At 46.2% G+C, this 68,962-nt stretch overlaps 6 protein-coding genes and 2 long non-coding RNA genes across 17 annotated transcripts in view; 4 read left to right on the top strand and 4 right to left on the bottom strand.

Moving 5' to 3' along the window:
* trabd (TraB domain containing) overlaps nt 1-20,960 on the bottom strand; it is a 36,317-nt gene extending 15,357 nt beyond the window's left edge. The window contains exon 1 of the mRNA XM_064318757.1: nt 20,822-20,960. The gene's annotated coding sequence lies outside the window, so the exon portion shown is untranslated. The remainder of the gene's footprint in view (nt 1-20,821) is intronic.
* On the top strand, nt 4,354-21,831 carry panx2 (pannexin 2). Its single transcript, XM_064318753.1, has 6 exons — nt 4,354-5,663; nt 12,251-13,272; nt 15,167-16,284; nt 17,773-17,911; nt 20,814-21,014; nt 21,454-21,831. The coding sequence occupies exons 2-6, from the start codon at nt 13,044-13,046 to the stop codon at nt 21,744-21,746; spliced, it is 1,980 nt and encodes a 659-aa protein (XP_064174823.1). The 5' UTR covers nt 4,354-5,663; nt 12,251-13,043; the 3' UTR covers nt 21,747-21,831.
* Nucleotides 21,832-30,511: 8,680 nt separating this feature from the next.
* Nucleotides 30,512-35,887, bottom strand: apex1 (APEX nuclease (multifunctional DNA repair enzyme) 1). Its single transcript, XM_064318530.1, has 5 exons — nt 35,731-35,887; nt 34,013-34,138; nt 33,465-33,631; nt 32,884-33,076; nt 30,512-32,409 (listed from the first exon to the last, which is right to left on the bottom strand). Exons 2-5 carry the CDS (start codon nt 34,074-34,076, stop codon nt 31,895-31,897), a joined length of 939 nt encoding a protein of 312 aa, XP_064174600.1. The 5' UTR covers nt 34,077-34,138; nt 35,731-35,887; the 3' UTR covers nt 30,512-31,894.
* Nucleotides 35,888-36,057: 170 nt separating this feature from the next.
* Nucleotides 36,058-40,428, top strand: osgep (O-sialoglycoprotein endopeptidase). Of its 4 annotated transcripts, none has more exons than XM_064318526.1 (12): nt 36,058-36,114; nt 36,613-36,735; nt 36,868-36,987; nt 37,245-37,420; nt 37,871-37,966; nt 38,156-38,205; nt 38,658-38,736; nt 38,934-38,999; nt 39,135-39,225; nt 39,439-39,514; nt 39,770-39,868; nt 39,980-40,428. In XM_064318526.1, exons 2-12 carry the CDS (start codon nt 36,621-36,623, stop codon nt 40,017-40,019), a joined length of 1,008 nt encoding a protein of 335 aa, XP_064174596.1. In that variant the 5' UTR covers nt 36,058-36,114; nt 36,613-36,620; the 3' UTR covers nt 40,020-40,428. The 4 variants fall into 4 exon arrangements, with proteins under 4 accessions (XP_064174596.1, XP_064174599.1, XP_064174597.1 ...); XM_064318529.1 differs by having other exon boundaries at nt 36,059-36,082; XM_064318527.1 differs by lacking the exon at nt 36,058-36,114 and adding an exon at nt 36,126-36,339.
* Nucleotides 40,429-40,554: 126 nt separating this feature from the next.
* On the bottom strand, nt 40,555-48,629 carry mlc1 (modulator of VRAC current 1). 5 transcript variants are annotated; one of them, XM_064318522.1, is made up of 13 exons: nt 48,470-48,627; nt 47,632-47,735; nt 46,434-46,758; nt 45,716-45,805; nt 45,218-45,271; nt 44,794-44,895; nt 43,729-43,830; nt 43,435-43,590; nt 42,693-42,809; nt 42,237-42,293; nt 41,643-41,765; nt 41,217-41,378; nt 40,555-41,086 (listed from the first exon to the last, which is right to left on the bottom strand). In XM_064318522.1, exons 3-13 carry the CDS (start codon nt 46,656-46,658, stop codon nt 41,006-41,008), a joined length of 1,269 nt encoding a protein of 422 aa, XP_064174592.1. In that variant the 5' UTR covers nt 46,659-46,758; nt 47,632-47,735; nt 48,470-48,627; the 3' UTR covers nt 40,555-41,005. The 5 variants fall into 5 exon arrangements, with proteins under 5 accessions (XP_064174592.1, XP_064174594.1, XP_064174591.1 ...); XM_064318524.1 differs by lacking the exon at nt 47,632-47,735 and having other exon boundaries at nt 41,217-41,369; nt 41,637-41,765; nt 48,470-48,629; XM_064318521.1 differs by lacking the exon at nt 47,632-47,735 and having other exon boundaries at nt 48,470-48,629.
* Nucleotides 48,630-51,808: 3,179 nt separating this feature from the next.
* Nucleotides 51,809-59,379, bottom strand: si:ch211-214j24.10 (uncharacterized protein LOC558894 homolog). Of its 2 annotated transcripts, none has more exons than XM_064318499.1 (4): nt 59,241-59,379; nt 55,120-55,833; nt 54,565-54,597; nt 51,809-54,027 (listed from the first exon to the last, which is right to left on the bottom strand). In XM_064318499.1, exons 1-4 carry the CDS (start codon nt 59,254-59,256, stop codon nt 53,978-53,980), a joined length of 813 nt encoding a protein of 270 aa, XP_064174569.1. In that variant the 5' UTR covers nt 59,257-59,379; the 3' UTR covers nt 51,809-53,977. The 2 variants fall into 2 exon arrangements, with proteins under 2 accessions (XP_064174569.1, XP_064174568.1); XM_064318498.1 differs by lacking the exon at nt 59,241-59,379 and adding an exon at nt 58,051-59,178.
* On the top strand, nt 57,006-62,608 carry LOC135245463 (uncharacterized). Its single transcript, XR_010327269.1, has 3 exons — nt 57,006-57,165; nt 59,289-59,393; nt 62,418-62,608. It is a non-coding gene; the product is annotated as an uncharacterized LOC135245463 (long non-coding RNA).
* Nucleotides 62,609-67,042: 4,434 nt separating this feature from the next.
* LOC135245461 (uncharacterized) overlaps nt 67,043-68,962 on the top strand; it is a 277,471-nt gene continuing 275,551 nt past the window's right edge. Inside the window, exons 1-2 of one of the 2 annotated variants that reach the window (XR_010327266.1) lie at nt 67,043-68,264; nt 68,921-68,962. The exon at nt 68,921-68,962 is cut by the window's right edge and continues 106 nt beyond it. This is a non-coding gene — a long non-coding RNA (uncharacterized LOC135245461). Of the gene's footprint in view, nt 68,265-68,459 lie in introns of those variants that run through there. The other variant, XR_010327265.1, reaches the window with a different exon arrangement.

Below are 68,962 nucleotides of genomic sequence, written 5' to 3'. Positions count from 1 at the left end.
ACACACACACACAAACACGCGCACGCACGCACACACACACACACACACAGACACACAAACGCACGCACGCACACAAACACAAATACACAAACACACACACACACACACACGCAAACGCACACACACACACATACACACACACGCAAACACACACAAACAAATGCATCCATGTACACACATACAAACACACACACACACACACAAACACATGGAGAATTCATACACAAACAGACGCACATACAAGCCCGCACACATACTCGCGTGTGTGTACACACACAGGCATGTACTCGCACACACACACTCAAACACACACGTACACACACACAAAAAACTCAAGCGCACAGTTTACATTTGTGAGCATGTCAGTAAAAAGCATTGCAGTCAGAGCATGCTCAGTTTTGTCTTCTAGGCAGAAAACCCTGTCACCTCATTGGCCCAGCACAGAAAAAGGCACTTGGGTGGGTATATTTCAACACCATGTAAAACAAACAGGCAACAGCAATCAACTTGCACGCAATGTTCCCGATAGCCCCCTAGAGGGTGCTGCAAGACACACAAACACAAGAGTTGTCGGGGAAGGAAGTTGCCTGCGAACACGGACGGGCCTCGACTCGAGTTGGTTTTGCATTTTCCTTCCTGACGGTGAAGGTGCGCATTTGGATAGAGCGAGTTGGTCCTGTATCGGTGCTTAGGGGCATCTTCTGCCTCAGTCAACATTAGGGGCCTTTCCGCACTGCAAAAATCTTGATCAGTTATGAATATCTGAGGTGTTTATCTGTGTGACAGGTGCGATCTTGATTTTGATCTTGCCTTGCGCTTTGAGGAATGCGCATTAGACAAAGTGTCGCCAGTCGAGGTGATTTTCAATCTGACAAGAGACAAAATATAGTGCGATCACCGGACAGTTCTAAGACATGGACCTTGAAGCAAGTCTAGTACCACAGACACACCATGCACACAGACACTGCTTGGTAAGTAACTAGCTTCATTAAACAGTCTACACGCCAACTCTTCATAAAACAGATTCAATGGATATGAATTGGTATGAACATAACTGCACCGAACTGTATGTCTATGCTTAAATACTCTAGGGTCAGTGGTAACCAACCCCCACTCCTGGAGATCTACCATTCTGTAGGTTTTCATTCCAACCCTAACAAAGCCACACCTCATTCAACAGCTGGAGATCTCATTGAGCTGCTAATTAGTAGAGTCAGGTGTGCCAAATTAAGGGCGAAATGAAAACCTACGGGGTGGCGGAGCTGCAGGAACACGATCGGGAACCACCGCTCTTGGTACACATGCCTCAAAAAGCCTAACACAATCATCAACGCCTCACACGCCTGTAATGTATGAACCAGTCCAGCCCCTCAGGGTCAAACCATTTAACTGCCCCGAAAAGCAGAAGGAAAAGCCTTTAGTGAGGCAGCATTTAGCTGCTCTGCTCCCAGTCACTGGAATAGCCTCCTCGAGGATCAGAGGGCACCTGAAAGGGTTGATATTTTTAAATGTGAGCTCAAAACTGACGTTTTTTAACTTGGCTTTTACCTGATTTTCTCCTATTTATTTCATTATTTTTCATCTCAAATTTTGGTGTGCACTGGTGTTCACTGTTTTAATTTTTTACTCCTGTTTTACATCGTTTCCTGTAAATCACATTTGTATGGAAATTCTTGAATCTATTTTTTGCTTCTTATGATTTCATGTTTGGTCTCTAGAGGGCGCTGAATGATCCAATGTGAAATGAAGCGTTCACACTTTCGGTGAAAGCCCTCTCACCCCAGTCGGGGGCCGGTTCTAGGCACGGGGCCAAGGGCAGTCGGTCGCCACGGGCGCCAACCGTCTGGGGAGCGCCAAACAAAGGGGCGGAAAAAAGAAAACAAAAATCGTCGCGTCGGCGACAGTCGGCGCCAATCTCCTCCCCTCCCCTCCCCTGACCGTTCCACTCGCAATCGCTATTTCTCTCTCTCTCTCTCGCCCCACCTCCACAAGGGCATGTGGGCTTTTATTGCTCAGTACTTAAATTATCAATTAATGTGGGAATAAATGAACAGTTCCTGCTGCCATCCAGGACCAGAGTAAGGGGACGCCTGCGGTAGCCAATCAGAGGATGGGGGGCGGGATGATTTTATTCATTTTTTTTAACCCGGCCTCACCCTGCAAATAAACACTAACTCTGGACTGCTGTCCCCATTCCACCACAGTGCAGAGTTTTGTTTTTACATTTCATAAGGGTTTTTTTGGCTTGGGTGCACGTGGAGGGTTGGCACTTGAGGGAAGCATATGAAAAGTAAAGAGAATAAAAGTTATTGGCAAAAGAAAAGAGAACTACGTGATTCAAATGGCCGTCAGCAAATTGCAACACACCCTGTTGGCACCTTAACTGCGCCATTCAGAATTATACACAATATAAAAGACACTAAAGCAGCTGACTAAGAAAAACAAAACGTGCGTATTGTAAATATACAAATGCAAATGACTTCCGCATCGTTTGTATTACAAATACAACGAGCCTAACAACATCCAAGTAACAAAGGCAATTAGCAACTAACTGCACTGCAATGTTTGCTTTCATCACTGATCACAATGACAGCATTACAATCTTTAATTAGCATCTACAAGCCAACCTGTGCTCTACACAGCACAATTCTCAGTAACAAATCAAAACGGACAAGATGCAACACAGAGAAGATGAAAGCATAGCAATTTATTTTAGAGTTATATCTATGTGGCAATTGTATGTTCAAACATACCGCGATCTAAAGCAAGACTTCACATACAGTGAGCTCCATAATCCTTGGTACAAAGACATATTTTTTCTTGATTTGGCCCTGTACTCCAGGGCCAAATCAAGAAGAAGAGAGCACTAGTGAGCTCAGCCTGGTAGGCTAAGGAAGACCTCTACAAATGATGATTGCAGAATCCTCACCATAATGAAGAAATACCCCCAAACACCTGTCCGACAGATCAGAAACACTCTTCAGGAGGCGGGCGTGGATATGTCAGTGACAACTTGACAACTGTCAACAAAAGACCACACAAACAGAACTACAGAGACTTCACTGCAAGATTCAAACCACTAGTCATAGCCTCAAAAATTCGGTAGGACTACTTCGCGACCTAGTCGTTTTTGTTTTAGATGGATGCACTATCCAGGACACTGGGCCTTTGCGTGTTAAACTTCCTTTAGTTCGTCGCGTGCAGAAGCAGTTTGGGGCTTGTATCTGGATTACCAATTTGAATCCACAGTGGGTCTCCGCTACTGTTTCGACAGTGAGGAGCACTGCTTGATGATCACACGGGCTGCCCCCTTTCAAGCGTGACAAATGAATGATTGATAGGACATTGATCTGGGGCGCAGGTGCGAAGCTAAAACAGAGCGCGTGAGATAGGGGCGAGAGAAGCTGAATAAATACTGTTCTGATGTCGAATATATTAGAAAGTCTACACGACCAATGGGAGCGTGCTTAGTCTTCACTTTCACTCTGCTCGTGAGAATTGATAATGTGCGGGTTTACTAGACTCCCTCTGCAAGGTCCCGAAGAGATTGCTGCACAAGGGGTCAGGAACTAACGCTTTTCCGGCCGCGGTCACCGGTTGGCATTTCAGCACCAAGGACAGAGTGAGGAATCAGCCGCGCGAGGGCAAGAGACCGTTGAGTTATGTATGTGTACCCCGTAAATACGCGCCCGACGGACCCGGTGTTGCTACCCAATTGATCTCCAGCCATCTACAGCTGCCACCAATGACAGCCCACCTGACCATTCTGAGGCCGAACAGAAAATATGCAACAGTAGACAGCCGATAACTAGACGGTCAACTTTCTGATTTGTCAGAGATAATAATTTTCAAAGCAATTTTTCTCCATCGATTTAGTCTGTCTTAAAAAGTAAGCGATATGCACTTCTCTATCAAATCGGCCAGAAAAATATCAGATAATTTGTGTTCTCTAATATTGACTGCATATATTGTAATTAATGTCAGTTTGTTTGTCAGATGACCTTGAATAAATCTCACTTAAACGAATGGACACGAGGGCTAACATACACACATAAAATAACAAATATTAAGATTTTGGAGGAAGTGCAATTATTCGGACTTTATATGGACAATGCGAATGTGAAATATAACATATCAGACTTCAGATCTTAATACCCTGACAAAACAATGTCTTCCGCTTGGCATCCTTCAGTCAGAATACTCTTAGAAATATCTATAACGCAGCCAGTGATCTGATTCGAGCTTTTTAAACGCGAATGCTATTCGTCGCCGATACTGGCGGCTGAAACGCGTGTTGTGCAGATGCCTGCACTCAAGCAACATTGCGGCTGTGCACAACCTTATACCCCTCAATGGTAGCAGCCGCGAGGAGAGACTCTCAAACCGGCGCGAACCGGTTATAGGGAGCTGTATTTTCTCCGTTAGGGAACGAGGGCGTCTCAGCGTTGGTAGGACACAATACTTCTCTCGAGCTCGAAGAGAGCTTTCTATACGGTAGGATGTAGACTGGACAACCGAAAGTGCATCAACTAGTAATCAATAAATGAAAGTTCATCTCCGATCTACAACTTGTAAACTATTATCTCGAACTTGGGAGACACGTACAGTGTCAAAACACTGACAGAACCCGAAGCCAATATTTTTTGATAGCATCAGATGAAATATTAACGCACTCCGAAACGCCTAATAAGAGTTTCCTGTTTTTCAATCAAATAAATATTCTCAATCTACTCTACTCTTTCACGTTTTGCGATACATGCTGCACATATAACAAGATCGACAAAATAATATGATCAGCTAATGTCGGCTCTCTTGTTGCAACCATTTTGTCACCACGGCAAACAGCGGATACAGCCGAGTCCAGGCATCAACAGAAACTCACATAGACAAAAAAATTATAACATGAAGAGACATACAACTGTCAAACATGCGCACCGCGCCCCCAGACGCACAAGGACGCTCGCGCGCTCAGAGAGATCTCGAAGCAGCAACAAGGCGTTCGGAGATGCTGAGAGGAGAGCGACAGAGAAAGATGGTGAACGTTCGCAGGTGTGCTCTTGTTTGTCCTCCACTGGGACCTCTTGACGCGAGAGTCTGCTCAACCAACGCCTACCTCTTAACTAAGTGATATTTGGGCGAGACGGCGTAATGGATGGGAAACAAAGAGTTGATACACTCAGCGCGCGAGTGGGTTTACGACCTCACAGCTTCTGAAATGCTGGACAGCTCCTCTTACATGATGCAACGAGATCCTGCACCGGTGCTCGCGCTACCAGTGTCCTGGTACGACATGTGCAAGACGTTAAAAATACAGGACCGTTCGTCAACAGAGTACAGTTTGTTATGCTGTCCCATTGTGTAATGTCTTTCAGCTATTCTGCTAAATAACTAATCTAAAGGCAGTCAAAAGCCGTCATAAATGAGACTAAGACAGTAGGGGGTGGAGGTACACAGCAGATTTATATGTAACGGGGCGCACAACTTCAAGCCCAAACGAAAACACGCGTCTACCATCGCTGATTGTGAGGCAAACGAAGGAAAGAGAAAGCGGTAGGGGGAGGAGGAGGTGGGGTAAAGCGGAACAAACCGGTGCCGGATACACGCTGTAGCGGCTCGCCCGCACTGCAGATTAACCCTTGGGGCGCCGAAGATCCTAACGGCGGGTGAGTTCATAAAATTTCATCTAGATCATTCTATGTTAGATGTATGGCGTTCATGTTCACAGTCTTAAACGGCCACGCTTGGTTACTGAATGTCTTTAGAAAACCTGCCGTAACCGACACGTGCAGGTGAACGGAAGATAATTCAGATGAGAAGCACAGGAGAGGTGAGCAAAAGCCCGGACGCTCTGCCCTCTTTCCGTTCAAACATCTTAACATCTTTATGTTATTATTCACATCGCTGTAACACGCCGTCTTTATTTCTCCGCATGAATTTTCTTGACCGTTGCATTATTAGTCAGGGTCTGACACCGGGATTTGTTCTGGGTAGCTGAAGTTGCTCAGACAGTTTTTGACATTGCTGCAACATAGGAAACGCACAGCACGTCTAAAAACTTTCACTGACAACTATGCAACAACGGCAGCACAGACCTTGCGAGGCAATGATATTTTCAACGCGTATGCAACTGTAGCCTATTCCAAAAATGACAAAAACGACCGATAGCAATAAATACATTTCTAATGAACAATTTCAGTACAAATACATGAAGCTTCTTGTAACTTTCATATCTGCCAAGACGCAAACAATGCATTCGTGTTAAAACAACTTGAACTGTTGGAGAACTGGTCGACATTGAATAAACGAATCATGAGTGATGACTTAACTGACAGGGACAGCGAGCATGAATTCAAGCTTGTATTTCTTAATATATTTTCCTATATAACAATTGATCTTCAAAATTCAAATTGGCCGTTTAGTAGCTTGCCCTCTAATTGTACACTGTTTGCCCGTATTTACATAACATGATTTCACTTTTTTGAACGCTTCCTCCTTCAGTGTTATATGTTCATTTAAGGGCTATCTGTCTGTTTTTTTTTTCTTTCTTTTATTTCAAATCAATTGGGGTTTGTAGCGGGCTACAGCTCGCGATTCTGTCCAGAAGGGCAATGTAATGCTAAGGTCATTTTTATTGATAGCTTTAGCACTAGCTTGTTTCATAACTTCAGGAAAGCACGCTTTCTTTTAATATCCGTTACATACAGACACACCGGTACCTGCAGTTGAGAGAAGAGGCAAGGGCACGGTTGTGGGTTCTAATCTTCCGACAGATACTGCCTTATGTAGAATAATAAGCGTCTGGGTATGGTGTCTGCTAAACCAGCAAATATTACGGCACTCTTGGCATGTGCCCAACTCACAACCGAGATGCTCACTTGCACGAGAAGCAATTGGTTTCTGACCAAAAAAACGCACAGAAAAATAGACAGGCCTTCTTCATAAAATAGTTTCCAGTCAAGCTTTGTGCAAAACACTTTCATAACAGATTTCTGGCTTTTGGTTTTAAAGCGACAAAATGGATATGATGAGAGGTTGGAAAGCGGAAAGCGTTATTTGCGCGCGGGCCGCTAGCGGGAAGGGCGCAAGGTGGTATCTCGGAAAGATAATCTGGGGGTTATAAGTACAGACGGCAAAATTCACGAGTTGGATTTCATAGGGACAGTCTACAAAGTGAGTGCACCCACTGATATTTTGACATGGGTTCATCTAGTTCCGCTAGCTATGTAGCCAGGGCTTTACGCATATGCAGGAGTGACATTAAAACTTAACTTACGCTATCACGAGGGTCCACCTGACCACGAAGAAAGCCTGTAGTGAAAAAAAGAAAACAATGAAAAAACACCACTTTCTCTCGTGTGAGGTAACGGGTTTCCCATCCTTTATACATTAGTTCAGCAGACGCTTTTATGCTGAGTGATTTACACGGTCCCTCGCCTTAAGGTTCCTAAGATGTCTCTCAAAAGAGCAACAAAAAACCAAGGGAATGGATATAAAACAACATGCAATATATATTATTTAAAGCAGCAAAAAGGCTTACAGCTCCATGTTATGCTCAATGACAAACCGATGTTTTTTAAACAGGCGGTCAAAGTTCACACTTTTGGTAAGGCAGTGAAGGTCTGGAGGTCTGGACTGGAGAGAGGAAGGGCTTGCTCTGTGGGAAAAAATTATGTCACATGACCATCAGGAAGTATTTATTCACAGAGGCAGTTGCCAATGCGGACCATAGATTGCCACCTCTTGTAGTAGAAGCAGACACCCCTTGGGGAGTCAGGCTTGACTCAGTGGTGGGTACTGTAGTCTATAGGTTAAGCCACTGTGACCTTATGGAAAAATAAAATTTTAAGAGGGACCCTTGTGCCTCTGGACAATGTATAAGCCCCACTTATGACACACAGTGACCTGCAACACTGTGACATGTAGGGTACTTGTAGGGGCTGCTCCTTAAATTTAGCAAAAAGATTTGGTTCTGCCCAGGTCACATGACCTCTAAGATTAGAGGTCATTTGACACCCTTCTCCATCCAGCTCGCCCCTCTCCTCCTGCCTCAGCCCCAATTCCCCTCTTCCACAAGTTCTTCTGTCTATCATACTGTATATCCCTACCCCATAAAAAAACCCTCTTTACCTTCCCTTACCCATGCTAATTCTAGTGACAAAGGATTATCTATTGCCGTCGTGTTATGGCCCAACGATTGCACTCACAATGGCTACTTGGAATGTTGGTGATTTACGAATATAGGCCTTTTAGTCATTAGCGCTAATTGGAAGTCTCGCTTTATAACAAGGTCAGCTAAAAGCATAAGTGAAAATGTAAAGGTAATGCGGACAGCGGGTGAACGTGCTTTTGGGTTTCCAGGTTCAACTGCAAACGGGAAAGTATCTGGAAATGACACCAGCTGTTTGGCATAGAGGGACACAGCGAATGAACTCAGTCTTTTAAAACAGATCTTTCAGTCCAATTTGTTCAGAGAGTGAGTAGAATGCAGTGTGCGTTTGTATTTAGGCGAGCTTAATCAGCATTGGGTCAAATTTTTAAAAGGCATTTCGGAACACCCTGCTCTGATTGGTCGGTGCACGGTTAGCCCCGCCTCCAGCACGTCCCCGGGTCTCCTTCAGTTTCGTCCTCGGGAAGCAGCGACGGAACACTCTGTGGCTGCTCCCGATCGCCGCAATCAGAGCGCTGGCGTGCGTCAGGTACCACGGACGTTCCTAACGGCGCCAGATCGGCAGGGGTGCAACATGTGCGCAAAACCAGTCACCCACAGTGGTCGGTCCTGTGTTACACAATCTATCTTTCCACACCACGTGCATTATACGTACAATATCCCGTTATGTCACATGGAGACCCGTTTATTTATAGAAGTCATTATCAATTTAAGATTTTTGGGCGGACCGTGATGTTTTGGAGCAGGGAGTGCTGAATTTTATATTAACATTGCCCTCTCCATTTCCTGGCTACGGGTGAGCTTTCTGAAAGCGTCCTTGCACCTATGAGTCATGGCTCGCTGGAGAACACTATTTATTTCCCCAGTAGAGCTTCATCACTGTCTGTTCGCACAGCTCGCTCTCTGAGCCTCACGGTGCGGTATGGTGCGGTATGGTGCGGTACGGTGCGGTATGGTGCGGTACGGTGCGGTATGGTGTGGTGCGGTACGGTGTGGTACGGTGTGGTACGGTGCGGTACGGTGCGGTATGGTGCGGTATGGTGTGGTGCGGTACGGTGTGGTACGGTGTGGTACGGTGCGGTACGGTGCGGTATGGTGCGGTATGGTGTGGTGCGGTACGGTGTGGTACGGTGTGGTACGGTGCGGTACGGTGCGGTACGGTGCGGTACGGTGTGGTACGGTGCGGCGACTTCTCATCATTTATCACAAGGAGGACTCGGGTCCTGCGCCGGCCGAGGGTTCGAAAGCGCGAAGAGCGACAGGGAGGGAGAGAGACATAAAGAGACAGAGAGAGAGAGAGAGAGTCAGCGACAGAGAGACCGAGAGACAGACTGAGAGAGACAGAAAAGAAAGGCACGGGAAAGAAAAGAGATAAATAGACACAAATTTAAAGACAGAGAACTGGAAAAAAGAACGAAAGAGAACAGAGAAAGAGAGAGGGAGAGACAGGCAGATGGGAAGAGACTGCCACAGCCTGAGGGATGTTGCACAGGAAAATACAGCATCACATTTTCTTTAGCAAAGATGAGATTATATTGCAATTTAAAACACTGTGTTGTTATTGTAACTGTTTTATTTTAATTGATAATTAATACCCCCACAACCCCTTATTTTCATTTTTTGTTATCGCTTGTGTCCGTATTTGTATATTTGTCAACCCCCAAAAACTGGGGTCACACAACAACCCCGGTGTCATCTACGGCTTTGATCATAGCGTTGGGGCGGGGGAGGGGGGGGGGGCGTCAGAGGCAAGAAGTTTAGAGATCCAGGATGGAAGTGAGAGAGAGCGCTAGAACGTTTGAGAAAGCGACAACACAAAAGAAGATCTGGGTCTTAGGCGGAAATCAGCCCTCGGAGAGCGGACCGCAGAGAAACAAACTGACAGCTGCGCTACAGGTGCCTTGCATTTCAAAAATGACAGTTTGAATTTGAATTTGAAAGAGAGCGTGTGCAGAGGAGGGGGGGGGAGTGGTGCTGTGCGGAGTTCTCTCCAGCTGCACCTCTCCCCTGCTCACTCAGCGAGAATCGGTAATGACACAGGCGCACAGCCTGCCGATGAGCATGCATAATGAAACAGGGATAAGGCCGCCGTGACATCACCTCACGGGTAAAAATAGAAAGGCCCTCCGCCAATCACAGAGAAGGCCGGTGACGGCTAACAGAACAACGCCAGCACTGATTGGTGGATACTGCCTCCCGGATACCCATAGGGTGCAGAAGTACATTGTTATTCCCTATTCCTGATTGGCAGTGGCACAGTTCACCCTGTTCTACACGCTACAGTGCCTTAAAGGGGACCTTCTGAAAACATGCAGCTCATTTCAATCGATTCATAGGTAACATGAATATATAATACTACAATACCACATCATACAGCGGTCCAGCGGTGACATCACCTGGGCGCAACGCAGAGAACGGACTCACAAAATTTAGCGGAGGCTGCGGGGCAGGAGCGAAGGCGAGTCCGGCCGCGCGTATTCTTGGGGACGCACGCGCGGACTTGATTTCGCCCAGATTGGTGATTGATTGATGATGCCTGGGCAGTCAAATTAGATAATTTAAAAAAAAAGGACGCTATAAAGTTTTTTTTTTTTGAATACAGGGGGCATTTACTTCATAGGCCAAAGACCATATTATGACACTCGCTCAATAACTGCCATCTATTAAGAACATAAGAATATAAGGATAGATAATAATGAGAAAAGGCCATTAAGAAAACACAAGCTTGTCTTTTACACACAGCACTGCGTCAAAGCCTGGATCTGAACAACCCCCCCCTCCGGGTTTCTGCCTCGATTGCATGACCTGGCAGTCTGTTCCACACAGCTGTGTGCCATTAGCCTCCCGCTAGGGGAGAGCAGCGCATTTCAAAGATGGAGGTCACGGAGAAGCCGGCGGGAACCTCGAGCAAAAAACGGGAAAGCCCTTACCGAGGGGGGAGCGCCGCAAAGGATTCTGGGATTTTTGGACATCGTCCAATCAGAGCTTCCCGGGGAGGACCGCAACACGGACCGCCGACGAGGGGTGGAGCCGAGCCTCGGAGATCACAGGGTCCGCCCACACGAACGTCCACGTCCACGCCCACACGTCCGTCGCAGAGACAGAACGTGCTGCAGCACGCTGCAGAGTCATAGATCTGCCCATACGTTTGGTTGCAGTATGGTTGCAGAATATTTGATTTCATTATACGTGCAGTGGATTACTTTTCCCTAAGGAACGTTTGTCCACTTTGAGGGTGGATTCATGGGAAATGATTGACAGAATAATCTTTGTGTGAAGCCTTATTGACAGAGGGGTAGATCAGTGTGGAGTAATGAGTCTTCGGATCTGATTTTGGCTAAGCGGGTTCTTGCGCGGGTTAAGAGAGCGGTAACCTTGTCCTGGGTCAGCCGGCACCGCCAAAAATCCCGGGAAGGCGCTGATATTCCAGTCCAAAAGGCTGATCCTCCGGTCTTGTCGTGGAAATTCGACAAGTTCCGCACACAAAATACGAAATAACATCTGTGGCCGTTTGTAACATCATTACCAAAAAGCCGATATTAGACAGTACAGTGTAATGAGACCGAAGCATCCTAAAAATAGTTTAAAATACCCTATAATAAAAGGCCTTGGCTCAGAAACGGCACAGAGAATTCACTGCAAACAAGCTGCCATTGATTTAGCAGTCTTATGGGATTTTGCCCATGTGAGTGCTGGTTATCAGTGCTTTACATCTTTAACCCAAGGGCTCTGCTTCAGATTCCGTTTGATTGCTTTTCCCTTCATCTGGTGTGTTCTTTTGTTTGCGAGTTCTGAATGAATCCTGTTCAGAAATATACACGGGTAAGTTACAGCCTTTTCCCTGCGTGTCTTAACTATTTGGACAGCCCCTCGTTTTCGCCAGTTCACTCGTTGTCCCAGTGCTGCTTTTAACAAGAGCCATTTCCGCTTCCTGATTTATGGCGATTTTATGGTCAATCTGCTAGATTTGGGCTCCTCTGGATGCCGGTCAATGCCCCCCATCCCCACCCCCAGTGTCTTAGATTTCTGTGTGCATTGGTTTCTCACAGTATCAAGCGCCTGCTTTTTGTTCTTCTCTTGCAGGAATACAAATCAGGGCCGAGGAGAAACCGTACGTGTGCTCTTAAGACAGATGCGAGAGCAGACAACCGCATTCGCTCGAAACCCGGTCAAGCCAGTTACTCCACTTGAAGTGCACTTTTGAGTGCACTTGACATAGACAGTTACACCACTGGTAAGACCACAAATAATTTTTTAAAAGCAGGACAGGAACTTAGAAGAAACAGACACTCGTTTCTGTGAAATGGGCAGTCTTATCAAAGTGAGTATATAGAATAATTCAATCTGGTATGCAGTGAGGGACAGTGGCATTCCCAGAACATCAGTAAGGCAGTCTAATACCAGTAAAGTCACAGCCCGGTCACCTGGACGGACAGGCCAGTCACACACAATCAGACAGCAAGTCAGCTGTTCAGACACAATCAGTCAGCAAATCTGTCAATCAGGCACAATCAGTCAGAATCCTAGTCACGCACCATCAGACAGTAAGTTGGTCATACACAATCAATAAATCAGTCAGCTATAAACAGTCAGTCAGTGAGCCAGCAGGTCATATACAATCAGACAGCCGATCTTTCAGGCTGTGACAGTCAACCAGACAGTTGGAAAAAAAGACAGACGCTGTCCGTCATTCGGCAAGGTCGGCCGACAAGCTCGACGGTCCAATGAGCCGCGGCCAGCCCCTTCAGTGAGAAAGAGCCGGCCAATCGGAAGCCCGGCTGGGCCAGGGAGGCCCAGGCACCCAAGAGCCCGCGGGACCAGGAGAAGGGAGGTGGAGGGGGAGGGATAATTGGGAGAGAGACTCCCGGCGACCCGAATGCAGAACCTCCTCGAGCAGAACTTGGACATGGCCACGGCTCTGCTCGCCGGAGAGAAGCTGAAGGAGCTGATCCTGCCGGGCTCGTCCCAGGACGAGAAGGGCGGGGCCCTGGCCGGCCTCATGGTCCAGCTCAAGCTGGAGCTGCCCTTCGACCGCGTGGTCACCATCGGCACCGTCATCATCCCCATCCTGCTGGTCACCCTGGTCTTCACCCGCAACTTCGCAGGTGAGCGCTCGCGGGAACTGCGCAGCGATCGCGACGCGCTGCGTCAGGGACTGAGGCTTTCCCGTCCCCGAGGCTGACCTCAGATCAGCTGCGGCAGATTTGCATAACAATAAGGGTTTTGATTCGAGCTGGATAAACTGATCCAGGATCAGCATGTGCTGGTAGACTTTTTAGGCAGTTCTGTGTCCTCAATATCATAATCCTACAAAGTGTGTACTTACGTCATACACTATACGTAGTTTTTCAGAAGCCCAGCTGTGTATGAAATTTGAAACTTAATTGATCAATCGACGCAGCTGATTAGACAGTTAACACACCTCACCTGGTTTCTTTGGCGAAACCCAACACCGGCAGATCAGCATAGCTTCTCCTGAGCCAGGGTCACAGTCTACCAGACTAGGGACTACCTGCCCTTTATTTGTATCAAATAAGCGTATCAGTACGCTTGCCTGACCATCTTTGTTAAAGGATAAGGGCGCACGCTTAGTGCGTGAGACCCTTATGGAGATGAGGCTGGGCTGGTTTGGGCCGCTGAGGAAAGTGCTGAGTCAGGTTCTCTGCATAGCAACATCAACCAGCTGCGACTGAGTGCTTTCCTTTCTTAAGGGGGGGGCGGAGAAGGGGCGGGGGGGGTGGCTCTCTCATCCGCATTCCCCCGCACTGGTGCAAGCCCCTCCTCGGAGCGTCGGCCATCTTCGCCCGGGCTCTTAAAGGGCCGGCTCGCGAACGCTCGGTATTTCTCGGCGCGCGCACGCTCGTCGCGCACGCGGGCCGGGCCGCGCAGCCGGCTTCGCGGTAACGGCGGCTCGCGGCCGGCCGGACGCCGGGGTTCTCAAACTCGTCCCGGACCCCCCCGCTGCGCGTGCTGGTTCTACTTCCAGATGCTTTGGCGGTCTCTCGACCGTAACAAGCCGCTAACGGTTCTTAATTAAGACTTCTAATGTCCACCGAGGGACGGTTTACCCTCGCACGGCCACAATGTGCCAGAAGCTAGCTAAACATGCTAAACATGAAGAAGGAATGCTCCACTGCTCCACATTCACACCCCTAGACAACCAGTCAGACTGATAGTTTCCTTTCCTGCAATGTAATATTTGGCAAACAATTCCAAAAAGGGAAAAAGGAATTAATCATATTTTAAATTGATTATAGACTAACCAGTGAGATAACTGGGGCTCTAATTGCTGAAAGTGTGGACGCTGAAACTTATATAATATTTGTGGAAAAATTAAAAGCTCAAAATGAGCCAAACTTGCTTCGTGTTTAAGAAAATAACATACGTTTTCAGCAACCCTTAATTGGGCGAGAGATTGGCTGTAAGTTAAACCAGCAAACAGAAGAGGGCCCTGGGGTGGAGTTGGAGAATGCTATGGAGCATAAGCTACTTTAAGGAAATGTTGGTAGTGGATAGAAAGGGCGAAACATTAAAGCAGTATCTCATTTTATGCAGTGAATGATAGTTATGTCTTTTATAACAGTAATGAATAACAGTTATGTCTTGAGTTGTGTCATTTATGTTCATAAAAAGGAAGGAGCAGTAATACTCCTTCCTGAAAGTATCTGACCTTTTAGGTTCCAAAATTATATACTGCTACACTCCGGTAACCGCTAATGCCCCGCTCCCTGATCTCCTGACCCAAATACCGCTACACTCAGCTAACTGCTAACACCCCCCTCCCCACATCTGCACACCCATATACTGCAAAACTATGCTGACCGCTAACACCCCCCTCACCACATCTGTCCACCCATACACTAAACGCTAACACCCCCTCACCACATCTGTCCACCCATATATTGTTATACTATGCTAACTGCTAACACCCCCCTCTCCATATCTGCCCACCCATATACTGAAAAACTGCGCTAACGCCCCCATCTCTGCCCTCTCCAGAGGAGTCCATCTACTGCTACACGCCGCACAACTTCACCCGCGACCAGGCCCTGTACGCCCGCGGCTACTGCTGGACGGAGCTGCGGGACGCCATCCCGGGCGTGGACCCCGCCCTCCGGCCCTCGCTCTTCGAGCACAAGTTCCTGCCCTACGCCCTGCTGGCCTTCGCCGGCATCATGTACCTGCCCGCCCTGGGCTGGGAGTTCATGGCCTCCACGCGCCTCACCTCCGAGCTCAACTTCCTGCTCCACGAGATCGACAACTGCTACCACCGGGCGGCCGAGGGCCGGGCGCCCAAGATCGAGAAGCAGATCCAGTCCAAGGGGCCGGGCATCACCGAGCGGGAGCGCCGCGAGATCATCGAGAACGCCGAGAAGGAGAAGAGCCCCGAGCAGAACCTCTTCGAGAAGTACCTGGAGCGCCGCGGCGAGAGCAACTTCCTGGCCAAGCTGTACCTGGCCCGCCACCTGGCCATCATCTGCCTGAGCTCCATGCCCATCACCTACCTGAGCGCCTACTACGCCCGCCAGCGGCAGAACGAGTTCACCTGCGCCCTGGGCGAGCTGCCGGACGTCAGCAGCCCGCCGCCGCACCGGCTGGACGTCAACTGCAAGCTGCCGGCCGTGCAGCTCCAGCGCATCATGGCCGCCGTGGACCTGGGCCTGCTCGCCGGCGTCAACGTCATCATCCTGCTCAACCTGCTGCACCTGTTCGTGGTGCGCAAGTCCAACTTCGTCTTCGACAAGCTGCACAAGGTGGGCATCAAGACGCGGCGGCGCTGGCAGCGCTCGCAGTTCTGCGACATCAACATCCTGGCCATGTTCTGCAACGAGAACCGCGACCACATCAAGTCGCTCAACCGCCTGGACTTCATCACCAACGAGAGCGACCTCATGTACGACAACGTGGTCCGCCAGCTGCTGGCCGCCCTGGCGCAGTCCAACCACGACGCCACGCCCACCGTGCGCGAGTCCGGCATCCAGACGGTGGACCCGGGCCTGGACCCCGCCGTGCTGGCCGTCGGCGAGCTGGGCGGGGAGCCGCCGCTGGTGGTCAAACGCCCCCGGAAGAAGATCAAGTGGATCCCCTCCACCAACCCCCTGCCGCAGCCCTTCAAGGTAGGACCCGGTACCCCTGTTTCGGAGAGTCGGACTCTCCCCTGTGTCCACCAATCGGACGCCTCACTACAGGAAATCAGAGCAAAGCAGTCCCTTCTGTTTTACTGTAATTGCTCTCAAACTTGACCCTGGGGGTCTCCTGTACACGCTGGCTTTGTTCCAACCGTAATCATAACCTTTACTGCAACAAGCTCTTAGCTGCTCTCAGTTAGACTCTTTAAATGTCTGCTGAAGGAGGGTTTACACTGCTAAGGCCAGATTGTATCGGAAATAGACCGTGCCTTGTCCCTCGGTCACATTCAAGGACTGGTCCATCAGTCCGATCAAAGAGTGCTCTCAGTTGCCGTAACGTGTCACGTGGCAAGCGGATTCCTTTTATAATTGAAAGTGTGGAGACACGGTCACCAAAAACCGAGGTGTGAAAACAGCGACGACCCAAAATGCACTGTCTACAAGCACTGTGTCACTGTGTCTACAAGTTTTCATGGGGAAAAGCGTGACAACCTGAAGACTTTTTCAACAGCCTTTAATGATCAAAAGGTTGGTGGTAATTGAAACCATCCAGGCCGGGGGGGGGGGGGGGGGGGAGATACATTTTAAAAATATATATACATATATATTTTTAGAGCTTATCAGCTGTACTGGACAGGACAGTGTAGAGAGACAGAAAGAAAGGGGAGCGAGAGACAGGAAGAGACATGCGACTGGATTCTAAAGGTCGAGGTCGTACAGGCTATGCCACTAGACACCCCAGGAATACATTTTTGAACGCAATATATCAGCAGTATGTGCACTGCATTTATGTTGTTGGTTTTATATTGTTGTAAAATTGTTCTCGCGGTCGGGTCTTTTGTGTGTATATTGCATCTCGCTGGAATTAGGCCTCCTGTCATGCCTTTCATGAGATTACACCGCCACAAAATTTTTACATGGAAATAAAGTCATGAAATCAAATATAAAAATAAAACCATGCAGGAGCGAGTTGTGGATACCTCAACAGATTTTCATATTAAATTTGCTAAATATGATACTCAAATGAAATGATTGGTTGACCAAAGATGTATGTAAACACACATTTATACAGTGTGTTGAGTATTCAATACCATTATGATCCCTCATTCATGAGCTGTTTTGTGGGACAATCATCTTGTTTTAATTTGTTGTATATTTAATTTATTCGTTTTTATTTATATAACGTGCACAGTCATTCCTACTGGTATTCAGCAACCTATCAAGAGAGAATTGCACAACTTTCTGGATTTTTTTTTTTTACATAGCATCCATTTATTCAGCTGAGTATCTATATACACGGAAGAAATTCCGTTTAAGTACCTTGCTCAAGGGTACAATCTTATCCAATCCGGATTGGTTTTTCCAAAAGCTCACTTCTGCGCTCAGCCCATCCAGTTAAGGTGGCGATTGGCGGGGCGTCCGAAGGGGAAGCCCCTCACTCGCTCTCTCTCTCCGCTCTCTCCCCTCGGCGCGCAGGAGCCGCTGGCGACGACGCGGCTGGAGAACAGCGCCAAGCCGGAGAAGCTGAAGCCGGTTCGGCGAAAGACGGTGATGGACAACTTCATCAACCCGCAGCTGGACACCAAGAGCACGCAGCACCCGCCCATCTCCAAAGGTACCGGCCTTCCAGAACGTTCTCTTCGTTTCCAGGCTCGCCTTCTCCCCAGAATGTATCTTCTCTATCTTTTCCGAAAGTCAGGAAATGACTTCAAAAACTTGACCACAAGCCCTTTTTAAAATGTTTTTTTCTTCTCCATAACGTTTCTTCGTGCAGAGCTTCATGCCAATGCTACTTTAAAAAAAAGTGCCGTAAATACATTCTGAATCATCAGCTGGTGCATCCTCGTCCATCCCTGTCTATCAGTAAGCAGCCAGGCTCACATCTGTCACCCGCAAGCCTGACAAAACCAACCGGCGTCCATCTTGATTGTAGTTCACCGGCTTCTTTCTTTTCAGAATTAAATTTGCATTGTGCTTCATTCTCAAGCTTGTATACCCTCCTGTTATGTTGCGGGTCAAATTGACCCTTTTTAAAGTTTGAAAATCTAGGAAAAATACTTTCAGTATGAAACTTCTTCTACTGGCCTTAATTAGTGTAATCAACATTTTAAATGAAAATCGTTCATTTCATGTATTTGCAAACCCCCCCTGTATGTTTATATCACAGAGATACTGTTCGGGTCAATTTGACCCGGCAGTGAAAGTGGAGGCTAAAAGGGGTCAGAAGAGTTAAATTTAGACAATTTCTTTCTTTGCAGATGTGAGACATAAGGTATTTCCTACTCCCTCCCACCATATTTCACCCCAATCACACACACACACACACACCCGCATGCACACACGCACACACAGACACACACATACACGTTTGTATTGCTATACATGTGAGGACTTCCCATTGACTTACATTCATTCCGTAACCCCAACCAATACATGCCTAACCCTATTCCTAACCCTAAACCCTCTTGAACTTGTGGGGACCAGCAAAAGGTCCCCATCTTGCATAATTTTCCTCATCCTTCTATCCTTGTGGGGACATTTGGTTCTCACAAAGATAGTAATACATGCCGATACACACACACACACACACACACACACACACACATTTCACCCCAATCTAACACACACAAATACACACATACATACAAACACTCTTTCTCCTTATTATCCATTATCCCTACCTCACCTGTAAAGTGTGAGAAAGTGGAGATATGCCGAACTGTTGGTGATCAAGTATAGGGCCCCTCAATTGTCCAAGTTTGTCTTCACAGACACCACAGCCCTAGTGTCTCATGAGCACTCTCCATAAAAATGCCGAAATCAGCATCAGAGAGGACCAGAAACCAAGCATGATCCTAGATTACAATGCCACCAAAGGGGGGGTGGAACAACTTGGACAAAGTAACGGGGTCCTACAGCACCAAGCGAATGACTGCGTGCTGGCCTTTATGCATCTTTTATAACATAATTGATGTATCGGCCTACAATGCATTCATCATCTGGATGGAGATTTTTCCTGAGTGGAACGTGTCAAAGCTGTATAAGAGGCGCATCTTCCACGAGGAGCTGGGGAAGGCATATGGTGGTACCGCATATACAACGGAGGCAGCACAAGGACCCCAGCCACTGCAGCCACAGTGAGGGAGATCCAGGAGAGGGCTGCACCTAGTACACCAGTGCCTGAGGTAAGTAAGTGTGTGTGTGGTGTGTGTGTGTGTGTGCGCGCGCGTGCGTGTCAGGGGATCGGGATCAGCAAAAAGACATAGTAATCATCTCCCTCATCTTTCTAGGTTGCTGCTGGGGGAAGAAGGAAGTGGAAGAGGTGCCAGGTCAGCATGACGTCAAGATGAGCACGACATGCAACGTGCAAAATTCATTTGCAAAAAGCATAACGTGACGACATGTCACTTGTGTGCTGTGTAGACACACAGATACACACACACATACACACGCCTCGTTCATATTGCTCAACTCTTGTTCATTTTTGTTCATTTCTTCATTTCTAAACATTCTAAACATTGCATAAATAAAGTTTACTTTCAATAAAATCCTTATGACTCATTTGGCTTGATTTTAAGTGAACCGGTAAATTTGACCCTGAACAGAAGAGGTGTCTCATCTCTATTTAGCAACATCACCCCATGAAAAAAAAATGTTTAAAAATGTAAAACAAATTTTAAAAAATTAAATGTTATGTAAAACTAGTGTATTTTATATCTAGGTTTTTCCAATATACAGAAAAAAGAGAGTTTGAACATGTATTTTTTATGAAAAACGAGTGAATTATCCTAATGAAACCATGATCTGTGAGAGGTGAATAACACCATTGCACTAAATTTTGATTGAATTGTTAGCAATGAGGTACCCAAACAATGTTCATTAGGATTTTTTGGTTTCTGACAACTTTTGGATGTTTAAACATGCACTGGGTCAGATTGACCCAGGAACATTTTTGATGTACCTAAAAAATGAACAGAACAGGAGGGTTAAGCTTTGTATTCACATTTCGTTTCGTATTGTTTTATATTCTGAAATTTGTTTTGTATTTTCTGTTAGAGGGGGTTACACAATGTATTTTTTTTTTAGTATTTGCTTTATTCTGTATAATTTTGTATTTTGTATTTTGGGGTGAAATTATCTCAGTTGTCTGGCAACTGGAGAATTATCAGTTACTTTCTCAGTCTTCTGTGTGTGTGGAAGTGTCCTTGAGCGAGACACCTCACCCCCCCCCACTGCTCCTGAGCGCCTTGCACGATTGCCTCGATCACCATTGGTGTGTGAGTGTGTGTGTGTGAATGGGTGAATGAAAGGCATGGCCATTGGTGTGTGAGTGTGTGTGTGTGAATGGGTGAATGAAAGGCATTCATTGTAAGTTGTTGCTGGAAAATGCGCTCCATAAATGCAGTCCATTTACCGCTGATGTGACATTCTTTGGATATATAATATTTTTACTCCTCCACGTGCGTGCACATTCCCTCCCACCCCCTCGTAACCCCCCCCCCCCCCCTTCCCCACAGCCACAGACCTGACCGGCGGGTGCCTGGAGAAGAAGCACGCCCGAAACTTCTCCCTGGACGTCCAGCCCTACACCCTGACCTTCCGGAAAACCAAGGTCGAGACCGTCCAATCGCAGCCCCACCCGCAGGAGCACACGCTGGACAGCGTCTTCATCGAGGGGACCCACACCGTCGTCCACGCAGTCCCCGCCCCCATCGCAGGTCAGCCTCCTACAGGAGCAGCAGAGAACAGCGTCTGTAAACTCATTTCTCTGGGCGAAATACTTACCTCATAAATAAAAAAATTGTCCCAACAGTAACACAAAGGTAATATCATATGCAAATATTTTGTTTTCTGTACATGGCTTCGCTAACATCCCAGCTGATCTGTAAATGAGCAATAATTAATGAGAGCTTTAAAGAGTAGGTTTTTTGGAATGTATTTTCAAAATTTTGGCACTGTTCTAGAACTGCTTTCAATCACCAGTAGTGATCATTACATCAGCATTAGAATGTTCATGCTGGTGAACGGATTGTTACATCAGCATTCGAATGTTCACTTGAGAACCTTCTAATGCTGGTGCACTGATTGTGATCTTACACATTAAAGGGATTCATGTGTTTAATTAATCTCTCTCACTCACTCTCTCTCTGTCTACAGAGAAAAAAGACACTCTGATAGAGTCCCCTGCTCCGCCCTTCTCAGCAGTCACCCTGCCCAACTCCTCCTACCTGAACGGGGGCTCGCCCACCCAGCCCCTCCCCCCAGAAACGCTCGCCCCGGCGGGGGAGCCGGACGGCCAGGGCGTGGCCTTCGGCCGGAACCCCGCCCACCCGCTGCTGGGCATCCGGCGCGCGCTGTACGACGAGGAGGAAGAGGAGGAGGCCGAGTCCAGGCGGGACAGGCTGGCCGCGAGGCCCGGCGGGGAGCTGATCGCCGCCGGCGAGTGCTGAGAAGGGGGAGGGGGGGGGCGAAGACGACCCTCACGACCCCTCCCCCACCGCCCCCCGCCCCCCGCCCGGCTCCGCCCCCCGCTCATCCCACCACCGCCGCGCTGGATCCATTTTAGCTGCGCTCGGGCGTCGGGCAGAACGGTTGGAAGGTTGGTCTGGCTGGCTGATCCCAGAACAGTGCTCTCAGGGGCGCCCGCTAACCACAGTGGAGCGCTGCGTTTAAGGAGACCGATCCCAGATCTGTTTCCTGTCCGCCGCCCATCGCAAAACCCAGCGCACGGCGACACGCTAACAGCTAAAGAGCAGGGCTGCATTAAAAAAAAGAGTTCAGCGGCTGGTTGCTAAGCATCGTCACCACGCCCGCCGACAGTAGTCATAGAATTCAAAAAACACTTTCATAAGCCGCTCTGGATAAAAGCGACTGTAAAATTATGTAAATGCAAATGTATGGCCTGACACAGATTCTTAAATACATCGCTCACGTAGCATCAGTAACGTAGTCTTTAGGCACCATATACATCACATTACAGGCATTTAGCGGGTGCTCTTATTCAGAGCAACTTGTGCAACTTCTTATATAGCATTTACACTGCATCCATTGATACAGCTGAATATATATACTGAAGCAATGCAGGCTAAATATCTTGCCCTTTACTACCCTGTAGCACTTTCAAAAGTACACTTCTAGATACCCAGTGGTGACTCCATTCACTGTAGCACTCATATGGACCAAAAGGGAAAATGAGGGGGAGGGGCAGACCCTGACCACTGATCCAGGATCAGCTGACCAAGCCCAAACCCGATTGCCAGCTGCTGCATGCGAGAAGGCTGAGACTGATCCAGAGTCAGTGCCAGGGGGAGGTAGCACTGCACTCCTCCTCTCTCTACTCACGTCCTCCTGCAGTGCAGTACTCTAGCGCAGCCAATCAGTGCACTCCAGCACTCTGACACAGCCAAACAGTGCACTCTAGCACTCTGGTGCAGCCAATCAGGGTACAGCAGCACTCTGACACAGCCAATCAGTGCACTCTAGCACTCTGGTGCAGCCAATCAGGGTACAGCAGCACTCTGACACAGCCAATCAGTGCACTCTAGCACTCTGGTGCAGCCAATCAGGGTACAGCAGCACTCTGACACAGCCAATCAGTGCACTCTATGACTCTGGAGCAGCCAGTCAGGGCACAGCAGCACTCTCGCGCAGCCAATTAGTGCACTGCAGCACTCTGGACCAGCCAATCGGGGGGGAGAAAGAAGCAAATGGAGGAAGAGACTGTACTGCATCACGCTTTAGCTTCACCACAGACCCTGTTTCAACCCACGCTTTTAAGAAGTCTGTGCGCTTACCACCAAGAATCACGCTCACAATTTTGCTGTGCCCAGAGACACAGTCTGGTAGCCAATGTTTGGCTTTGGGCCAGCAACCCCAAGGACCTAGGGGGGTTTAAAAAAGTGGTGCTACAGAGGTGAACCCCCCTCCCACCATGCTCACACGTCACCTTGGAAACTCCCCATGTCAATGACCAGACGTCATGTGACCACAGCCCAGCCTGGCGAATGGGCTACACGCCGTCAGAACTCTGAGCTCACACAGCACACTCTGACACAAACGTGTCGTCGGGTTCGCCTGATTGGAGGATATAGATATGGCACCCATCCCATTACGCGCATATGATTGGCCACCAAAGACACCACCGCTTATCAGAGTGAATGAAAACAATAGTAGTATGACGATAGCAATTATATTTATATACTGTAGTTTTTCTCATCAGGGATAATGTGATAAGAGAATCACGGTAGAACATCACAGTGGCGAACCTCCCCCTTCACCCACCAGCTAATCGACAAGCAGCGCCTGGAAGCCTACTGGACTGTTATTGGTTAGGGTGCAATGGGGAAATGGAATAGATTGGTTGTCTCCTTCCTGCTACGGACAAGCACACCAGCACCATTCACGGATGCCAGCGGTTGCAGGAGGACAACTTCACAGGAAGCGCGCAGGAGGATGCTGGGACCTCGGCTTTGAGTGCAGCCTCACGCTGGCAACCCACAGGTACTTGGGGAGGAGGGGGAGTTGAGTTTTGGTATGTAATGATAAAGATGAGTTCTCTTTACCAGAGCCCTCCCAGAACTGAAACACTGTCAAAAAACTGACATCAATACCATTATTTAAAAGTAACTTCCACACTGGAATTTACCGGAAGAATTACATTACACAGAGAGTGGTCAATGTGTGGAACGGGTGGCCAGGTCATACAGTGGAGCCAGAGACCCTCAATCTCCAGGCTTTACGTTAAAGATATCCTCACCTAAATAAAACAAGATAAAGTCGCTCTCCCTCCCTCTGTCTTAAAAATATAACGTTAAATTTGGGCGAGATGGAACAATGAATCACTGTCAGTCGAGCACTGTTACAATAGGCTAACATTACCATGATAATAATAATTGAATAGGGCCTAATTGTGAAATTATGAATAATAATAATAGTAATAATGCAATGTTAAAGCACATGTAGCTTTTCCCAGGAGTCTTTTACACAACAGTATATGTTCATTAATGTCTGAAGTGTCCATGCGTATCACACAAATGCGATCAATTGTGCCTCCCCGCTTACTGTATGTCTGTTGACGCATCGAGTTGCAGAGCAAATACACAGCTGGCTAGTTTGACTCTTTAGTTGACTTGCTCAACAATGTCAGTTTCCATATCATCTGTCCTTCGACAGACTGTTTCGTTGAAAAGGGGGCACTGTTCTCAGTGCATCTGCTATTTTTTTGTCCAACATAGTTTCAGCAAGCGCCACAGCAGCTGGTAAAGTTAGCCCTGCGGCTATCGTAAAAGTACTAAAGTTTTTGTAGCCTTGGCCACGGACAACGATGCTTCCAGGGCTTCGACAGGTCGTCCTAACTTTTCTCATAGTTGACTGACTTTCTCTAAATTCAGACAGCTTTCTGTGTAGCAATTCAGCTGTCTTGCCAACACAAACAAGGTGTTCAGTTGCTGGTTTAGATAGGATGGTTTCATATTTTCGTTTGATAACATTTCGCCGCAAAGTAAACACTATGGTTGTGGTGGATCGGAGGCTGTAGTCTATGTGTGAAACCAAAAATAACACACTGCTCTTGATATTGACGTACCGCTATTGCTTTCTTTTCAGCTGTTTCTCCGGTGTCATCTTCGTTCTTGCTGCTCGGTGGTCCGTTGATAAATTTTACTAGCACAGTCTAGCTAACCTTAAGCTTTTCGACGGGCAAATATTGCTAGTTACCATTGGCAACCACGTGGCTTTGTTAACTAGAGGCGTACGGGGGAGAGAGTCAATTCGCTCAACACTTCTTAATTATGGTTGAAAGTTATTTTAACGGGGTGAGTTCTAATAATGGAATGTTTTTTGGTATTATTGATAATATTATATTCATTTGTTTGTTTTATCTTTGTGGTTTGCATTGTTTTCATTTTAAATGAATGTATTTTTTATTCTACATTAATGTAGGTTCTCATTTCAACCCTAATTTGGCACACCTGATTCTACTAATTAGCAGCTCAATGAGATCTCCAGCTGTTGAATGTGGTGCGATTTGTTAGGGTTGGAGTGAAAACCTACAGGATGGTAGACCTCAAGGAACCTTTGTTTCACAAAGAAAACTCCGAGTTGAGCCTATTTGGGGAAAGCTAGGATATCACTCCCCTAGGCCATTCTTGGGGTATCTTTGTGATGCAAGAAAACCCACAAATATATATATATATTCCGGAATATCCGGAATCTTCTAATATAATTTTCATCCTTTTTCAGGAACCCTCCCCCACCCCCACCCCTGTCAAAGTGAAGCCAAGACGAGGGTGCGTACAAGAGGAAAGCTGTTACGTGGAAGTCAATATGTATAAAACATTTAAGGAATACAGCTGCAATACATTTATGAGTACAGCGCATATACATCAACACCACCGGAATATATATGCACTTTTATCAATATATATATGTGACACACTGTATTTTTACAAAATGTTTTACAATATATGTAAGTGTATACGAGCACAACGTGAGCCTACTTGTTCTAGAAAACTCATATAGCCCTACAGGACATCACGTAGAACAGAAACTTGCTATCCATTAAATTAAAAATATATGGTTTACATATGATGTCAAATTCCATTCAGTTCATCGATGAGATTAATAACAATGCAAACTGTAGACCTATGAGCTCAGATGTGTGTTTCACAAGCAATATGCAGTTATAAAAACATAATTAGCATGTTGTCATATTGCTACTTCCACACAAAAGTCAAGTGGTCATATTGTGATATCCTAACTTGTCTATTTCAAACAACCCTCTTTCTGAAAATGTATAGCAACCTTTCAAATTATCAACACCATACATTCTTTTGCACTTCTGGTCTGTTTGAACATGTAATCCCTGTATTCAGGATTTGTGCTTTGTTATACATGTTCTTTTTTTATAAAAGAACAGCATTCACCATGGAGCCTCCCAACAGCAAAGCACCATGGGATTGTTTTCCAGAATTCAAGATGTTTCCGCCATCATGTGCCATTATCAAAACAATGAGCCTATTCGTTGTACTAACTCTCCCTTTAAAATGCAATTCTGAAACATCATGAGTGAGTGTCTCACTATACTGCTTGAAAATGACCCCATTTTATATTTCTGGGATCCTTTCCTTGGTGTTATTTTACTGAGTCACTGGTGTGATGTCTTTTGACTGTTGGAAATATGCTCACAGACAGAAAACTCTCAGTCAGACAGAAATCAGCTTTCAGCTTGTTTGGCTTGTCTGTGATTTCCCGATCTGAGGGACCCACATCAGCTTCCTTTTTTTTTGGCTTGCATTCTCACGTGACTCGGCTTCAACATCAAACACATCTTATCGGATCCATTTCTTTTGCTGAAAATCAGCTAAAATGCCCACGCTCATGCAGACTGCTTGACTGCCTTTCGGAGTCAAAATTGAATGAAACCAGCTTAGTTTCACAAATATCTAAAATTATAAATCATGCCATCTGATATACGGATATATAAGGATATCAGACAATCATGGTGGCGACGACATTTACTCGTGCATTCGACCGTAAGCAAACCAGCTATCGCAAGATTTAAAATGGATACGTTCTGACGCTGGCAACAAATGCCACAATGCTGTCTTGCTTTAACTTTGGTGCCAAATCTCAATTGACTGTGCCAAGCACCCAATAAACGCACCATGCACAGTCCTGTATGCAACTGAATCAGTCCGTGGGACAGGGGAAGTATCACTAACTTGCTTGCTAAGAATCAGTTAACACTTTCATGTGGATTGTTTTGTTAGTACTTTTGAAAAAACTTTCATCCACTTTCACTTTCATGTCATATTGCCATGGTTCTGTAAGTCACTCCGGATAAGAACAAGTGCTTAAAGAATAGGTAATAAACATGATTCAACTTAAAACGTGAGGTTTGGATTATATGTACAAACGTGACGCACTAATATTTAATAACTAACCTTTGTTTTCTGGGGCGTCTTTCAGAAAATGCTTCTGTCACTATGGCAACCAGGAAGCAGTGGATACCAGTCACAAAGTGAGGGAGGGGCTATGAGGCCTTGATTAAACTGAATACAGTTCTAAAAATTGCTGGCAAAGAGACCAATGGGTAAGGGACAGTGCAAGGCCTTAGATTCTATAGACCCACTCAATATTCAGTTATTCTCAACATTCAAACCATACCATGGCACCAGACATTCTGTCCATGTGCTTGGCTTTTCTTGAAGATTCCTGAACCGTATTATAGCACTGGAATGTCCTGTTACAAACTGAAAACTGATGTGGGAAGGACAGAAGGATCATGGGAAGATGACAATCTGGTTGGTCCAAAGAATCTGTAGTGTATCTGATACTAATGCTGGTGACATTGTTTATCTCCTACCCCTCAGACTTGTGGACTTTCTTCCATCCAATACCTACAGGGAATAAGGAATAGCCAGAAACGTATTTACCAATCACCATTGGCCTTGATCCATCCGTGGTTACCAACACACTCTGTGATTGGTGGTGCTCCTACCTATTTTTTTTTTTTACCAGAAAGGTGATGATGTCCCTCATCATTTCTTATTGCTCCAGGCTTCAGTTGGTTGGTGCAACTGGTGTAAAATCAAGCGTGGGACCTAGTCCCCGCCCCCCCCCACCTCTCCTCTTCACCCGCGGAGCAGCACAGATCGTGGAGCTCAACGTCGCCCAGAACCTCGCAGAACACGTCGACATACCCTCGAGCACTTTAACGACGACGATAATTACCCGTACGATATTCAAAGCGCTTAAGCTCTTTCGGATGACATCATGGCATCGGTGTGTGTGTGTTGTGATATTGGCAGTGAAGTCTTCCATGTTACCCCTGCTGCAAACCAGGGGCAGGGGGGGTGAGGGTTTCCTGAGGGAATGGTGTCAAAGGGAGTTGTAGAAGTAGTTTACAATCTCACTAGTAATCAATAAAACATTTTTTACACAACCTGAGGAGAGGAACTGTCTTTACTTGTGTTTTGTGTTTGGATTACTGACCCGTGAAGAATGAGCACGCGTTTGTTTTCAACTGGTGTTCATTTTGGGGGGAAAAAAATACTGAACTTTTATTTCAGGCCTTTGGGTTAAAAACACCTTTTCAGATATGATAATTTACCTAAAAATATATTTAAAAATGTAATTTGTTCATTCAAAAAAGGAACACCGAAGATGTACACGAACACATCCACATCCACAGACACACATAAACAGAAGGGCAGGTAGTAAATGTCCCAACAAAGCCAAAAACACTAGCATCCCCAGAGAGTTATGGGGGTCCCATCCATCCATTATCTATACCCGCCACTACATGGCAACACTGGAGAATGTTTTATGTTGGCTGGGATGGTAGTGTCCTCAGATGATCAATTAAGCAAAACTAGCATAAGCTAAGTGAATTTCATTAACCAAGTTGAATCAACATACATCTGTTTTTTAGCTGTGGCTCAGGTTAGCATTAGCCAAGCAGAATTAACGTACATGTGTTTTCAGTGTAAGTGTCTGTTGAGCTCAGCACTTGTTGGTGTCACAATACCGGCAGAAACTTGACTTCCATCGTTTAACCTTGCATTGCTCAGGGGTCCTCGAACACCCTAGAGCAGCCATCTTCCTCTTCCTACGACGGCAAAAATGTGTCAGTTTCCAAGACAACCCTTCAAATTTCGCTGAACCCCGACCTCTCCCCAACAAATCTGATGAGGTTTAGGGTCTCCTGCTCAGGCCGCCGATGACGTCGTCGGTCACGTGATCAGCTTCTTGAGAACCTGCGCGCGAGAGACAGCGACAGCGAACCAGCTCAAACCGGATCAATCCGGATTCGCTCTCCGCGCGACACGACCCTTATTCAGTCACATCCATCACACTGTTTCACGTGGGTTTGTTCTGAACACTCGTGGCGCGACTTAGTCACCTGTTTATTCGATTACGTTGAGTTTGATGTCACCGCGTACGAACGCAATTCAGTTTCGATGCAATTGATCTGATTTGGCCCCCCCGGGGGACAGTCTGGTTGCAGCTGCGCGACAACGATGACTCATCTGATTAACTCCCTTTGTCATGAGGTAACAATGGGAAGAACGGGAACGCAATATTTCCTGCCTGAATTCATGAATGCTCATTCGTTCCTACTACCAAAACAAAGCTCCTGGTAAGTGTGCTTGTGACATACTCAAGTCGTCTGCCTCTGGTTGAGATTTTAAAAAAAGAGTCTGGAAATGAACAATTCCTGATTACTCAGGGTAATATCAGGGAATTTTCTGGAAGTGTGTCATAAACCCATAATACACTGCTCTGCAGTCATCTCTCCATTTGTGCTGGTCTCTCTAGCGCTGACTATCATCCTTGATGATAGCTGGAAGAAGCTTATGTCCCGTTCCTCCTTCCAGTCGGTTATAGGCTAAAACGTGCATAGCACTCGTTTGCTATACAGGATACAGCCTGTACACTGATAGCTGATAATTCACTAAATGTTAAAAATAATCAAAAATGCACCATACTGCATTGATTACAATGCCATTTGCAATTTCAATCATGTACAATAGAAGTCTTTTTATAACTGGAATTTTAAGTGCACAAGGCCTTCAAAATAAGAGCGCAAAGACTCCTCTGTGCAATCATGCCACAATCTCAAAAACCTTTAACTGCTCGACCGCTGCCGGGAAATAAAAAGCTCATTTTTGGAAGGCATCCACAGCAATTATTTGTGCCAAATTTAATTATAGATAAGACCTGTCCAGGTCAGCTGGATCACCTTTGTAGGTATCATAGCAATGCAGGCTGCTCACCCAAACAGCAGGCACAACAGAACAGTCTTCTCTCCTCCTTATCTATTTCCGATGGACACATTTTCTGATTATACACACATACAGTAGTCACAGTAGTCACAGTAGTCACAGTAGGCCCGATTCCGTGTATTGCATATCAATGTTTTTTGTTCACTTTGTATTGTATTGTATTTCTGTGCAATCACAGAGCATCCTGGATTAGTTCCTCACCACTCTTACCCACCAGCCTATATTCCTCGATGATTTTTGTAACTCCCATCTGCCAGAATAATTTATAGTTTACTCAAGACTCAGATATTAGAATTTCACAAATTGACATCTCGTGATTCTCATCTGTCGGAAGGGAAAAAAAACAAGTGCCCTTTAAAAGGACTTCAAATGTCCACACTCGCAAGTTGCCAATGTACTAGTAAGTATGAGACACGGACAATGCTTTTAAAAAAAAAAAATCAAAACCAAACTTTATTGAAAACCAACAATCTACCAAGCTTCTACATGCTGCTTCCAAGAAAACGACATCGGAGAGCACATCTACACATTTTAAATTGATTATGATGGCAGAAAATCATTGGGCACCCTTACAGGCAACATGTTAATATCAAATGGCAGCAGGTTACTTACCATCGAACCACGTCAATATGGCAGTGTTTGACAGTGGTTGGTTCAACACCCAAAAAAATCATCTAGTTCCCAAACACACCTACAGTAGCTCAAATTCATTTTACCTGAAAACACGAAACAAATGACAAGTGTAACATACAAAAGAACCATCGAAAATGACCCCGGGCTAACCATTTGACGCTAAACAGCGTCACCCTGGGGAAAAGAGAAATGAGACGGACCAGGTGCTAGCGTGCCTTATAGCATGAAATTCCAAATGCTAACACAACGCTAGATGTCCTTTAAGGGGGGGACATCCAGGGCTTATTTCTTTCCTTTCAATAAAAAAGACAAACATGGCACTTGAGCACCTCTGAAAAATTTAAGCTGGACAAGTTTCAGTAAATGTATAGCATATAAAATGGTGGAAGGAACAAAATGGCCGCTTGTAAGCTTCGCCACTTTTACCAGTACAAGGAGACTGCATCGCACTGCTGGAGGTGGGTTGCCAGTGGCGCTGCAAATGCCCCTCCTGGTGCATTTAAGAGCAGAAGCCCTACCTGAAGACAATGCTACTGTGACCTAGGGGGTAAAGGGCAAAGAAAGGGCACAAAAAAGACGGCTTTCGGGCACTCGGTACTGATTTGACAAAACCAGAAACGGGTACCTGAAAGCCGGTTAGCGTTCACCGCGGTTTGTCAGGACCGCCTTCGGTGGCGAAGGCGACTTGATTGGCCGCATGCGGACATCTCCTGGAGAGGTCGCCGGTATACTTAAAAACCGAAATAAGTATGTTTTTTATTTTCCACGCGGGGACTGTGAACCTGATCAAGAGGGGTTGGGACCAGTGCCGGTTAATAAGCGCGAAAGCCACTTCAGTAACGAGAAGGGCCAGCAGGAAGTATCTCAGATCGGATTGGATGAAAGTTCTCAGGTAGGAAACAGCAATTCATAAGAAGGGGACAACCACGTCAGTTTAGGAGACGCAGGTCAGATAAAACGAACAGTTCTGGGGTTTAATCACTATGAGAAAACAAAGGTAAGGGAAGGCGGAGCCTCGGGAGCAGGAAGTGGGCGGGGTTTCGCATAATATGACGGGTTGGGCTTTAGGTCGAACGGCCCCATTCCGATTGGTTGCCGGAAGTGCTCGTGGTGAGAAAGCATGGAAGAGGACCCAAGAGGAGCACAGAGCACCCGGGAGGGGGGGAGGGAGGGGGTGGCTAGATGGCCAGGTGGAGGGTTATGGGGCAGTGGTCGCTCCCCATGGCTTTGCCGCGAATCTTGCTGTCGCACAGGCTGGGGAGCAGGGCCTTGGAGAGCACGAAGTAGTCCAGGCGCCAGCCCACGTTCTTGGAGCGGGCGTTCATCATGTAGGTCCAGAAGGTGTAGGCGTTGGCCTGCTCCGGGTACAGCTCCCGGAAGCTGTCGACGAAGCCGGCCTCCAGCAGCTGGGTGAAGCCCTCGCGCTCCTCCGGGGTGAAGCCGGGGTTCTTGCGGTTGCCCTTGGCGTTCTTCAGGTCGATCTCCTGGTGCGCCACGTTGAGGTCGCCGCAGAGCACCAGCGGCTTGCGCCGGTCCAGCTCGCACAGGTAGGCCCGGAAGTCCTCGTCCCAGGTCTTGCGGTAGTCCAGGCGGACCAGGCCCCGGCTGGCGTTGGGCACGTAGGCCGTGACCAGGAAGAAGTCGGCGAACTCGGCCGTGATGACGCGGCCCTCCTTGTCGTGCTCTTCCTTGTCTGCGCCCGGAGAAACAACTTCAGCTGTGTTTGTACACTTTTTAAAACCGCAGTTCCTTATTTTATGCCAATTTATTTTCCTGCATAACTTTCAATATTGTTTTTACTATTGAACCCTTTAAGAGGTAAGATCACTAATATGTGACGAGAACATGCTTAACTGAACATTCTAATGCTGATGTCACAATCACTACTGTTAACAGAAAACAATGGAGTTCTAGAACTCTGACTAAGAATGAAAAAAAAACCTACTCTTCAAAGGGTTAAAATTCCTTTTTATCATGCATATTTTCTTTCGCTTTATACAGGGCGAACCAATCACTGTGCTGCCATGGAGAACCAGGACTTTTTGATTTGTTCAGACAGGCCAGCGATTGACAGGACATTGGCTTTGTCCTCCTAATTTGCACGAAACCTCACATTGCTGCGACTAAGGGGTGCGGTCTGTGCCGGCGAGGGGGGGAGTGGGCTCACCGATGCCATAGGTGACGGACAGGGGCTCGTTTTTGCAGAGCATGGCCACCCCGCTGTATCCCTCCTTTTCGTCGGAACCGGCCCAGTACTTGTGCGGGTACTCGGGCATGGAGGTGATGTCAGCAGGGAGGGACTTCTCAGCGCACTTCGTCTCCTGCAGGCAGAGCACGTCCGGGGCCTCCTCGCGCACCCACTGAACGGGGGAGAACGCAACCAATCAGAAAATGGCCCGGCCGAAATACAACCAATCAGAAAACAATACAATACAGTGTACGAGCAATGATCTGTGATAATTTTGTCCATGCCCCAGAAATGTGACCGAGCAGCCCTGTGGGGGCCACTAGTATTTGGCTTCATTGCTGAGAATTCTTTCCTGCTATCAAAGAGTGCAAAAGCCCTTGATGTGTGCACCTATGACATAACCAGAGGTTGACGACTTGGGTGAGGTAATTTGGGTCTGAAGAAAAGGAAAAAGAAACAATACTTCCTGAAAAATCAGACAACCAATCAGCAAGCGATACCTGGGGGGGGGGGGGAGCAACCAATCGGCAAATCGCACAGGGAAATACGCAGGCACTCACGTCCAGCCCCTTCTTCTTGACCCAGGCCCGCAGGCCGTCCACGTTCCAGGAGGTGATCTTCATGTTGGCGGCGCGCCCGTCTTTGGAGGTCAGCTGATCCGGTGGGTCTTCGTATAGCACGGGGGCCTCCGGCTCCTTCCCCTTCTTGGCTTTCTTGGTGTCTGGAGCTGGACGTGGAGACAAATAGGGGAACGTTGCCAACTTTTTCCCCCAACCACAGCAACTTTCCTCTCAACATACACAAGTTGGAAAGACAAAGGGGAACATGGGCAACTTTTTTCCCCAACCATTTCACTTGGAATAAACTGACAATTTTCCAAGTAACAAACATTGACACAAATTTCTGACCCAAGAGGCTGTAACAGTACAGAATAAAAAATAAAAATCATTTCACTGTATATCATTAGTGGTTGAGTTGACAACCATTTATGTACTTTCATGTATGAAAGGGGGACAAAAAAACTTCTGATCTTTGACAGTATTACAAGGCTTCCATTCTCGGTTCAGGTACCCACTGTGAAAATGGCGGCGAACGCCATTTCTGTTACCTGCACCGTTGTCCTGATCCACATCTCCAGTTCCGTCTTCGGCCTTCTTTCCTCTCTTCGACATCTTTGTGATCCTTCGGTCTCCACAGAGCCTACGCAGGCACAGGACACGGGCCACCCGAAACGCTGAAACCAAAAATCGAACCATTCTGCAATTTCTTTACCCTCCGTACGATCAATGATGCCAAAAAGTGCCCCAAACGTAGGCTACGATAATTTCGCCATTTCACAATGAATTTATTAAGTTCACTAAATTCCTTGGCTGCTGATTCAGGATCCGGTTTGCCTTTTCACATACAGTATACCATGAATTGTAATGTTACAACTCTCAATTATAACGATTACATGTTTGAGCGATTGCGATTTAATTGTAGGCTATTTGACAATATCCGTAGACCAGGCTTTTTAGTGTTAGTCTCATTCATTTGAGTAGGGTCCAGGAAGTCGCCTGCTTCCACGCAGCGTATGTGGTGGGCAAATGTTTTTCTCCCCTTTGTGACCTTTGGTATTGCACTCATTGGCTGAAGTATGTGAGTAGGCGTGTTAAACAAGGTTGTTATTTACACCTGTGATTTCTCTAACGTTATCGATGGCGTTACTAGGTCGACTGTTTTGCACATTTGTATTACTGAATTATATGGGGAATTAAAAAAAATTATAGAGAGACACACTGTAGTTAATATGCAAATCGCCCGGGTGGGCCAAGCTTGTGATTGGTTGGGCCAGGCCGGGACTGGCTTCAATTAGGGTTTAGGGCTCAAACTAGGGTACAGCTAGGGTTAGGGTTAGGAAAACGGTAAGTCTGAGGGTTGAGGCAAGTTTACGGTTGTGTTTAGCAGCTTGGAGAAAGGTTAGGACATGGGTTTAATGATTTTGAATGAACCAAAAAATTTCTCTAGTAGCATGTGTACCTATAACCATACAAAATGTCTAATAAATGCAACTTTAAGCCACGTTCATTTGTGTTCCGCCCACATTCGATTTGGATAATAATGTTAACAGGTTATGCTGCTAACTCTCGAACTGTCCGTTAAATTTTTCACTTCAGTGATAGTTGCAATAACTTGTTTACGAGCTAAAAGTTGTGGAGACAGGTTGCGTATTTGATTGCCGTTGCCGTCAAATTCCATCCTGAACTTCCCGAAGAAAATTCTGCAGGCCCAATCGTCAAGTAATCTAGGGGAATCCCATCCACGGTTGCATACGCATAATGTGCACTGGTTGTGTAAATTACTTTCAAATGTTAAGTCAAAGCAAGTTCAGTTTTGTATGCAACAGAGTTTTGTACCTTCGAACCCATGATTAATTATCAAATCTACATGACGCTGCAGACGGACATGCTTGAAGCTGCAGAACAATAGCGTTGGCTAAAATCGACCTACATGTTTAAATGCACGCCCTGAACTAAGAACACTGCATGGAATAATAGTATGGCTCTAAATTTCTATGAAGCAAATGTTATACGTTTAAAATGGAAAGAATTGGGGAAGTTGGCGGACTAAGACGTCTGCACAAGTTAACAAGCTAGCATGCCACAGTTACTCCCAGGCATAAAATGGACATAACATAACAGGCCGAAGCCCATCATAAGCATGCACAGTCATGTCTGCAGTGACTTCACTTTGAATGAATGAACGAAAGCGAAAACCTCGTTGTGATTAAAGACGTTTGACACACAGTGAAATGCATATCCTATCTCGAAAATAACTGGCTCTTACCTTGCAGCTTTTCTTATCAAACAGAATCACACCGACACCGAACCACACGCCAGTGCCACACGTTAATCTCACAAAGCAAATCGCTTTACAGAACCGATACGCCGTTGCACCATGTGAGCCTCTAGAGGTTGTCTAATTTTCTGCCTGATAATAAAGAGCATCGTTTTAATTTAATTTGGTTTTGAATGTTCTATTTCGGAACAATGGAACTAATAAATTATAAGCCATTTGTTGGTATAGAGAAATATGTTATCCATTTTTCATTCGGACGTTATGTATGTACTCTTTTAGTAAGGAAATATTTTTGCTGTGTCCTCCGAGTTTGTTCAAGTTGGTCCTTCCACTGAACAAGGTACCATACGCATGAACAAGTTGTCAACACTGGTATTAATAATAAAATTTGCCAACTAATGCAGAAATGTTCTGTAAATATTTTATTTGTAGCTGATGATTTTACGCTTGTATGTATGGTATTCAAGGATTAGTATTTGGCTGAGTCGTCAGGGACATAGATCTAGGTGGCTGCTACATGATAACATGGAATAACGCAAGCGTTTTACATACTAGCTGTACCTAGTCATCCAGCTTGCAACCCATACGCTTTAAAGGGTACTTTTTTGCTCTTTCAGTTTCCTCCGATTGCAATCAGTTAGATGTTGATGGCAGTCGCTCGTCACCCCATGCATCAAATTACAACGTCCAGGAATTACAACGTACTGGTTGTTGCAGAAGTCCTCGTATTTAGTTAAAGATTTGTGCATTCGATCTGGATCCTGTGCCTTGTAATTTTACTCGTCCACATCATCATGTGCGTTGAATTAAAAAAAAAAAGACTGACCTTGATTTAACGGTAACATTAGCTTAAATCTGTATCTTTCCCAGAAGCCACGATGACAGTGGTGATTGGATTCGAAGGCAGTGCCAACAAGATAGGAGTGGGTATTGTGCGGGATGGCGTGGTCCTCTCGAACCCCAGGCGTACCTACATCACACCGCCAGGCCAAGGCAAGTCGCCCCGTGTCTCTGCTTTCTCGTGCAAGTGCACAGTGTGATGTGATTGTGTTTCAGAGAAAGTCCTACGTGTCCTGAGGGGCCTCAAGTTTTTGCTTGATCTTGGTTTGACTTCTCTTTGCTTAGGGTTCCTGCCCAGTGAAACTGCCAAGCACCACAGGGGCGTTATCCTGACTGTCCTGAAGGAGGCGCTGCAGCAAGCAGGCCTCAAACCTGCTGACATTGACTGCGTGGCCTACACAAAGGGTGGGAGATGGCGGTCAACTTTATCGGTTTAGCGGCTTTCATTTTCTGTGATGCTCTTCGTCCTCTCCCTCTGTCTTTTTCTTCCTATTGAATGTCTTACTTGCCGTCCTCGTTTGTCGTCTTTTTCCCCTCCCTCTCTTCCTCCCTCTGCGTACATGGTAAATGACGTGTCACTGCTTTGTTATTTTTTAGACAAAAAAAAAAAAACTGCTGTTGGCTGCACTAGTGCTAACGCTAACGGGATTGTCCTCATGCAGGTCCAGGGATGGGCGCCCCGTTGGTGACCACGGCCCTGGTCGCGCGGACAGTGTCCCAGCTGTGGGGGAAGCCGCTCTTGGGGGTGAACCACTGCATCGGGCACATCGAGATGGGACGCCTGGTCACCCGCGCCAACAACCCCACCGTGCTGTACGTCAGCGGGGGGAACACGCAGGTCAGCGGCCCCCTTTGCTGGTCGGGGTCATGCGCCGTCCGACCGGAAGTCAACGATGAATTGAACTCTGAACCCATTCTGGGAAGAGCACTTATTGTCACGGCGATAGGCCACGCCCGGTATGTGCCGGATTTGGCTGGTCAGATTCTCAGTGTTTCGCGCTTTTCTCGGAAGTTCGACGTATTTGATGCACACTTCCTCTCGCTCCCACTGTGCCTCACAGTTCATGTTCGAATCACCTTAGACTGGCCTTGGTGGATATGATGTGATTGGTTACAAAATACTGGTCACGCGTCAGAAAGTGGGCGGGTTTATCGCTCTTAACCACTCCGCTTTCAGCAGGTTAAGCTCGTTGTAGGTAAATTATGTAAATCGTTATGCGCTGAATGGCCTGGTCTCATTGTCATGCGCTCTTATGTTCTTCCGCTGTCCGTCCGTGTTGTTTCCTAGGTGATCGCGTACTCGGAGCGCCGCTACAGGATATTCGGGGAGACCATCGACATTGCCGTGGGGAACTGCCTGGACCGATTCGCCAGGGTCATTAAGGTGAGCCGTATGCCATCTTGCGACAAACTACAAAATACCTCCAGAATAAAGGTATCTATAAACTACAATCAAAATGGTGGCAGGTTTTCAGGCGGTATAACGTAATAATGGAAAATGAAAAGGAATTACAGTTTGGAAGGACGAAGAATCGGAAACAAGTATGGCAAGTATAAGTTTCTTTGTGTTCAGATCTCGAACGACCCCAGCCCCGGATACAACATCGAGCAGATGGCTAAGAGGTAAGCCTTGTAATCATGCCTCAATTTGAGTTTATGACGTGCCATAATTTTACTGACTTACCGAGTGAGCTAGACTTGATGTTTATGGCTATGGATAACTGCTACGTTATGAGAATTGTACCTTATTTGACTTGTGTTCTGTAGTTGTAAGCTGTCAGTTTTTTGCAAAAGAGTTAGTGTCTTCATTACCTCTCGTTGCCTGGTGCGTGTGCAAGGATGGGCAAAAAGTACGCTATTGTGTAATTTGTTTCTCATCATAAAATATTGCAGGTTACAGTGGTTTAAACTATCCAGCAACCCGTATTACAAATAAAATACATGCTTCATGCAGGTATTTGAAATGCTGCCCATGCCTGGCTGTGTGTGTGTGTCTGTGTGTGTGTGTGTGTGCGCGTGTTTCGACGTGTTTTAGCAGGGCCAGCAGAGAATAGTGTTTTATCGTGTTTTAACAGGGGTAAGCAGTACGTGGAGTTGCCCTACACGGTAAAAGGAATGGACGTCTCCTTCTCCGGAATACTGTCCTACATCGAGGTGAGGGGGAGGAGCCTGCGTCGATAATGGGGAGGGGTTAGCGCTAACAGGGAGGTGTAGACGACCGTCTCAGGGAGCTCTTTGCAATAACCGGGGGAGGGGTTCAATGTAAGCGTGGGAGGGTTCAGTGGTTGTAGGGGGCGTGTCCCTTTGGAACAGTGGGCGGAGCCTATAACATTACGAAACTGTCTTCGCAGGAAGCGGCTCACAAGATGCTGGGCTCCAGGCAGTGCACGGCAGAGGACCTGTGTTTCTCTCTGCAGGTGAGGGACTGAACATCAACCCCGAAGGGTTAAATTACCAGGACTGGAGGCAATCACTTGTAATGTGTCACATTCTGTGCTCGGGCAGTACGTGCTGTACGTAGTGTCCTGATGTACCTGTCCGTCTCAATGCAGGAGACCTTGTTCGCCATGCTGGTGGAGATCACGGAGCGAGCCATGGCGCACTGCAACTCCCAGGAGGTCCTCATTGTCGGGGGAGTGGGCTGTGAGTGAGGGGCCTGCCGCAATGCATCATGGGAGCCGTGGGCCGCAGGGACACACACGGGGACCTCGCGTGCCCGAGATAGACGCGCACAAAACACGAGAACGCGGCCCGATTTGCAACCCGCTACATCCACTTTCCATACGTACATGTCCTTTATGCGTCGCTGGTTGTGTAACCCTGACCCGCTAATGCCCGCCCCCCCCCCCCCCACAGGTAATTTGCGGCTGCAGGAGATGATGGGGACGATGTGTAAGGAGAGAGGAGCGCGCCTCTTCGCCACGGACGAGAGGCGAGTCAAACAGGGAGCCGCCATTTTTGTAGCCGTCTCTTCTTGCATCAGTTGCGTTTGTTTGCGTAGATCTACACCGGTTGGTTGGGGGTTTGAGTCCAAGAGGGGTTAACTGACCAGTCGTCGTGGCAGATTTGTTTTTGAGTAACCAGTCGGCATTGCTGATTTGATATTCGCTGGCTGTTTTCGCTGGTGCGATGTTGACTCGCCAATCGTTGTTGCTGGCTTCATACTGACTGACCAATCGTCCCTCAGCTTCTGCATCGATAACGGGGCTATGATCGCGCAGGCCGGCTGGGAGATGTTCCGGGCGGGTCACGTGACCGAGCTGCCGGACTCCTGGATCACCCAGAGGTACCGGCCAGGCCCTCTGTATTTAACCTGCGTTGCCTTGGCAACAGTTCGGCGATCTACAAAATAAATCCAGGCCTAAACTTGTCGTCGTTTTTTTTTTTTGATTGACAGGTTCAGGACGGATGAGGTGGAAGTCACGTGGAGAGACTGACTGACTGCCAACTCGCATCCAACATAGCACCTCTTCGCCTTTAGCTCCGCCTCCTCACGTGACAGGACGATGATGTCACAGCACGTGTCAGAGGCTTCCCTCTGTGTCTTTCTCCAGGGCAGAATTTCACCTGAAGCTGGGGTTCTTAAAATCAGCGCTGGGCCCTCCCGGTCTATCCTGATTGGTGTGTATCGCATCGTGATGGCCGACGGTGAATTAATTATGTCTAGTTTATGAACGACTGATGAAGGAAAATCAGATCAGTGCGAATGTTGCTCTGTGGGTGGGAGGTGTGACAAACAGAACTAACAAAACAGAACTAACTCCAAACTGCATCCTGGTGCACAGTTGCTCATTTTCTGTATTCTCTGAATAAGGAAAACATAAAATTGTTCCCGTTTCACATGTACGTGTGTGTTTTTTTCCGCATTGCTACAGCTGTGAGCGTAGACTCCGAACAGTGATTCCGTATTTGCTGGCCTCGCTTTTCTTAAATTTCAAAGTAAGGAAAAGCTTTGGGTTGAGAGTGAGCTAGTACATTCAGAACTTCCTTTATTCGGTGGCGAAACATCTACAAGACTACATGCCGTTTAAAATCCTGCAGGAAACGTACACAGCAGTTAATTGTATAAAAACTAAACGTCTCTATTAAATATTTTAGACTCTGACGGAACCAAGCCTATGGCAGTCAGAGCAACTGGGCCCAAAGGAATTTGGAGCTCTTATTCAGTCTAAAGTTCCAGGGCTACGGATTGTACGCAGAAGTAAGCTGATTGTTAAAGCAGGTACTGCAGCTTCAGGGAGAAACGAGCGATGAAATTGTTCCTTGGCCACCGTCCCTTCCTCTCTTCTTTCCCCCCCCTCCCCCCCGTTTACATTCTCTGTGCTACTTCTGTTCGGCTCTCTTTCTCCTTGTTCTCTCCCTCCTTCCTCTCGTTTTTCCCCTCCGTCTCTCCCCCCTCTTCGTCGCCTCCGGTCCGGCGACATCACTGAGCCATCTGCACCACCACCGCCTTCCAGGCCTTGTCCTTGTCAAAGTCTCGGAGCGTCCCATTGGCCGCCGGTTGCTACGAGATGGGAGCAAGGGAAGGGGGAGGGGCATAAGGAGAGGTGCGTTTGTTGAGCGCGGCTCTCTCCACAAGTGTCACTGTTTGTGTGTGTGCGTGTCTGTGAGTGAGTGTGTGTGTGTGTGCGTACCTCGCTGTGGTGACTCTGCAGTGTCGTGGTCTGGGCTCTGACCAGGCCTGCCAGGCGGAGCTGGCTCTTGTAGGAGGCGCAGTGCACCACCGTGACCAGCGTCAACACGGCCTGCACCAGCAGCAGCAGCGTCAGGATCATCAGCAGCACGTCGTGCGATTGCTGGGACACACACACACACACACACACACACACACACATGCGGTGTAACACATTAAAATACTCATCACACCCACGGTGTCACGCACACTTAAATATCCGTTGGACACCCATAGCGTCAGACGCTAACACATGCCCTTGTCTAGCATACCCATAATGCACACAGTTATAGCACATGCATATAAACCCAGACGATCCAAGATCCAATTCACTGCTTTCAAAAGCTCATGCAGCCACACTGGTTGCTCTGTTGCCGTAGAGACCGACCTTAGTGACGGGGTTGTCGTGCAGGAAGATTTCGGCGAAGTTCACCACGCTGCAGGAGAGGAACCCAGAGGCGGAGAAGAGCAACGGGGACGTTACACTGGCAATGGCAATCAACACCTCCACCTAAGAGAGAAAGAAAGAGAGAGAGAGAGAGAGGGGGAGAGCGAGTGAGAGAGAGGGAGAGAGAGTATGTGAGGGAGGGAGTGGGAGAGGGAGGAGAGAGGGAAAGAGCAAGAGAGAGAGGGAGGGAGAGGACAGGGAGAGTGTGAGGGAGGGGAGAGAGAGAGAGAGAGAGAGAGAGGGAGAAGAGGGAAAGAGAGAGTAATGACCAGTAGCCTAAATGTTCTTAATAAAACGTCGACCTGAATGATTGCTTTGGCAGGGGTGCAGTGAGATTCCCACGACACTCGACACAGCAGAGTCCCTGCCCACCGTCCGCCACGGACTGAAAGCACGCCTGTTTGATGACACGGCTTTGTGACCCTTCATCAGCTAAACCTTCATTGGTTCGCTTTTTATAAGTCGCACTGGATAGGAGCGACTTAAAAAGCCTAAATATAGTGTAAAGAGAATTTGAATTTGAGAGTAACTCACCAGGCATTTATTGGGGTACTCTGCCACCACGTGGCTGGCAATAGCACTGGGGAAGCACTGGTGGGGGTCACAGCCGTCCACGGACACAGGAAGTGACAGAAGCAGACATTAGCAGCCATTACACTAGTCCTCTTTCAGCGTTAGTATTGATATTGAGAACAGCAGGGATAGTAACATCTGGATAAGACGGCTGTATTGCCAAACAACACTGATAACGATTGGCTGAAACTGGTAGGCTACATCCTGGGTAACACTCAAAGGGAGGCAAAAAATATAGCCAGAAAGTATCCACCAATCACCGTTGCCGTTGTTATATTGCTGTTACCAACGTGCTCTGTGATTGGTGGAGCTCCTGACAGAACATTACAGAAAATCGATGTCTTAACTATCTTGTTCCCACTGTGTTATCTTAGCACAACCACAGCCCCTTCCCACAGGGCGGGGTCACTGACTCACAGCCACCAGGATCCAGAAGAAGGTGGCAGAGAGGAGGGGTCCCGGGGCCAGGGCGTCCATGTTGAGAGCGATGATGCCCCCAAACACTGCGGAGATTCCCACTATGACCTCAATTACCTGGGGACAGGAGAGAGCAGTTACACATTGTGTACATCACACCGTTTACATTGCAGGATGTTAGCAGATGCTCTCATTCAGAATGACTTACAGCTTTTGCTTAGCATCCATTTATACAGCTGGTGGATATAAACTGAAGCAGTGCAGGTTAAGTGCCCCGTTCAAGGGTACAACAGCTACCTTGTAGTCAACCGGTAACCTTTAGGTTACAAGCCCAGTTCCCTAACCATTATACTGCACTCTCACCATTTACTCTCTCTACACACACAGTTGCATGTGGGATAAGAGAGTGGTGATGAGAGAGTTGACATGACCTTCCCGGTAGATAACAGAGAGGAGCTCCACCAATCAACGAGTATGTTGATAACCACAGCAGCAACATCAACAGTGATTGGTCAGTAGTTTCTGATGTTACATCCTGGCTAATACCCACAGAGAGTCAGGAAGTTCTTGTCCTTCTTGTTCAGGGCAAGAAGCCTTGCTTTGTTGGTTTTTACCTGCGTGTCCTGTGATTGGAGGAGCTCCTCTCTGTTTTCTGCCCGAAACGTGACATCACAACCGTCTTACCTCTGCTTAACTGAGCCCACCTTTTACCACAATGCCACACAATCAAAGAGGGGCTTACAGAGTAGGCCTTGATGAGGCGGGCAGGGAAAGTGGGCGGAGTCACAACCACAGGGCCCTCGCAGGTCACTGGCTGGAGGAGGGGGAGGGGGGAGCGGAGAGAAGGGAGGAGGCGGGGCAGGGAGGAGGAGGAGGAGATATAGTTTAGGAGAGACACCTAGAGAGAAAGAGAGAGAGAGAGAGAGAGAGAGAGAGGGAGAAAGAGAGAGAGAGAGAGACGGCTAAACTCATACACCGCTGACACAGGCGAAGCGATAAGCACCGGGGCGGCGAGGCGGAGGGACCGCGCGCGCACCTTGCCGTGGCTGCAGCAGTCCTCCGCGGAGCGCGCGGACAGGATGACCGTGCTGGCCAGCAGGACCTCCAGCAGGATGAGCAGGATGAGGTTGAAGTTGATCTAGGAGGGGAGAAACGGACGGGGACTCGTTAGCCATCATCTACAAGTGAAGAGATGAAGGAAAACGCCAGGTCACGCTATGGAAGCGTTTGGATGTTCAAGTCCGGGCTTGGCGCAGTGCTGGACGCTCTCTAGTCCACTTGAGGGCAGTTCTATTCTAGGAGGGCCAGCTGTATGTGTGCAGAATCTTGTTTCAATCAATTATCTTGGTTCAGTTAGCTAATTAGGAGTACAATAACAGAATAGTTTGGGTCTCTGTCTCCACAACACGACCTGGCAAACTGTTCCACATGGCGACAACAACAAAACATTTCTTTTTATCAGTGCGGAACTTTACTTTGAATTCATTTGAACCCATTCCCTTGTTCTGCTGATGGAGGAGTTCTGCTCACAGAACCTGATGGTAAACTGCCTTGTCTCATTGTTAGAAACCCCTGGATGCCGTGTCAAGCTCTTGCAGAAAAAGCCTGCCTGGGTTTCCAGGGCAAAAAGCAACTGTGATGGCAAAAATCTCACCCCTTGGAGAGAAGGGCATTCACAGAACCATTACCCACAATCCATTGCAATGAATGGTGAGAGCTACACACGGAGGTATGCTTATTAAAGTCTTTGGCATGATACATATTTAAAATACATGTACTGAACATCATGCAAATATCAGACCTGGGTCAAATACATGTTTGTTTTGGATTCAAATACGCTTTACTGATCTTATCTGGTGTATTGGAACCAATGCAACACTCTCAAAAAGACCAAACCCCGCCTTCTGGGCATATTGGCAGGCTCAATTACACCAGGCAATATCAACAGAGCACAGAAAAGTGTTTGAATCCAAAACAAATACGTATTTGAGCCAGGTCTGGCCAAATACACATTTGTCAGATGCGCGGATATGAAAAACCGCCCTCCCCCCCCCCCCCCGAGCCTACGGACGAGCGCACGCACGCACACGCGCGGACTCACGTTGACCGCTGAGGGGCTGAGCACCAGCTTGCAGCCGAACCACACCAGGCAGGTGGTCGTGACGGCGAAGGAAGACACGAACACCACCTGCAGATCCGACACCTTCGAAGGCAAGAGCGGTCGTCAGGACGGAGGTGCAGCACATAGGTCGCAGAGGTATAAAACACACAGTTAAAGACGTGAGGAATCTATGTTACATGGGAAAAAGACTGGAAAAAAAGTGCAAATCTGTATTGAAAATACATATGCAGTACTTGAAGTACTGCGTGCTATTTATGACATGATTGACATCATTGAAAGAAAGGAAGTTGTGGAAACAGTGAAAATGTCGCTGGCAGTCTACGTTGTGCAGCCTGGCACCGGTCCTCGTTGTGCACCCAGAACTACAGCTGATGTTTAGTTATTTTCGGGTTCTCCTACTCACCGCGACGTGTCTGTTCTTGGCAATCGCAAAGCTCACAACTGCAGCTGGAATGCTCTGCGGAACACACGAAAAGCAAGACACATTACATACAGATAAATACACTACTTAGTATTATGCTAATATCATTAGCGTAGCATATGAGTGGCACAGCCGGGACCCTACAGCACGTACTGACCAGGGGTGGGAAAGTCCAGGGGTCCAGGGGTCAGAAAGTAAAAGTCCTGCCGTGCGTTCCATCCACCCATGAACTCACTAATTAGTTCCACCACCTGGCTGTAGAATTGTGCTAATTAGGAAATACGGAGGACTGGAACAAAATACTGGGGAGGACTTCTACTTTCTGAACCCGGATTTTCCATCTCTGAGTATGACAGATCACTCAAGAAACTCAGACTGCATTCCCCCCTCCAAACTGACCTGGGATCAGTTTTAAATGGTAATATTGAGCCACCTGCTGGGTAAAGAGCCTGATCTAGGGTCAGTCTGTGGGTAACTCACAGAGCCGGCGGCGCAGCGCAGGTAGTCCATGGCGTCTGGGAAGACGTTGCCCAGGTAGAGAGAGAAGCCCGCTGAGATCAAGAGACTGCCCTGAGGGATGGGGGAACACACACACACACACACACGTACACACACACACACACACATGAACACACACGCATGCATGAATGCACGCATACACAACAAAGCAATAATTACACCCACCACTGTCTCACTGAGCAAAATGGACCAATTAGCACAACTGATTCTGTAACTCCACATCAAAATCCACCAATCAAAACAGTTGAACCACCATAAATGTTTTTGATTTTCACAGAGAGAGAGTCCATTAGTCTCTTTATAGGCTTTGGTTTTCCCCGTTCCCTGTTCTGTGCCAGTTAAAAGTTGTCTCATACGAATCCATAAATCTTCCTAATCTTCAAGAAGCAGGATTACAGATTTAGCTGGATAACTGCACTGAGTAAAACGCGGAACCCTCCCAAATCTGGAACATGGACTGAGATAAAAAGAGCTGTTCCGGGTTTTTACTCAGCCCAGTCAACCAGCTAACTCAGTAATCCTGCTTCAAGAAATGCCTGCCAGGTGAGGCGAGTTAACTGTGTATTCTACTGCTTTTAAAATTCAAAATGCAGAGTAACAACAGAAAGCAGCAGGCTCTGTGGCTCTCCAGGACCAGGACCGCGGAAGGTGCGTGTGTGGGTGCAGTTCCTCCGCTCACCCCTATGAGGGCGCTGTAGAGCCAGGCCCTGCAGCTGAGGCAGTGTTGCAGGGCCGGGGACTGGGGCAGCTGGAGGTCGCTGGCCCTCACGTCCACCGTGTAGCTGTCCCTCTCCGGCCGGTCCCGTTCCGACCGCCGCCCGCCCGTCCCCCCCACGCCCCGCTCCAGCGGGGGCATGCAGTCGTAGCCGAACTCCTCCCTCGCGGACAGCTCCTCCCTCTGCATGGCCACAGGCGGTCTGTGGAGCCAACGGGCGGGCGGGGCTTTGGGATTCCGAGTGGCTGGCGTGTGAGACGTGGCTGCTCCTGATTGGCTCTGCTCCGTGCTGCCAGGGACCAGACATAACAAATGAAGATGAGATAGCTGTGAGGTACCAGTCAAAAGTAGAGGTGCTTCACCAATTGCAGAGGACATTGCTGATAGCCAATGGAATTATAGCATTACGCAACATAATGATGAGAACAGGCCATTCAGCCCAACATGCTTGCCATCTGCCTGCCACTAAAGTGTACCTAGTGCTCGGATTCTACAAACTAGCTGGAACCCCAGCAGCGACCCCTGTGGAACTCCACTCCCCACAGCACCCTACTCAGATAAGATCCCCACTACTACTCTTTGTGTTCTACCCTGTAGCCAGTTCTGAACCCGCTCTGAAATACCTCCTGTAATTCCTGCTGTGTTCATTTTGACAATCAGTCCCTAAACTCTGAGGTTCATATTCAGAGGTTGTAAATGACTTCTTAAACTGTATCTTAAAATGTAAAGTGAAGATTAGATAAATTGAGGACAGGTGAAAAAAAACATACTTTAATCAGCCAATGATGCTGCTTGCTGGACAGATCATGGAAGCCCTAGTGAAGATTTAGCCAAATCAATGGCGGACACAGCTGCCGTTTATTGCGAATGAAGAGATGATTTGGGAAAAATCCATAATAATTATTAAACTGTTTTGTTCAAGGCTCAGTGATGACATTATACATTCAATCCGAAAAGCCAAATGAAATTGAAATGGATTTATACAACGCATTTCGCAAAACATTTGGCATACACGGCCCTAAACCAAGTCATCCTACAGGACATTAGGGCATCAGCGTTGCAGCGTGTAGAATTGGTAAGACACAGAAGATAAAAATGCAGTTCCCCTATTTTATGTCTGCACATTCAGTGCAGACTTGCGAAGTGACAATGCGGAACTGACCGGAAAGATGGCGTGTCACTCTTCAGGAAAACCAGCTGGGCATCCAGGTTTGTCACGGACCAGCTTCGTAAAGATGCCTGCTTATTTTTAACGGATCCACATGTCTAATCAAAATGATTATGATTATTATCATTTGAAAAGGATAAGTGTGCGCCTGTACCTTGTGGCAGAATGAACACTTGAAATATAAGGGAAACAAGACCAAGTTAAAATCCAGTACATGGCTGGACCAAACACACGTGATCCAGCCGAATGGTGTAACTTCCTAACTCAGTCAGTCAGTCAGTCACTCACAGACATTTGCGTTTGTAGGGCTGGCCCCGCTGTTGCGGTCCAGCCAAAAAGAGGCCACGTCCCACTTTTTCGAGCCAATTCGTAGTCAACAAACTGCCTCCTGAGAAGCTGCCACTCCGCCTGCACCCGTGTTAAGCGCTCGCCGGGTTAACGTTTAATCTCTTGCGGTCAGTTAATGGCGCACGCCGGACTCGAACCTGCGACCTTAAGGCTGTCTGTTCTTGCGGTCATTTTAGCAGCAAAGGCAGAGAGGAACCCATGAAGGTGCCATCTTGGTTTCGAAACAGTCCCCTAGTCTTCCTGCTGGCATTTTCAGTTCCCTCTCCCATATTCTCCCACTCCCTCTTCCTCAATCTCCCTTCCCCCTCCCTCTATCTCCCTCCATCTCTTTCCCTCAATTTCTCTCTTTCTTCCTCCTCCGTCTATCTTTCTCTGTATCTCTCTATCCCTCTCCCCCTCTTTCTTTCTATCTCTGTATCTCTTTATCCCTGTCTATCTCCCTCTCGCTCTCTCTCTCTCTCTCTCTCTCTCTCTCAAACCTCACCTGTCGTTAGGATCCACCTGTGCGTCCGTGCGTCCGGTGGTGCCTTCCGTGTATCCGTCCACGCGTCCGCTTCGCCTCCAGAAACGGGAGCTTTTCAGCTTCAGAGAAGGAGTTTGTTTCTCAGTTTAGACACCTCCTCCCCCCACCCCCACCGCCACCCCCTCACATCCCCTCTTTGAGAGGGAAAGGAAGAAAAAAAAAGTTTTGGAACAGGATCTTTTCAAAGAGGAGAACAAAAAAACTCCAATCATCGAGAGCTGCCAGCGCCCAGGGAACCAGGGTGGGGGGGGGGGGGAGGGAAGTTGGCCAGGGAGCGGGGGGGGGGGGGGTCACCAAGTACGGTCTCTGAATGACAATGAGGTTGCGGGGGTCGTGGGGGGGGGTTCTGATGAGGAACTCAATGTCTCTCCCCCCGCCCCCTTCCCCATGTACACTCCCACCACAACATGTGCACAGTTTCCTTAGCAACGACAAAATGACAGCCCTTCAGGCAGTGGTGTATGTGAAACATGCATTTGCATTTACATGGTTCTTATGTAATACGGCTTGCCCCGCCCACTTTGCTTTTTTAAAAATCTCTGTGCAACTTGCAGAGCAACATACCTCTCCGCCATTTTGACTGTAGTTCAGATGTATTTACGGGGGAGGTGTTTTCTATTTTGCAACATTTGTAGTGCATTTTTGTCCGTCCCTGCTAAGATCAGACAAGATTTGGGGCTACCCCCACAGGGGCCTGGCCCCCACCCCCTTGACGTCATGGCCCAGCAGGCCCATGTCCCAAAACAAGGCCGTAAATCAAGACCCCCCGAAAAGGGCTGGTAGAAGCCGAAAGAGGGTCCGTTTGACTCGTTCACGCCCTCTGTTGAACCAGGTTGGGGGCGGTCAACCTTCCTGAGTGAAAACCTAGCGACCGCAAACATTCCCATGATGGGCCTCCAATCGCTTTAAAACAAGAGACTGGGGGGTCAAGGAGATGCCAAGATGTGATGTCACTAAGTGAGTCCGGCAGCCATTTTTTCATGCTTCCCTTTGCACCACAACAGTCAAACTAACTAATAAATTACATTAAATTACTTTTTTTTTTTTTTTTTAATTAAATAAATGGTAGAAAACATTTGGTAACAAGCAGGAAACTGACAGTTCAGAACAGACTGTTCTTTTTCTGTTGCCCAATTTTCACAATATGCAGCATACTCATACTAAAGTTTGTTTGTGTGTGTGAGAGAGAGAGAGAGAAAGGGGGGAGAGAGAAAGGGGGGGGGGGCTTACAATAAAGGCGGAGCTTTATCAAAGACCGCGACCTGTGCAGTCTCGCTCTCATGACAAGGCTGAGTCCCCCTCCCCACGCATTATTTCTGAGCGGCCGTATCCCTGGATACTCATTTAACCGCCCCCAGCCCCCCCCCCCGACACACACACAGCGATGTAACTATTAAACAGAACAGCAACACATCATTGCAATGCAATGCAACTTGGACAGCACCTCGCCGTATCCCTCCCCATTCGCAATCCGCATCGCATGAACGGTACAGTAACTCGCGTTCACGGCACTGGCAAACAGCGCCAAGGACAATGGAGAGCTTGTTCGCCCGGCGCTGTTGTGTAACTCCTCGCCCCCGGCCCCTCTCCTCATTCCCCGTCTCTCACTGTCGCCTCCTACTCATTCTCCCCCTCTGGTGTTTTCCAGGGAAGCCTCTGCCACCTCTCCCCTCCGACAAGGAACAGTCACGGAGTGGCGATTTCGGGTGCCGCGTACGTCGCAAAACTTCAGTTAATACAGGGGAATGAAAGATGATTTTACATTGCATTGGTGCTTAAAAAAGAACGATCTACAAATCAGAATTACAATAGCACATTTTATAATTTCATCGCCTTAAGAATACTGAAATTGCACAGATTTAAATATAGAATAGGATTATATATGGACACTCAATTTCATAATAGTTTTGATAATCATGATTACTTGTTTGCAGAGGTGGGTAACCCGGCTTCAAAGAGTAAAAAGACTGACCATGTATTTGCTCCACCACCATGCACTAAACCAGCTGACTCTAATTAGCATAGCTCTTCAGCATGATAGGAGAACTAATTATTATGATCAGCTGGTTTAGTGCATGGTGGTGGAGCAAATACATGGTCAGTCTTTTTACTCTTTGAAGCCTCTGCTTGTTTGGTAGACCAAAAACTTCGACTGCTAATTACAGTTCAACTGTGGGCTAAACGCTGATAGTCACGCTTCATAAAGACCAAAACAAATTGCAGCTCGGCTGCGTTGACCTTGCATGCTCCTGCTGGCTGGCTGCTGTGTTTTTCGCCGGATTTCCGGTCAATTACACGCATTCGTAATGCCCCTAAATTTGAACTGTCTGGCAATTTGAACGCTGCACGTGTTGAAGCCTCTGGTTGAAGCCAGGCATGTTCACCGACTACAGACATTTGTCACGTGGGTGGGAGCAAGTTTCCAGTCGCAGCAGTGAGAAAGTTATCCAGGCAAAATAGCTTGTGAAAATGTATATGAAATATATGCGGGGCCCAATTTTAACTATTTTCTTTTTTTGTAGAATTTAGTTAAATGGACATTAATTTAAATATTAATCCTATAACAGCGTTATTGTAGGATTAATTCTAAAAGATGTTTTCTGAATGGTTCACAGGAGGTATAATCAATTCATAAACACTCAGGCCAATAATCGCAAATCGGCATTAGGTTAGTTGTTTCACCACATACATCAACTGGCATTACCATGATACACCTAGTCACACACATGCACCATATGTCCAGGTACATTTGAATCAACCCAGAAGCCTTTTAAAATGTTTGCCGTGGCACACAATGTTGTCAAAGACTGTATAGCACAGGGATTCCACATCAAACTTTATTTACACCACCTTAAGGGCAAATATGATTTTCAAAGATTATTTTTTACTGTTGCAATGCAATCTGGTTGACCACTGTTTGGATTTTCGAGTTGGGAGAACATTGCAATGAGCAAAAATAACTCCTGAAAAAGCTTTAATGTCTCATACGCAGATTCGCTTTTGGGATCACACTTTCTGCATTGAACAAGACCCGAGTTAACCACAAATAACTAAACCTTCCTAAAGGCTTATAACAATCAACTTCCACTAGGGGTGCTGTTACCCTATGTATCAGGACTTGATAATGACGTATGTAGTTATACGCATATAGCTATGTACATGTAATTATGTAGCTGATATGCAACTTTCAACATAACAAAAACACAAACCTGGTTTTACACTTGACACAAACTTGGTGAAGGGGCCATTTACCTCAGTATTCTTACAGGACCCAAATGATTTGTGACACTACAATGGTGATACAATATCTTTAGTTCACTTTTATTAGGAAATACTGTTCACTTAAATTCTCAATCTCTTCCAGTGTAGTTCAAATCAAAGGCAATTATCCATGACCACAATCCCGACAGGGTTTTAAAAAAAAAAAAAAATCAACAATAGGTGACTCGGCTTCACGGACAGCGACATTGTATCAGAGCCCGTGTGTATGTAAACTCAGTAGAAACGACCATTCGTTTCCAGTGTAAAAAAGAGCAAAAAAGAAACAATTATAATTATTACATTTCAAAGCTGTGCTCATAAAAAAAAAAAAAAACAGTCGGGTGGAGTACAACAAACCAGGTTACAACGGATCAGAAAGTGCTTGATTGATCACTCGCATTTCAGGGAGGACTTTAAAAAAAGACGTCTCTACAATAAGACCGCAGTCCGTTACGTTAAAATGACGGCTCTCGACGAAGATTTTAAAAAGGAAGTCCCCAAAGGCTGAACGTTCGCTGCGAGGCGTAAGCAGAACTCCAGGTCCGATTTGAGGCAGGCTCTGTTGTAAGGCGTCGGAGAATTCTGGTCGTCCTTCTCCTTTCAAGACATTAGTCCGGAGCGTGTGAGCGCGGGCGCGGGCGCGCGCGCGTACGTGTTCGTGTTCGTTTCGTGTGAGTCAGTGCACAGCGCATTCGTGCAACGGGGTAAATACCAAGAGTGTTGACACGCGGAAAAAAATTAACGAAATAATTAACCGTTTAAACGATAACTAGATGTATAAAATCTCTCAGGAAATACCGGTAATTGGTTTGTGTGTTTAACAGTGATGAAAGCAAGCAAAGAAGAAAATGCCTTTTCTCACACGGGTACCACTTTCTAATTTCTGGCGACCTGGACTTGCCTTGGCAAAGCATGGCAAGCGCAGGAGTGCTGACCTGGGATCAAGCAGGGCAATGTGCATCATAACCTTTCCCATTACGAGACAAAAAGGCTCAACTGATCCTGGATAAGCACTCCTACTGCGAGAGGCATTATGGAGTTTGGGCCTGACACAAAGTGTATGGGGCCTGCCTGCAGCCAATCACTGTCAATATATATGTGCAACTTTTAAAAAAGCTACTGGCAGATTTAAGGTTGAAAGGGGGAAGAAACCATGCTGATTACAAATGAAACTCCAAAAACAGCAGTACATTAAAATAATTGTATTTTTTGTTTCTTCTTTTGGACCAAATTGAAACTGGCGATTATTCCAGACAAAAATCAGGAAATGCTGATTTTTAGGCCCTAGCCGTCCCAGGGGCTACTCGTATTTGGGTTTACCGCTAAACTTTTGCCAGGATTCAATCAACATTTGCCCACAACTACAAAACAAAGGTACAGTTTTGTTCACTGAACAGTTTAGCAAGTTCAGCTATCGCTAAAGCCAACTTGCCAAATCGATTCTGTGAACAAAAATTCTAACTACAAAAATTGAGGACAAAAGTTTACCAAGTCCCAGCCTATCTCTCCAGCTATCAGCTGTGGGTGCACCTACGTCATACCCCCAAGTCCAGACATTTAAGGTCTGGAAATCTGCAGTTTCCCCGATTCACTGAAAAACAAAACCGCTCCTTTGAGACGATGCAGGAAACTGGCACGTCTTTTCTTTGAATGAGGAAAATCTGAAGAACTTATCTTCATCTTGTGAAGGGGGACAGAAACATTTGTGGCGAAGGAAAACATCACGTACCAAATTAACGTTTCGCTGTTTGTGGAATATCATTTAAAAAAACGTATCGTTTAAAAGTTTAAATGGTAAACGATCAACACCCCTAGTAAATACTTAACTGTGTGCATTTGTTTGCGTGCGTGCGTGTGCGAGTGTAGCATGTCCGTGTGTGCGCGCGTGAGTGTAGCATATCTGTGTGTGTGTGTGTGTGTAGCACGTCAGTGTTTGAGTGTGTGTGTAGCATGTCTGTGTGTGTGCGCGTGAGTAGCACGTCAGGGTTTGAGTGTGTGTGTAGCATGTCAGTGTGTGTGCGTGAGTAGCATGTCTGTGTGTGTGTAGCATGTCTGCGTGTGTGCGCGTGAGTAGCACGTCAGTGTTTGAGTGTGTGTGTAGCATGTCTGTGTGTGCGCGCATGAGTAGCACGTCAGGGTTTGTGTTTGTGTGCGCGTAGCATGTCAGTGTGTGTGTGTGCGCGCGTGTGTGCAGCATGTCAGTGTGTGTTAAGCTGGTTGCTCTGCAGAGTTCTTGTACCAGATGATCGTGGCAGACCCTGAAAGGTTGAAGACAGCAGTCAGTGTCAGGAACAAAAAACAAACAAACAAACAAAAAAAAAGCAGCTTCAGAAAAGCCACCTGCTTGCGACATGTCTTACGGACAAAACCACCGTTTGCCAGAATCGGCGCAGTCTGACAGCTGGAGACGTTTCCCATGAAGCTGTGGTTCCAATCCTGTTCCTGTCCTGTAGGTTTTCATTTCAACCCTAATTTGGCACACCTGACTCTACTAATTAGCAGCCCAAACAGATCTTTAGTTGTTGAATGAGGCGTGCTTTGCTGGGGTTGGAGTGAAAACCTACGTAGATCTTCAGGAATAGGGCTGGTTTTCACTGCATTAAAGTACAGGAACTCTTTGTATGTCGTTGTTTTCTTATATGCGTTATGTTTTTATGATGCTTCACAGGGTGTGTGTGACTAGTGCAAAAATGCCTCCGAACACTAGGGGGAGGTAATGAGACTGGACAAACTATGGCTCCCACAGGTGCCAGAAGCACGAACCCAGTCCTGAAACAGATGGACGAGTCTCTTACCTCGTTTCTGCTTGCTGTCGAGTGCACCCCATTCTGAAAAGAGACAAATTTCAATTAGCACACCAGCTGATCACACAAAACTGCAAGAAACTCCCATACAAATAAGATGTGCTGCATATGAACAAATGAGATGGCAATAGGCAAGGGTTTTAATATTACATGATTAATCACTGCTTCCTGCGGTGGACAGGGCTGAGATTTCTGATGACTCATCCCGATTAATCTGGACATACCGATTGGCTCAAGGGCTGTGATTATTTGGCTTTACTGAACAACGCCCAGCCAGACCAGTACCATCCACGGGGCTTTTTTGCCTTGTCGTGGTCCTGTGTTTACAGTCAAAGAAGTTTGCTACGTTCAGCAAAAATCTTAAATGTTTGCTGCCATTTAGGTTGGAATTCCAGGGGTGTCAATGTCCAGGGATGCCAGGAATCAACCAATGATGCATTTACATGTTCATTAAGCATGTAAAGAATCACCATGGTAACAGCTTTGTAACTGGACATTCAGTTCAGCAGCTTTTCAAGTTTAAACTGAATGCAGCTCTGATCGTACCTTGAGTGTGATACCGCAACGCCTCCACTAGGTGGCGACAGCCAAGCAGCAGCTCCCCTGAGCTGTCAATCTCTTCTCGACATTGGCTGATGGGAAGAGGGGGCGTGACAGGAGGCGGGGTCTGAGTGTGAGTCTCTGGAGCAGGGGTTTCATCGATGGGGTCCACAGGAGAGCAAGGGGGGCCTCCAAAAGTGGGCCCGTTCTGTGCTTGGGGCCCCTCGCTGATGAAGCTGAGCCCCCACTGGTTCTGGAGCAGCACTCCGATGGCCGGGGGGTCCTCGGCCCCGCCCCCTGCCCCGCCCGACTTGACCTTGGAGGCGTAGCTGACGGCCGGCTGAAGCTTGGCGGGGCTGTCCTGCACCGGGAACGCGGGCGGGGGCTTGAGCAGCGACAGCCCGTCCCCCGCCCACCTCTCCCTCTCCCCCCTCCTCGCTCGGGCCGCCCGGGCCCCTTCCGGAACCTTCCGCAGGGCGCGCCCCTTCGGGTGGGCCCTGTGCTCGGCATCCCTGCCGGAGGCGGGGCCGTGCTCGGGCGGGGGCGTCTCCGGCTTGCCGCGGACCCGGTTGCCGCCGCCCCCTCCCCCGCCGCACTCCCCCGAGCCGGGGGAGAGGCGGCGGTTCCGGATGTGCGGCTCCGGGTTGGGCGGGGAGACCAGGGCCGCGGTGTCGTAGAGGGCGTCCGGCTCACACACCGTGCTGCTGGCCTCCCACGTACCTGCGGAAAGAGAGGGGGGGGGGGGGGGAGCTTTAACCTTACGCGACATAGCACGACATGCCGTACCACTGCGCAACACGGTATCACATGACGCCGCCATGATGACACAGCACGGCATTCTGACACTTGGCAAACACTCTTATCCAGGGCAGCTTACAGCGCGGGAGAATGCAAGAACATCCACAAGCTATGTGAGCAGCACTGGGCTAACAGCTGTGTAGCACCGCCATGTCGCGTAGCTTCCCGGCACTCACCAGAGACTACCCATAAGTGACAGCTCATAATAAAACAGAGCTATATGCTAACATTGCTAATACAGCTATGCTCACAGTCCACCAAGCTGAAAACCGTAGGGGCAAACCAGTGCATTCCAATTAGCAGATGCGCTCCCAAATTATTTTTCCAGTTTGCACACATCAATTTTCAGGAGCAAATGCTGCTAAAATGGGAGCACTGTACAAGCCTGAAAGCAAAAGTCTAACGGCGTACTGACAAACCTCCAAACCAAAAGAGCTGCTTAATAAGCACTTACAAGCGTGGGTTGTGCAACACAGAACTGAATCAGCCCTTTCTATACTTTACAATAGCTAGCTTAATGAGACCAACTCACATTTCTCAAAAAATAATATTCGCTGTACAGTTACAGCCTTAACATATAATAAGCTACAACTTATTGTTTGTGATTCGTGAATTAAAAATTATGACACCAGTTACATCAGAAACGTAAAGTGTGACGACAAAAACAGGCTGTACGGCGCATTCCGTCATTTCACTACGAACCAGAAGGTATTCAACACTTTTCAAGCCTAGACTTGAACACCCTGAGGATCTATGAACTGGTTAAGTCAATGGTTAAAATGGCCAAAGGGAAGACTTTAAAAAAACTGAAATGCGCAGCAACATTTGTTTAATCACTGACACTACACAAGTGAAAACAAATTTACTTAAAATGTCTCATTTTATTAATGTCTGATTGTAATGAGTCTGTAAAGGGAAGCCTGGAAAGTTCTGGATAAAGCCAAAGGAAGTCTGACGCTCCACCCCAGTTATGGATTTTACTTATAGATTTATTTGTCTAGTGCCGCAAACAGTCCAAAAGAACAAAGGTTATGAAAGCCGAAATGTGTTATCATTCAAAAGTATTCCCAAATTTCTCAAAAGCACGCATTTGGGAAAACCCTACACCTACAATCACATACAAACGCATGTCGAGCATTTGAGCAAAAATACTACCCATTATTCGGTTACGACATAATGCTAATGTAGCACGGGAAGATATAACGGTGGAGTCATATGTATTAGACGCCATCAATGGGATTTTGGACAATACAGGTAATTTGGCTAATTTTGGAAATATTTCTCAACAGCGCCTATTAATTGGGTTGCAGCATAAGAACTGAAATTGAGACATTTTCTTTATGTACCACTAATGGCTATTGAAACCAAGCTGTTGTGAAATGTTGTCATATTCCATTCCTGTGGCAAAGCCTTTTGCTGAGTTAACCTTATGACTATCATTCAGACACCAAATGAGGTGACAATACCCTAGCCTTCATGCACCCACCACTCAACCACTCGGGAGGTCCAGGTGGAATCACAAGGGATAATGGTCGGAAAAACGACTTCATTTGAACCAAATCCACTGTGTTGTCTCATTTAATTAATTTTATGATGACGGCAGCACGTTCTGGATTGAGAATCGTACACTGCTGAACAAATAACTAGGTCTGCTGCTTATATTACTCAAGTTATGGGTGACGAAGGCAAATTATCACATTTGTTTGCAGGAAACGCTACCATTTAAATAATTGCCAAATACCGCCTTGTACCAGATCCCTCTTGAATGACGTACCAGACGCACAACGAGAATACCAGGGTTAAGCAGCTGTTTGAAATTAAAACGGATATATGTAGTATGTGCATAGTTTGATTCACGTATCGTGTCATGAAACGGGGTACTGGATTTAGTATATAAATAAGCATATATTTATTCAACACATTGGCTTCACTAAGTAAACAAAGCTAAGTTATGCAACAGATATTTGAAAACACTGTTGGAAGAAATGTACGCTTGCCTTCGTTTCGGATCACATATATCGAGCAAAAGTTCGGCCCGAACATTACCTTTGGAGTACAATGAGCTTGTCGTCACTAACGTGAACATAAATCCCAGACAAGAGTCAAACAAAAGAGCAGGTGAAATACAAAACAATTTACCGTCGCTATGTAACTGTAGCCAGTGATGCCAAACTAACGCCATTGTAGGATGTAGCTTAGCGGGCTAAGGTAGACCACGTTTCATCCACATTCGAACTCACAAATCTCATTCTTCACATTGCTGGTTAACTTGTCTGACTTGTCTGTGTACGCTGGACAATTTTGGCCCGAAAGCTATTTTGCGTACTTTATTGTGACGGCAATATTCCCGATACTAAACCGGTTAGTTATTCGATAACCCTACTACTAGTACTAGACTGAACGTACAGTTGTGCTGGCTCAAGACTTTGTAGAGTTTGCTAGCAACAACTCCACAACATTTCAACGATCAGCTATTCTAGCCAGCGGATAAAACGTCGATCTGCTTTAATACTTACACGCTCTTGCCAACTCTTAAAAGTAATACTTTAAGACTGGTTTCCAATTATTTTATTGCAACTCCTACAACAAGCTGACTGATGTTAGTGGTTCTGGATTGTTCTAGCACTAGCAAGAACTTCTAGCAAGAAGAAAACCAGATAGCTAAACGGCGCTCTCGCACGACCAAAGATAGCTGGCTAACGCTTGCTAGCCAACCAACAGATTCCGAAAAGAAAGCTTTCGCATTCAAGATACATAGAATACCCAGCCACAGAACTTAGGCAGTTCCGAGTGACAAAGCCTGTACATAAGTGTAGTTCACCAGATAAATCAGCGTGCCGATGTTAGCTTATAAATACGTTTGTCTTCCTCAGCAAAAGTAGCTAGCAGTAAACTTGCTAGCTACAGTAAGCTAGCTAGCTTGGACGGACTACATCGCTCCGGGCCACACAAAGTTAGCCAATTTAGCTTGTTAGCTGCGTTAGCGGCTAATTTAGCTAGTCTACTTCGAAGTAGTATTAGCACAACAAGTAAAGTTTATCTGTCAGCAAGCTAATTACAGATATCAAAAGTGATTTAGAAAAAATTCGAAAACCAAGTCAAGTTAGAGTATTATTGTCGAGTCAACTTAAAAGACGAACGAATATCAGCTAACACAGAAGCTAGTGCTGGTTATGCATTTCGTAAGACTTAGCCGAGCTTCTTAAAAACGTGGAAACCTTGACACTTAAAAAATGTTTCAAGTCAGTTTACATTGGCTTGTGTTATCGAGTCACCAATCTAGCCGTTTAAATGCGATCGCGATGTAAAACACAAAGAAGTTATGTTACCTGTCTTAATGTGCATGTTCTGTCTTGGTATTTCCTATGTGGACGTAGAGGAGATTTGAACGGGACCGATCGCAGCCTGCTTGCTAAGTGGTGGAACGAAGCATGAATATACCCGGGTGAAAGTGAGCACTAACCAAGGCGGATATCCAGGCGGTAAGAGGGGAGGGAGAATTAAAAAGGGCGGGGTGGGGGGGGATTCGGCCTTTCCCGCTTTCAATTCAACAAGTAAATTCGCATGTCTTGTCAATGCTCGGTAGCGGAGCAAAATTTGCAGACTTTATCAAGCCACTTCAGAGGTTGTATCTGTTTTATTTGAATTGGACTACTCACTGACAGTTAACCATCTCAAAAATATGAAATTTGCATAAAGGACTTAGTAGGCCTAAATAAACGCTAGCTGAGGGACCCTTTCATAGTTAATTTGCCAGATTTAGAACTTGTCAAAACCGGCCAACATGCATATCTGGATACTTTATCAGACCACAAACTGGACATGTAGGCTACATATTTTAAAACCAGACATTCTGGTCGAAAATGGGACGTCTGGCAAATATACTTCGCAGCCAGCTGCTGTTTATACCGTTTAGACTAAAACATTTTTTGCAAAGGACTGTTAAAGAGTCATATTAGTTAAAACTGTTTTTTTTTTCTTAGTAGATTAAGTCAGAGTTAATTTTCCAGTTTCAAGGTGATAAGTAACTCAATATGTAAATGGTAATTTACACTGGGGTTTTTCAATTTTTTTTTGTTTTATTCATGAATTAAAATATAATAAAATAACTCTATTTATATGCTGAACGATTCTGATTTTTTTGTTGTTGCAATAATTCTGCATAAAATACCCCATAAAATTGAAATGACAAAATATATCCCAAAAAGCTTCAGTAAAATACCAACTATTTTGGTGAAGAAGCACCAGGTAAAATTTGGTAACTATATTTATAAGTTAAGTTGTGGAGGAAAATAAGTTTTTCATGCAGGAAATATGTAGGCCTAATTTAGAGAAGATGGCAGTTAAAGCTATTTGTGGTTCATATAGCCTACATGAAGCTACTGTATAAAACATCTACATTATTTAAAGTTGCATTAGGTGGAGAAACTACTTTAAATAGTTAATTTAGCCTTGATGTTTTATACCAGTAGCTTATGTATACAACTTTGTAAATACAATTTTGCTGTGTACATACTACTTAGTACATGCTATTTAGTATATACTATTTAGTACATAGCCTACTATTGACACTGAATAAAACTGTCTGTTTCGGTTTAACACAGCTTTATTTTAAAACTGACTACTGTTACTGAAGACATTAAGTTAAATTTGTTAATTTGTTCCAATTATTCTGAACAAACAGGTAAGACGAGCCGGTAAAGTCGGACAGAGAAGCAAAAACAGCGTGATTTATCAGTTGTCACTGTGCTTGATTGCACTCTGTTTCTTGCATATTTTTCTAGACTAGTTACATCCATGTGTCTCTCTGACATTTCCCTTGAACTGCATCGTAATACTTTCACCTGGGTTACAACGCAAAATATTTTAAATTTTTATGACAGTTCTCCCTCATCAATCCTCGATGGCGTTGTACGAAATGCGCCATTTATATTAGAAATTTCAAAGTTAAAATGCCTGCAGCGAAACCTCGAGGATGAGGCTCCAAACGCACCGGTGTCGTTAAGCCACGCGGTCAGGGGGCGTCTCGTTGCCTAGCACTGTGCACGTGCTAATTGCGAGCTGCGACGTCGGCTGTTTGAATCCGCCCGCGCAACCTTTGTCGCATGTTTACACTGTTTTGTTGGGAAAAGCCATAAAAATACATGTGTGTGTGTATATATATATATATATATTTTTTTTTAAATCACTAGGATAAGGTAAGCATAGAACATTTCAATCGTGGTATCTTATTGTTTAATAATAAACACTGACACAACGGCTTTAGTTTGCTGTGGTAACCAACACAGTTCGTGAATATCTACCTGTAGGTTTTCACTCCAACCCTACCAAAGCGCACCTCGTTCAACGTCTAGAGATCTTTGTTGAGCTGCTAATTAGGAGAGTCAGGTGTGCCAAATTAAGGTTGACATGAAAACCTACAGGACGGTAGAAACTGGGTTGGCTAACACTGGTTTACACACTTTAAGTAAACAGTGTCTGCACTCCAAGAAGTGGGTGGCAGGATGCTGTGATGGTTTGATGTAACGGGCCATTTAACGGAGAGTCTGAAGTTCTAGGTTTGATTCCCAGACAAAAAACTGTTTTGTGCCCATGACGTAAGCTGCTTAACACGATTTGCTTCAGTATTGCACAGCTGTAGAAGTCTGTTTAAAAAAGTACGCTATGTAAGTTACTCTGTCGATGAATTGATCTGAAATGTTTGGACAGTAGCCTAGTTGACCTTGCCAATGTGTATTCCATTGGCAAGGGCATTAGACTTCTGTTCCACCAGGCTGGCTTCTGATTCTTTGAAGCCAGCCTGATAAATAAAATGTTCAATTGTAAAGGACTGAGCTCATTCTATTGGTTTGCTGCTTGACAATGATTAACCAAAAGAAATGGCACAAGCGAGCTCTGATCCAAAGCAACTTACAACTTTACTCAAGAATAATCGAATATTTCCAAACAAATATTTGTCGTAAAATAATAGATTATTTCTAAAAATAATTAATGCTGACATTTATCATTTCAGTTGAGTCACATTTAATAAAGTAACAATAATAGTTACACAATAAAAATATATAGCTGACACATTGAAATGTATTATGCTGGTTTGTATTAATTTATGAATTTAGTAATATTCGACACATTTATGACACGCTAATATTTCCTGCCCTAAAAAGAAATAATGCACGGGTATCTGTCAGGCAAGGGGTATGAGGTTACAGAACTGTAGAATTCAGACGGCCTGAATGTGTATTTCCAATGGTTTCTTCCAAAACCGCACAACACGAACCCTGTGTTTTCACGCTACCACAAGATGGCAGTGTCGTACCATTATTGCAGCATTTTGTTGGTATCAGTATTCACATCCCAGTTTGTAAGAGACCTTTTTCTTCCACTGAAAAAAATATTCTATATGCACAGGCCATCTAAGTTTAATTGGTTGCAGGTTTGCCACTGAAGGACTGATTGCCTTTTCTAGTCCGTTTCCATGGAGATATAAGAGAATGGGTATATTGCAGGTGTTGCTTGGGAACGATCTGATTGCTCACCTGGGACTGGAGAAGAGATTAAGTACTACCTCCACGAAGAAGAGGGAAAATTCCCTTAAAAAAAGGAAGGTAAGAATCACCGAATGGAGGTAAGAAGAGGCGAACATAAAGACGAATTCTGACAGATGCAAGAAACTGAGGCACGCAGAGAGAAAGGCAAACAGTCTGAGAGAGTGGTCGAAGGGGGGGAGGGGGAGGGGGAGGGAGAAACGGCACAGGTCTAGCCATGGGCCAGGGGGCCTTGTAGAGGAGGAGCTGGCCTGTTGCTTTGCTTTGGGCTGACTCCAGTGTCATGCAGTGCTTTTGCAAGTTTCCCTTTAATAAGAGGGAAATGTCACTGGCCTCACAGGAGACTGGAACTGCATTCACTTACTTAGCAGCAGTCATCCAGCGTGTTCCCTCGATTCTAAGGGTATGTGTGTGTGCGTGTGCGTGTGTGTGTGCGTGTGTGTGTGCATGTGTGTGTGTGTGTGTGCAGGCTCAAGAGGCATTTTTTTAATAAGACTGTGATCTGGGTTTTTTTAAATACAAAATATTTTGAATCCATATCGGTCAATTATAATTAAGGAGAGGAAAATACTTTCAAAAATAAAGTCACATAAAGTAAACCAAACATAAAAATACCATTCCACACTGTACATGCGTATGCGTATATTACATATGGCATTGTCCCTGTTGAGATGAGAAAAAGAGAGAACACCATAAATGGTTATTTTCTATAGTCCCACTCCCGAGTCTTGTCTTGCGTGCCCAGAAAAGGTGTTCTTTACCCATAATCCTTTACCCACAATATGCCAGCCCTGGCGCGGGCTGGCACATTCTCCCCCCGCTGGGTTTCCGAGGAAGTCGATCGCGTCCTGTGCTAAACAACCCGCAGCCGTTAGCCGCATTCCGCTCGCGGCAGAAGGGGCCGCTGTACGGGGGCGGCCCCGGTGCCGTTCGGCGGTGGTGGCGGTTGGAAAAACCACCGCTCGTCGCCTTGACGGTCAACGCAAGCGACTTCGCCTGTTAGCGGTCCGCGTGAATGACCCCCCTCATTGGACCAGGTTTGGTTTCTACTCAGACTACTGGTGGCGCACAATTGCTAACCTGAGTTTTAACGGTTCGAAACCGGGTGAAGCACTCCAGGATGGCAAAAGCGGCATTTTTATACCTGCCGAACCAAGTCCGGCCTGCCACCAAGTGAATGGACACTCGTTGGTTTCCACCAGACCTGGGTCAAATACGTATTTGTTTTGGATTCAAATACTTTCTTGTGCTCTGTTGATCTTGCCTGCTCTAATTGTGGCTGCCAATATGACCAGAAGGCAGGGTTTGCACTTTTTTGAGAGTATTTCATTGGTTCCAATACACCAAGACAAGATCAGTAATGCGTAGGAAAGTATTTGAATCCAAAACAAAATATGTATTTGACCCAGGTCTGTTTGTCACTGACTCCGCTCCGGAGCAGGGTCAGCTAGCCCAGGGGCTGAGGTTGGTGCTAGCTCGCTTCAGAACGCGCAAGTGTGAACGCTTGTAGAGCCCTGGGCTAAAATCTCTCTTAGCTCAGGGCTAAGGACAGCGTGAATAATACTTATGACTGTGTATGAGAGAGAGAGAGAGAGAGAGAGAGAGAGAAAACAGTCACAGGAGGGACCAAGGGATCAGCAGAGTCTCAGCGCTGTGTGTGAGTGTTGTGAGTGAAATTGTTCGGGGAGCTGTCTGTCCCCGCATGCCATATTAAACCCACATTAGGCTTGTAAGCGAGCTGCGCTCCCACAGGTGCCCCTTATTTATCCTATTAAATTAAAGGGCGGAATAATCTTTTACCCATCGGGGCCACCTTGGGACAGCTTAAAGGCTGGCAGCGGGAGCCAAGATGGCGGTGAAAGTGAGCGGCCATTTTGGAATTCCAGCACACCGCAGAATTGTCATTGCTTAGTCAACCCCAAACAGTTCATGTGAGTAAAGCGGTCAGCAAATCTTCTTCATTGGAGTTAAAATACTGTATCAGAGTTGATTTACATTTTACACTGAATTTCTTTTCTGTGCAGGGTATGAGAAAATGTTTGAGCCTCTTAACTGGATGATACATCAGAGACAGAATGCTAAGTTGTTTAATTAGGCTAACTGAAGATCTGAAAACTACTAAGTTTAGTAGTTTCCCTATGTGCCCCTCAGTAGCCAACGTGGAAAAGAGCAGGTTTTATCGGTTGACTGTGGCCCTAGTGCAGTCTGGTCTACCGGGAAACCGTCCGTAGTTCTTTGCCACAGCTGCACCATGGGCATCTCAGATCCTCTGCTAGGTCCCGGTATAGTGGCCTAACCAATGCAGGGGTGGGCAGTTCCGGTCCTGGAGGGTTGGTGTGGGCACAGGTTTTTCGCTTCCACCAATTACCTTGGCTAAACGTGCCAATTGGCTGCATACACCAACACTGGTCCAAATGTGCATTAGATCACTGCCAAATGTGTCACAGTGGCTGGGAAATACCAGCGCATTTACCCTCTGAGCCACCCCAGAACTCTGAAAGCACTGTCTCATGCATCATAGTTAAGTCTACAATCAGTAATGTCAAAGTGAGACAACAGTGTAAGGCCTGCAGGGGGACTGAACCAAGATCTTTGTTGAGGATGAAACCCTTGTACACTGTGTGATGTGCCTTCGCTAAGTACCTCTATTAAGATAATTACCCTTTCAACAGAGATACCTGGGTTCATAACGTTGCTGTACTGGAGTGTTTTTCCTCGTTGACATTTAAGACTGTAGACTTAACTTAGAAGTCTGGATCACTGGTCTTAGGTGCCAAATGCCACAGCTGGTTAAAAAAAGTCTTGTATAATAATAATCACAGCTTAGTGATGACAAAGAATTTGCATACTGATTAACAGTATCGGTGGGTGGAGGACCAAAATGTGCCTAGGTGCTTGAAAACATTTCCGATTGCTTTCATGAGGAAAATGTTTATCTTTGACAAACAGGTCATTGAGCATAGAGTTCTGGAGCACCTCAGAGAGTACATGCACTAGCATTCCCCCCAATCCACTAACCGTGGATACCATTGGTGCTCAAGTTGGGTGATTAGTGCCTGTCTCTCACTCAATCCAGCTCGGCCATCAGTATGTTTGAGAGACAGAGATTAATCACACTCCTTGAGTGGGAATTGAACCCACACTTTCAGGCTGGGAAATACCAGCGCATTTACCCTCTGAGCCACCCCAGAACTCTGAAAGCACTGTCTCATGCATCATAGTTAAGTCTACAATCAGTAATGTCAAAGTGAGACAACAATGTAAGGCCTGCAGGGGGACTGAACCAAGATCTTTGTTGAGGATGAAACCCTTGTACACTGTGTGATGTGCCTTCGCTAAGTACCTCTATTAAGATAATTACCCTTTCAACAGAGATACCTGGGTTGATAACTTTGCTGTACTGGAGTGTTTTTCCTCGTTGACATTTAAGACTGTAGACTTAACTTAGAAGTCTGGATCACTGGTCTTAGGTTCCAAATGCCACAGCTGGTTAAAAAAAAGTCTTGTATAATAATAATCACAGCTTAGTGATGACAAAGAATTTGCATACTGATTAACAGTATCGGTGGTTGGAGGACCAAAATGTGCCTAGGTGCTTGAAAACATTTCCGATTGCTTTCATGAGGAAAATGTTCATCCATGACAATCAGGTCATTGAGCGTAGAGTTCTGGAGCACCTCAGTGAGTACATGCACTAGCATTCCCCCCAATCCACTAACCGTGGATACCATTGGTGCTCAAGTTGGGTGATTAGTGCCTGTCTCTCACTCAATCCAGCTCGGCCATCAGTACATTTGAGAGACAGAGATTAATCACACTCCTTGAGTGGGAATTGAACCCACACTTTCAGGCTGGGAAATACCAGCGCATTTACCCTCTGAGCCACCCCAGAACTCTGCAATCACACTCTCATGCATCATAGACAAGCCTACAATCAGAAAAGTCAAAGAGGAAAAACATGTAAGGCCAGCAGGGGGACTGAACCAAAATCTTCACCTTAACAGACGTAGTGGAGACACATCACATAGTGTGCAAGGTTTCTTCCTCAACAAAGATCTTGGTTCAGACAATGATCTGAATGGCAGAAGGAATAACAGTAATAGCTTGATACATCACCAGCGGTCATAACTGGGTAGGTACCCCAGCACAGGCAACTTGTACTCCATGTGAAGACACTCACTTGTCCATAATAAATATTCAATATGTGCGTGTTATCCTTAATTTCTACACTCTAATATCTTTGTTTAAACATCATAACTGTGTCCTTTCCAGATTCAGGAACTCACTGCAGTTTATTAATATTCCACATTAAACATTTGTGAAAAATTATTATTCATAAATTTTAGTTCTGGGTTTTGCACAGAAATGCATCAACAATCCATTTGAAAAAAAAAATGCAAAAAAGGAACAAACCTTCTTTTTCAACATTTAACTCTGATATTTCTATGAACTTCTATTTTTAGACCACAAGATGACAGTATAAGACCACAAATGACCAAAAAACAATCTGGGAATTGAACCCACACTTTCAGGCTGGGAAATACCAGCGCATTTACCCTCTGAGCCACCCCAGAACTCTGAAAGCACTGTCTCATGCATCATAGTTAAGTCTACAATCAGTAATGTCAAAGTGAGACAACAGTGTAAGGCCTGCAGGGGGACTGAACCAAGATCTTTGCTGAGGATGAAGGGCAAGAGCTTACAACTAAGGCTTACAACCAGTTAGAATGCATCATAGACTAGCTCACCCAAGGCTGGAAAATCACATTGAACTCAATGATCTGACATTGTAGAAGGAGGATAAACAATGATAAAATTAAAGGCCATTGGTCTAAAAATTAGATAGATATCGTAGCACAGTGGTCTCAAACTTAGTGCCATGGAGGGCCGTGTGTATGCTGGTTTTTATTCCAGCCTCAGCTCTTGATTATATAATTAGTTCAATTATTTGCTGAATTAGGGATTCAGGTTTGCACATAATGGTAACACGACATCTATGGTGACCCGCATTGTCTAAATAAATAATTAATAATAAATAAACCATTTGCAATATAGCACAATGTGAATGTGGTACTGCTATTCTTCATGGCATGCATAGCTATTTCTAACATAAAGTGGTTAAAAAGGGTAAATAATCCTTCAAAACATGAAAAGTGTCTAATTAATAAAAGTGAACATCTTGTTAATTCTGGGATTGCAATTGTGGCTGGAAAAAAAAACCCAGCATACAGTTTCCTAGGACCTAGCATACACAGAGTTTCCTAGGAAGAGCCTTTGTTTTTTTGTTTTTTGGTCATTTGTGGTCTTATACTGCCATCTTGTGGTCTAAAAATAGAAGTTCATAGAAATATCAGAGTTAAATGTTGAAAAAGAAGGTTCGTTCCTTTTTTGCATTTTTTTTTTCAAATGGATTGTTGGTGCATTTCTGTGCAAAACCCAGAACATAAATATTTATGAATAATAATTTGTTCACAAATGTTTAATGTGGAATATTAATAAACTGCAGTGGAGTTCCTGAATCTGGAAAGGACACAGTTATGATGTGTTAAACAAAGATATTTAGAGTGTAAGAAATTAAGGATAACACGCACATATCTGAATATTTATTATGGACAAGTGAGTGTCTTCACATGGGGACAAGTTGGCCCTGTGCTGGGGTACCTACCCCAGTTTATGACTCGCTGGTGATGTATCAAGCTATTACTGTTTAATTCCTTCTGCCATTTCAGATCATTGACTGAACCAAGATCTTTGTTGAGGAAGAAACCCTTGCACACTATGTGATGTGTCTCCACTACGTCTGTTAAGGTGAAGATTTTGGTTCAGTCCCCCTGCTGGCCTTACATGTTTTTCCTCTTTGACTTTTCTGATTGTAGACTTGTCTATGATGCATGAGAGAGTGCTTTCAGAGTTCTGGGGTGGCTCAGAGGGTAAATGCGCTGGTATTTCCCAGCATGAAAATGTGGGTTCAATTCCCACTCAAGGAGTGTGATTAATCTCTGTCTCTCAAACATACTGATGGCCGGGCTGGATTGAGTGAGAGACAGGCAATAATCACCCAACTTGAGCACCAATGACATCCACGGTTAGTGGATTGGGGGAATGCTAGTGCATGTACTCACTGAGGTGCTCCAGAACTCTGTGCTCAATGACCTGTCTGTCATGGATAAACTTTTGTCTCATTTTGACTTCTGTGATTGTAGGCTTAACTATGATGTTGGGCTGAGAGAGTTCATTTATGGTGACTGAAACGAAAAACAAACGAGAACGCGCAATAATTATTAAATAAAACAGTTGATTGCGCACCTTTTTTTATTATCTTAAATTTTAAATCGTCCTTATAATTATGCGACGTGCGCTATATAACGCCAGTGAGTAAAAGGAGGAAAAAATTAACGCCCTCCCCCTTTACTTCAGTACATACGGTTTGACCAACCGTGACGCAATGTTTGTGTTTTTTAAAGTTTTGTGGGATATGTAGTCAATAACGCGTCGCGATTGCTGAA

This window comes from Anguilla rostrata, chromosome 19, assembly GCF_018555375.3.
Source record: "Anguilla rostrata isolate EN2019 chromosome 19, ASM1855537v3, whole genome shotgun sequence".
NCBI classification, from domain to species: domain Eukaryota; kingdom Metazoa; phylum Chordata; class Actinopteri; order Anguilliformes; family Anguillidae; genus Anguilla; species Anguilla rostrata.
This window is presented reverse-complemented; position numbering and strand designations above follow the sequence as displayed.

Bases quoted from the DNA above. Each gene is read 5' to 3' on its own strand.
- osgep (XM_064318526.1), top strand. From the start codon at position 36,621: ATGACAGTGGTGATTGGATTCGAAGGCAGTGCCAACAAGATAGGAGTG. The intron at 36,736-36,867 runs GCAAGTCGCCCC...CTCTTTGCTTAG, and splicing joins CATCACACCGCCAGGCCAAG to GGTTCCTGCCCAGTGAAACT. The intron at 38,206-38,657 runs GTAAGCCTTGTA...GTGTTTTAACAG, and splicing joins ATCGAGCAGATGGCTAAGAG to GGGTAAGCAGTACGTGGAGT.
- apex1 (XM_064318530.1), bottom strand. From the start codon at position 34,076: ATGTCGAAGAGAGGAAAGAAGGCCGAAGACGGAACTGGAGATGTGGAT. The intron at 33,077-33,464 runs GTGAGTGCCTGC...TCCCCCGTTCAG, and splicing joins TCAAGAAGAAGGGGCTGGAC to TGGGTGCGCGAGGAGGCCCC. The intron at 32,410-32,883 runs GTGAGCCCACTC...CTCCGGGCGCAG, and splicing joins GTCCGTCACCTATGGCATCG to ACAAGGAAGAGCACGACAAG.
- mlc1 (XM_064318521.1), bottom strand. From the start codon at position 46,658: ATGCAGAGGGAGGAGCTGTCCGCGAGGGAGGAGTTCGGCTACGACTGC. The intron at 41,766-42,236 runs GTGAGTTACTCT...TTTCTCTCTTAG, and splicing joins AGTACCCCAATAAATGCCTG to GTGGAGGTGTTGATTGCCAT. The intron at 41,087-41,216 runs GTACGCACACAC...CCCATCTCGTAG, and splicing joins TGCAGAGTCACCACAGCGAG to CAACCGGCGGCCAATGGGAC.
- panx2 (XM_064318753.1), top strand. From the start codon at position 13,044: ATGCAGAACCTCCTCGAGCAGAACTTGGACATGGCCACGGCTCTGCTC. The intron at 16,285-17,772 runs GTAGGACCCGGT...CTCGGCGCGCAG, and splicing joins CCCTGCCGCAGCCCTTCAAG to GAGCCGCTGGCGACGACGCG. The intron at 21,015-21,453 runs GTCAGCCTCCTA...CTCTGTCTACAG, and splicing joins AGTCCCCGCCCCCATCGCAG to AGAAAAAAGACACTCTGATA.
- si:ch211-214j24.10 (XM_064318498.1), bottom strand. From the start codon at position 58,093: ATGGCGTTAGTTTGGCATCACTGGCTACAGTTACATAGCGACG. The intron at 55,834-58,050 runs GTAAATTGTTTT...CTCTTTCCGCAG, and splicing joins GCTACAGTTACATAGCGACG to GTACGTGGGAGGCCAGCAGC. The intron at 54,028-54,564 runs GTAAGAGACTCG...TCAACCTTTCAG, and splicing joins CGACAGCAAGCAGAAACGAG to GGTCTGCCACGATCATCTGG.